The sequence below is a fragment of the Coregonus lavaretus genome (assembly GCF_964263955.1).
Source record: "Coregonus lavaretus genome assembly, chromosome: 2".
NCBI lineage: Eukaryota > Metazoa > Chordata > Actinopteri > Salmoniformes > Salmonidae > Coregonus > Coregonus lavaretus.
The window spans coordinates 66,287,979-66,360,067 of NC_139989.1; positions in this window are offsets into that span (position 1 = coordinate 66,287,979).

Here is a 72,089-nt window from a genome sequence, read left to right on the forward strand (position 1 = left end):
AATGCCCTCCTTGCCTGGTCCGTGAGTTTTGGTGGGCAGCCCTCTCTTGGCAGGTATGTTGTGGTGCCATATTCTTTCAATTTTTTTATAATGGATTTAATGGTGCTCCGTGGGATGTTCATAGTTTAAGGTATTTATTTATAACCCAACCCTGATCTGTACTTCTCCACAACTTTGTCCCTGACCTGTTTGGAGAGCTCCTTGGTCTTCATGGTGCCGCTTGCTTGGTGGTGCCCCTTGCTTAGTGGTGTTGCAGACTATGAGGCCTTTCAAAACAGGTTTATATATATTGATCATGTGACAGATCAAGTCCATCACTTAGATTGCACACAGTTGGACTTTATTTAACTAATTATGTGACTTCTAAAGGTAATTGGTTGCACCAGATCTTATTTAGGGGCTGCATAGCAAAGGGGGTTAATACATATAAACGCACCACTTTTTTATTTATTTTATTTTTAGAACTTTTGTTGACATCACAAATTTCTTGTTAACAAACTATAGTTTTGACAAGTCGGTTAGGACATCTACTTTGTGCATGACACAAGCAAATTTTCCAACAATTGTTTAAAGACAAATTATTTCACTTATAATTCACTGTATCACAATTCTAGTGGTTCAGAAGTTTACATACACTAAGTTGACTGTGCCTTTAAACAGCTTGGAAAATTCCAGAAAATGATGCCATGGCTTTAGAAGCTTCTGATAGGCTAATTGACATCATTTGAATCAATTGGAGGTGTACCTGTTGATGTATTTCAAGGCCTACCTTCAAACTCAGCGCCTCTTTGCTTGACATCATGGGAAAATCAAAATAAATCAGCCAAGACCTCAGAAAAAAAATTGTAGACCTCCACAAGTCTGGTTCATCCTTGGGAGCAATTTCCAAACGCTTGAAAGTACCACGTTCATCTGTACAAACAATAGTACGCAAGTATAAACACCAAGGACCACACAGCCGTCATACCGCTCAGGAAGGAGACGCGTTCTGTCTCCTAGAGATGAACGTACTTTGGTGCGAAAAGTGCAAATCAATCACAGAACAATAGCAAAGGAACTTGTGAAGAGGCTGGAGGAAACAGGTACAAAAGTATCTATATCCACAGTAAAACAAGTCCTATATCGACATAACCTGAAAGGCCGCTCAGCAAGGAAGAAGCCACTGCTCCAAAACCGCCATAAAAAAGCCAGACTATGGTTTGCAACTGCACATGGGGACAAAGATCGTACTTTTTGGAGAAATGTCCTCTGGTCTGATGAAACAAAAATAGAACTGTTAGGCCATAATGACCATCGTTATGTTTGGAGGAAAAAGGGGGTGGGTTGCAAGCCGAAGAACACCATCCCAACGGTGAAGCACGGGGGTGGCAGCATCATGCTGTGGGGGTGCTTTGCTTCAGGAGGGACTGGTGCACTTCACAAAATAGATGGCATCATGAGGAAGGAAAAGTATGTGGATATATTGAAGCGACATCTCAAGACATCAGCCAGGAAGTTAAAGCTTGGTCGCAAATGGGTCTTCCAAATGGACAATGACCCCAAAGTTGTGGCAAAATGGCTTAAGGACAACAAAGTCAAGGTATTGGAGTGGCCATCACAAAGCCCTGACCTCAATACTATAGAATATTTGTGGGCAGAACTTAAAAAGTGTGTGCGAGCAAGGAGGCCTACAAACCTGACTCAGTTACATTAGCTTTGTCAGGAGGAATGGGCCAAAATTCACCCAACTTATTGTGGGAAGCTTGTGGAAGGCTACCCGAAACATTTGACCCAAGTTAAACAATTGAAAGGCAATGCTACCAAATACTAATTGAGTGTATGTAAACGTCTGACCCACTGGGAATGTGATGAAATAAATAAAAGCTTAAATAAATCACTCTTTATTATTATTCTCACATTTCACATTCTTAGAATAAAGTGGTGATCCTAACTGACCTAAAACAGGGAATTTTTACTAGGATTTAATGTCAGGATTTGTGAAAAACTGAGTTTAAATGTATTTTGCTAAAGTGTATTTAAACTTCCGACTTCAACTGTATGTCCAGTACATGAAATCCAAATAAAAATCAATTTAAATTACAGGTTATAATGCAACAAAATAGGAACAAAGCCAAGGGGATGAATACTTTTGCAAGGCACTGTATTTCATCTGTACCCTAATAACCTGCATGGTTTCCAGAGTCGTAGTGGGAGGACCACACACCATGTCCTCGCGTGACTCCAAGTTGACTTCGATATGATGGTTATTAGATTTAGATTTTTCTACATGAAACATTAAGCGAAAAAGACACGCATACGCACACACAGGCTAGCACACACACTCTACACACACACAGACATTGTAATATTGTTGTATGGTGGTATTATACATTTTGTATTGTAGATATGTAGTGGTGTAATAAAGTTATATGATGTACTGTTTTATCTTCTGTTTTATGTGTGATGTAAGTGCCTTAATGTGTTTGGACCCCAGGAAGGATAGCTGCTGCCTTGGCAGCAGCTAATGGGGATCCCTAACAAATACAAACAAAAAATATCAATATCTGCGCATCAAGGCTTTCCACCGCCATTTCGTGGATAATTCATTTTACTGACTCAAAAAGATTCAACCATGTTGAACGAACAAATTGTCTGTCTGCATTTATAAAATTGTACCAAAACGTTCTTCTTCCATCACCGCTGTCGTGATTTGTTTTTATACGGTATGACTTTACTTAAATAAAAACTGTGGATGGAAACGTGGTTAGTATCTCAAAATCAATATCATAAATTAACTAGATTATTCACACCAAAGAAATATATACTATTTTCTCTCTTCCCAGCAGTGCTGTGCTGTGTAATATTGAGCTCTGTCCCCTTTCCTTCCCCCTGGAAGGACATCTAAGTGGTAATCCTGGTCTTCAGACTAGTGATCATCTTATGGCTTCAGTGGGGCTCTGCTCTGTCACCTTCCTTCCCTTAGCCAGGGCTTAAAAAGTGAGCAGGCAGGATTGTTCTAAAGACACACACATGCACACGCACACACATGCACACACACAAAAACACATGTACACACACACACGAATACATAGCTTGCCGTCTCAGCAATCCCCTCCAAGCTCCGCAACCTTTACCTTCAAACCCACTGCAGTAAATAAATACATCAGAAAGCAGCTTGGCGTTTTAGCTCTCTCTCGCCCTTCGGATCACCACGCTACCACATACATGCAAAGATATCTGATAGACGCACAGACAGCAAAACGATAACTCCTGTTTCATAGCATCCAGAGAAGCTGCAGCAGGTATACTGAGCTCTGAGACTGTTGTTGTCCTTGCCACATCTGATGGAAAGTTTTAAGACATTAAGGCTCCTGAGACACACTTAAGGTAAAAACTTATTCAAGGAGTGAAAAGGAGACTGAATATTGAGTGGGATTCATTTGTGATTTACTATTTGGATGGGATTTCTTATAGGCCTACCCCCTGGTTGGCTACCTCAGCAGACAAGGACAGTAGGAGGTGAAAAACAGACAATATTTTCTGCATTTTGTTAGAGACGTAAAAACAAAAACAACCCAGTAAATAACAAATACATAAAACCAAAAGGACATTTTCTTCCATGGTGAGAGCGAGGCTAAATTCACGGAGCTGTTTAGCATTTCAGCTGAACAGGCGCTAGCCACATCAGATAATTTGTTTAATTGGCTGTATAACATGGATATGCTCAATCATCACCACAAACTCATCTCCCTCCTCAATGGGGGTAAATGGCACATTACTAAGTTAGTATTAAATGGTACAAAAGGCCTTTGTCCACCACATGGCGAGCAGACTAAGCAGACTGGGGCTTCATAAATTGTCTGGATGGATGGAGTGGTGGGGAGAGGAACAGAGAATCATTATAGAAGGCGGTGTGGAAGCAAGGTAGAGAGCCAGACTCGATCTCCGGGTGCGTACACCGGCCCCTCACTGCGGTGGAGATCGGCGCTCGTCTTGTGACGACGGATGGCCCGCTGCAGGTGGACGTGTGCAGCGTTCCACGTCTCCTCCAAGCGCCTCATCCAATCATCCACCGCAGGGGCCTCGATCTGGCTCTGCTGCCAAGGTGCCAGAACCGGCTGGTAACCTAACACACATTGGAAGGGGGTTAGGTTGGTAGAGGAGTGGCGGAGAGAGTTCTGGGCCATCTCGGCCCAGGGAATGTACCGAGCCCACTCCTCAGGCCGGTCCTGGCAATACGACCTCAGAAACCTACCCACATCCTGGTTGACTCGTTCTACCTGCCCGTTACTCTCCGGGTGGTACCCTGACGTAAGGCTCACCGAGACCCCCAAACGCTCCATGAACGCTCTCCATACTCGGGAGGTAAACTGGGGGCCTCGATCAGACACTATATCCTCGGGTACCCCGTAATGCCGGAAGACGTGGGTAAATAGTGCCTCTGCGGTTTGTAGGGCAGTAGGAAGACCCGACATAGGGAGAAGACGACAGGCCTTAGAGAACCGGTCCACAACGACCAGGATGGTGGTATTCCCCTGAGAGAGGGGAAGGTCTGTCACAAAATCCACCGAGAGGTGGGACCATGGTCGTTGTGGAACGGGCAGGGGTTGTAACTTACCCCTGGGCAGGTGTCTGGGTGCCTTACACTGGGCGCACACCGAGCAGGAGGAGACATAAACCCTCACATCCCTGGCTAACGTAGGCCACCAGTATTTAGTGCTAAGGCAATGCACTGTCCGGCCAATACCCGGATGTCCAGAGGAGGGTGACGTGTGAGCCCAGTAAATGAGTCGATCCCGAATCTCGAGCGGAACGTACTTCCGACCCTCAGGACACTGTGGAGGGCTGGGGTCGGTACGCAACGCTCGCTCGATTTCAGCATCGACCTCCCACACCACCGGTGCCACAAGACAAGACTCCGGTAGTATGGGAGTAGGCTCAACGGACCTCTCCTCCGTGTCATACCGCCGGGACAGCGCATCTGCCTTACCATTCTGGGACCCAGGGATGTACGTGATTTTAAATACGAACCTGGCGAGAAACATACTCCATCGAGCCTGGCGAGGGTTCAGTCTCCTCGCTGCCCGGATGTACTCCAGGTTCCGATGGTCAGTCAAAATGAGGAAAGGGTGTTGAGCCCCCTCAAGCCAATGCCTCCACACCTTAAGGGCCTGAACTACAGCTAACAGCTCCCTGTCTCCGACGTCATAATTTCGCTCCGCCGGGCTGAGCTTTTTAGAGTAAAAAGCACAGGGGCGGAGTTTAGGTGGCGTGCCGGACCGTTGAGAGAGTACGGCCCCTATACCGGCCTCAGACGCGTCCACCTCGACCTGAAAGGGTAATGCGGGGTCCGGATGCGCCAGTACCGGAGCCTACGTAAACAGGTCCTTCAGTCTCCTAAAGGCCCTGCCCGCATCAGCTGACCACTGCAGGCGCGCAGGACCCCCTTTCAGAAGGGACGTGATGGGAGCTGCCACCTGTCCAAAACCCCGGATAAACCTCCGGTAGTAATTTGCAAAGCCCAAGAACTGCTGCACCTCTTTGACAGTGGTTGGGGTTTGCCAATTACGCACAGCTGACACACGATCCACCTCCATTCTCACCCCTGACGCGGACAACCGATAACCCAAAAAGGAGACCGACTCCTGGAAAAACAGACATTTCTCTGCCTTGACATATAGGTCGTGCTCCAACAGCCTCCTCAATACACGACGTACCAGGGCTATATGGTCGGCTCGGGTAGACGAGTACACTAGAATGTCATCAATGTACACGACCACACTTGCCCCTGCATATCCCGGAAAATCTCATCTACGAAGGATTGGAAGACTGATGGAGCATTCATCAACCCATATGGCATGACGAGATACTCGAAATGACCTGACGTGGTACTAAACGCTGTTTTCCATTCGTCGCCCTCCCTAATGCGCACCAAGTTATACGCGCTCCTGAGATCCAGTTTTGTGAAAAACCGCGCTCCATGCAATGACTCCGTCATGGTCGCAATCAGAGGGAGTGGATAACTGTATTTCACAGTAATCTGATTGAGACCACGGTAATCAATGCACGGGCGCAACCCTCCATCTTTTTTCTTCACAAAAAAGAAGCTTGAGGAGGCGGGAGAAGTGGAGGGCCGTATGTATCCCTGTCTCAAAGATTCGGCGATGTAAGTTTCCATAGCTTTTCTCTCCTCTTGAGACAAAGGATACACGTGGCTCCGTGGGAGCGCTGCTCCTTCCTGGAGATCAATCGCACAATCCCCCTGTCTATGAGGAGGCAACTGCGTCGCCCTAGCTTTACTAAACACGAGAGCTAAATCCCCATATTCAGGCGGAATGTGCAGTGCGGGCACTTGGTTTGGACTTTCCACCGAAGTCGTCCCTACGGAAACACCCAGACATCGCCCCTCACACTGAGCAGACCACCCATTGAGAGCCCTCTGTTGGCACGAAATAGCAGGGTTATGGGTGCTTAACCAGGGAATTCCCAGCACCACCGGATACGCAGGAGCGTCGATCAGATACAACTGTATAGTTTCCTCATGACCCCCCTGCGCACACATCCTAAGTGGCGCTGTGACTTCCCTAATCAACCCCGACCCCAACGGGCGGCTATCTAAAGCATGAACGGGAAAAGGCTTGTCAACAGGCAGGAGAGGGATCCCTAAATCTAAACAAAACTTCCGATCAACAAAATTCCCAGCTGCGCCTGAATCTACTAGCGCCTTATGCTGGGAATGAGGTGCAACCTGTGGAAAACAAACAGGTATACAAAAGTGCGCAACAGAGAGCTCTGGGTAAGTGGGGCGTCTACTCACCTGGGAAGGCTCCCCAGTGCGTGGCCTGTTGTCTCCTCCTGGTCGAAGGTGAAATTGGTGTCCCTGCAGGCCAACTCACGTTGAACGTCCTCCCGTAGGCTACATCGAAAATGGTCGATGAGGGCCCGTTCATTCCACCCTGCGTCTGCCGCTAGAGTCCGGAACTCCAGCGCGAACGCCTGTGCGCTCCTCCTCCCCTGTCTCAGGTGGAATAGACGCTCCCCCGCCGCTTTGCCCTCAGGTGGATGGTCGAACACGGCCTTGAAGCGACGGGAGAACTCGGCGTAGGAGATGGTGGTGGCGTCCATCCTCCTCCACTCGGCGTTGGCCCATTCCAACGCCTTGCCCGTGAGACAGGAGATGAGGGCGGAAACGCTCTCGTGTCCCGAGGGCACCGGGTGTACAGTGGCCAGGTAGAGCTCCACCTGCAGGAGGAACCCCTGACACCCGGCAGCTGTTCCGTCATACGCCCTCGGGAGCGAGAGCCGAATCCCACTGGGTTCCGGACCTGGGACTGGTGGACCGGCCGATGGGGGTGGCAGGGTAGGTGGAGGTGTGGGTACCCCTCTGGACTCCCATCGGTGCAGGGTGTTGATGACGTCCTGTAGAGCGGTCCCCAGTTGTCTGATCTGGTCATCCTGGCCGCGGACATGCTCCTCCAGCGACTCAGGCGTGACTGTTGCTCCTGCTGATTCCATTCTTAAAGGTGTGTGATTCTGTCAGGGGTGCTGAAGGTGGGTGTGGTGCAGGAATCAAGCGCAGGACGCAGAAGCTAAGTCCAAAAGACTTTAGTGAATTATTCACGTAGTACACGAGCACAATAAGCCCGGAGGCGAAATAAAGGCGCACACAGGCGTCAAACAAAAGGCGCACTAACATGTGCGAAAACCTCTCCAAACAACGGAGGGAAGTACGTAGCTCAGAACACCAAACAGAAGAGCAATCACACACAACACCATACACACACAACGAGAACTAAATAGGACACTAATGAGGACTAACTAGACACAGGTGTACAACATCAAGACAAAACCAAACGAACATGAAACATAGATCGGTGGCAGCTAGTACTCCGGGGACGACGACCGCCGAAACCTGCCGGAACAAGGAGGAGGAGCAGCCTCGGCCGAAACCGTGACAATCACATTTACATTTTTAGTCATTTAGCAGTCGCTCTTTTCCAGAGCGACTTACAGTTAGTGAGTGCATACATTTTTCATACTGGCCCCCCGTGGGAAAAGAAACCCACAACCCTAGCATTGCAAACGCCATGCTCTACCAACTGAGCTACACAGGACACAGTAAACGCGCGCCGGGAATTGCACAGAATTTTTACAACGTTCAAGTTTGCGCTCAGCAGACCAGACATTTTTTCAGTGCCGAAAAACATTATAGGGAACATTGAATATGGCTCTGGTCAAAAGAAGTGCACTATATACTGTAGGGAATAGGGTGGCTTTGAGACGCTGCCTACCTAGTATAGCCACTGATCTTAGATCATTTTTGTACTGGTGTTCAAGGGCTTTATATTGAACCCAGATGGAGCTGATACTGATGACCAATCTGTATTCAGCACAGTGTATAATGATCAGGTATAAAATGGGGCATTTTAGTGATTTCTTCACGATTAATAAATATGCCCTAATTCCTAATGATAAATGCATTAGCACTCTTTCACAATATCTGTCTCTCTCTCATATGCTACTGGACATTTGCTAAAATGCTTATTATCACTCACTCCATTCAAACTAGAAGGCATTATTTAAGATGTATCGAGCCTTCTGGGAGTCAGCTGATGCACAGTGATGGACAGTGGATCAGTTGACTAGTCTAACAGTACATTCACTTTTGGTAATTCCCGAAATTCCTGCTTATTCCCTCCAGGAATATTCCAACTTGGATTTCTGTAAAATCTGGGAATTTTCTAAAAGTTACCCGAAGTTTACAACCCTACTTGCCTGTAGGGTTGTAAACTTCTCTGTTGGAGAGACTTGTTGAATACTGAGTCCCTCTATTCATCGGCTCCTATGCAGCGGCTTTGTTTGAGAGACAGTTGAGGAGTTAAGCTGAGGAGATGCTTCACTGAGATACAGAGACCACCTGTTCCCATCCACTGACTTTAATTGAATAATAATGCAATCAGGATCCATTTAGGCAGCGCAATAACGTCTGCGTCTTGTATACAGTTCACAGTGGTCACAGAATGAGAACTCATTATTGAAATGGTGGCGGTGGCGCATCTGCAAGGGAGTGTACGTGTGTGTGTGTGCGTGCGAAGACAGTGGCTGCTGTGCTAGCATTGCCGTGACAGCAGATGCTCCGAGTGTTCCGTCTGGGCCGGACACTGACCCTACCATGCTTGTCTAGACGGTAATGAGACAGCCCTCGGAGACTAATGCCTGATGTCCTGGAGGAAGAGCTGAGAAGGCCATTAAGATAATCTGACTAGCCAGCCTCTCGTTCGGCCGCATTATCTTGTTTGGATGTAATTGAAGGATCTGATAGCCATTAGCAGACATCTGATGAAGGAACAAAAGTACGGACAGAACCAGAGCCATATTCATTTTAAATATATGGCTTGGGTTGGGACCATACAGAATATATTGAAGAGTATGGTGACAATGGCCATCTCTGACAACTAGAATCACTATTCGAGTAAGTGGTCCTGACAAAAATATAACAGGACAAAAGATTGTTTTAAAATGTTTGTCAAGAGGATTTTTCCAATATCAATACCATTGATGTCTATAGTAATTTAATAAAGGCTTTTAATATCAATATGTCCTCTTCATTTTCTAAGCCAAAGCTCACACAGTATACTGTAAGAATCAGACGCTCAATTCTCAAAGGTCAAGCCTATTTATGGTTCAACAACATCCTGCCAGTTTCTCAGCAACAGCAATAGAATCAAAGTCCTGAGTGAGTTATCTTAATGAAATGACGCAACAGCAACCTTCAATGACACGTCCCACGTGATATCCCATTTCATTTCTTTCATCAGTGCTTTCACCTCTTTCCTTGGTGTTCTTTCCACTGTAGGATTGTGTCCCAAATGGCACCCTATTATCTATATAGTGCACTTGTTCTGACCAGAGCCCTAAGGGGCTTGTTCAGAAGTAGTGCACTACATTGGGGATAGGGTACCATTTGGGACACATCCTGTACGTTACCCTGACCTTGGGGGTGTGCGCTGTGCCAATCCATTGGCGTAGGAAGGGACCCATGTTTTAATGAGCTTTTAGTTTGATTGCATTGGCCAGTTCCTGCTTGTTGTGAATAACTATAAACTCTGATGTATTCAGCATCATGCTCTTGTCATCACTATTCTTCCCCGATGAGGAAAAACCACCTAAGGGTAGCTAGGATGATTTCTTTCTCTCCTAATAAGTCACTTTCAAGCCAGAGGACTTCTAAAGTCCACTGTGTTCTGTGGATAGAACTCAGAATATAGAACTCAGTAGAGAACAATGAGACTGTACAGCCTCCAGTCAAGAACAAATCACTTTCATCCTTTCCTTTTCATTGTCTCCTTGGAGCTGTAAAATATCACTTACATTAGTAAGGGACAAGTGTTTCAGAAAATATAAAAGGGAAAAGAGAGATTTAAAAAAGAGGCCAAGAAACGCATCAAAGTCACTCACGATGACAGCCGTGAGCAACAGAGATTGAGAGATAGAGATTGGGTGAAAGAACAAAGAGCAAGAGAGAGAGAGAAAGACAGAGAGAGAGAATGAGAGAGAAAGAGAGAGTGATTTCAGAGAGGCGTCAAACTGAACAAAAGGATGCAGAGGACATATCGGGACACGGGGCTAGCCTAGCAGGAATACTCTAGTCGTTTCATATTTTGACAGGGTAGCTAGGCGCTAATAAGGCTAGCGGTGGCTAACAGAAGTACTGGGTCCATATTCACAAAGTGTCTCAGTAGGAGTGCTGATCTAGGACAAATTTGGCCTTTTAGATCATAATGAACAAGGTTATGTGGACAAGTGGGATCTGATCCTAGATCAGCACTCAGTTTTACCTTCTGTCCGTGGCACTGAAAGGCACAACGTGGATCCCCAGAGGCCCGCCGACATTGGACACCTCTACCGGCTTTAGCATGTCACTGTGGGACAATGATGGATGAGGCAGGGGGTGAGAGGGACGGAGGGAGAGAGGAAAGCATGTGTAAAGTAAAAACAGACCCAGAAAAAAATGACACAAAAAAGAAAACAGAACAGGCAGCAAATACAAAACACAAGACAACAGGATAACATGACAGGTCTGGGAATGCAGCCTCTCTAGCAGCTAGGGACATGTTACTGCAGTCAGTCACTGGTTGCAACCCAAATGGCACCTTATTCCCTTTATAGTGCACTACTTTTGACCAAGGCCCATAGTGCACACAATAGGGAAATAGGGTGCCATTTGGGACACAGTGCCTGTAGAGATGGCTTTGGCTCAGCTTAGCCTCTTCTCTCATGAAGCCATCCATTATACAGTCCGGCTGTGTACCCAGAGGTCGATTAGGGACCCAAATGGAGACTCCAATTAAGTGATTAAGATCAGGTCCTAGTGGGTTCTGCAGTAAACTAGTAAAGTATCCCAGATTAATTGGAAATGTATGGGATGCTTCAGCCCTATGAATAAAGCTGTGAGGGTGTGAAGGAGTCGGATAAATAATAGACAAATAATGAATGGTAAATCATATGTTGATGATGATGATGTCATGAATCCCGCTTCCTGAGTCTGTTTCTGCCTGTGTTGCCTGTTTTCTGTTCTGGAGTCTGTTTCCTGAGGTTCCTGAACGCACCCTGTCTGGTTGCCAGGCGACGAAGCTAGGCGGGAGATCTCTCTATTACCCGCACCTGCATCTCATCAGCTATCTGTACACTTGGTCCAGATCATCACCTCTCCACTTCATAAGCTCTGACCTGACATCCATTCCCTGCCGGATCGTTAGCCATGAACAGTATGTTGTGTCAGCGTATCAGCCTCAAGTTTACTAGAGTTAGTTTTGTTGTTCTGTACTTTTTGCTTGCTGTGTACTCACCTCTGTTTACTCTGTCTACAGTCATTCTCCCGGAACATTCACCCCACCCATGCCTGGTCGTCGGTGGCTTCTGTGACACCATTGGATCTGCCTACTCACTCCCACCAACTCACCTCCGCTGCCCGCTCCGTCTCCTGGATTATTCTGCTCCCACATTTGAGTCTGTAAATAAATACGCACCTTCGTTCTACTCACCTTGTCCTGGTCTGCTTCTGGGTTCTGCTTTAGAGAATCGTGACAGATGATGATGATAACACTGATAGTGAATACATGCACTGAGTATAAGATGGTCTTTAAAAATGTGTCTGTAGTGTACTGTAACTATGTTATAATGGTGTATATTTTGAGTATGGAACATCTGATCCTACAATGTTATTGAGTACTGAGATGAGTACTACACTGAGTGTACAAAACATTAGGAACACCTTCCTAATATTGAGTTGCACCTGTGGCGGTCACGAAATTTCATCAGCCGGTGATTGTCAAGCAAATAACTGTCAGTGTCATGGTAACTGACCGTTAATTAACATACACACATTTAGCATCTCCTGGCTTCCACACAGCCTACAAGCCACTGATGCAGACCTTTGGAACATCTAATTTTAAAAACTCTAATAAATCCATGTAATATAGCCTACACCATCACAATAAATCCATGATTTATTTCAGACAGGTCTAAAGAAACATGATATGAAGAAAATGTAGTCTACTTCAGAAGAACAGAATAGCATACTCTGAGTTGTCCTTATGTTAAGTCCTGATCTGGCTATGCCAAATGGCTGTGGGCTATACTAGTTTATTTAGCATTCAAGATTTGCTTAGAATTCCATGGCATTATTTTATAGTATGAAGAATATAATTGAACATAGCTGAATAAAATAGAAAGGATATTTTCTCCAAACGATGAGGGAGAGTGCACATGCGGCTTTTCTGTGTTGAGCGGTTTACAAAGAAATAGGTACTCCTATATGCTTAATTTAGAGTTATTAATGTAACTTTAGTTGTTCTACAAACGTTGGGCTATATGTTTAGATTTTTTATACACATTGTAAGGCTGCATGATGCGACTCTAATGATGATTTGAAAAAAGTGTCGTGAAAGGCATGAGCTCTGCTTAGTTTTTTTGCGCAGGCTGTACACTCAGTCACTCATTCACAATTTGACACGGCGGCATCCCCTTTGTGTGGCCATAATGCACCCTAAAAAAATCCATGCCTTATGCGACCAGTGGCCATTGTGCCCTTGGCCCGGAGTGCTGCGTTGTGCCCTTCTCCCTGAGTGCTGTGGGCTCCGAAGCACCTCTCACTCACATGGCTCTCCATCATGTGATCGGGTCTTTCTCACAGGCTACACGTGAAGACAGACACATCGGGGACACAACTGCGCGCGTCCTTATCCAATTCCGAGGTGCATATTAAAGATCTTGGAATAACTTTTCGTCAGCCAACAAGATGAGTAAGCCTAACGAACTGTGGCTGACGCAACAGATCAGAACGTTTAGATTAAAATGTTGATAAACTATTTCTCTATTTCTTCACAATATAAGCTCAGCAATGTGTACACGGCAGTGAAAATTATCTTCCCCAAACTTGAAACTCACGTGCTGCTGATGTATGCCAGTTAGGCTCTACACCTCTTGTAAAGTGGATTAATGTGCTTAATTTTAAGAAGTTATTTGGCCACTTTAGTTGTGATACAAACCTTATCAAAACATATACAGTACCAGTCAAAAGTTTGGAAACACCTACTCATTCAAGGGTTGTTCTTTATTTTTGCTATTTTCTACATTGTAGAATAATAATGACATCAAGACTATGAAATAACACATATGGAATCATGTAGTAACCGAAAAAGTGTTAAACAAATCAAAATATATTTTACATTTTAGATTATTCAAAGTAGCCACCCTTTGCCTTGATGACAGCTTTGCACACTCTTGGCATTCTCTCAACCAGCTTCATGAGGAATGCTTTTACAACAGTCTTAAAGGAGTTGCCACATATGCTGAGCACTTCTTGGCTGCTTTTCCTTCACTCTGCGGTCCAACTCATCCCAAACCATCTTAATTGGGTGAGGTTGGGTGATTGTGGAGGCCAGGTCATCTGATGCAACACTCCACCACTCTCCTTCTTGGTCAAATAGCCTTACATAGCCTGGATGTGTGTTTTGGGTCATTGTCCTGTTGAAAAACAAATGATAGTGGGAATAAGCGCAAACCAGATGGGATAGCATATCGCTGCAGAATGCTGTGGTAGCCATGCTGGTTAAGTGTGACTTGAATTCTAAATAAATCACCTACAGCGTCACCAGCAAAGCACCCCCACACCATCACACCTCCTCCACCATGCTTCATGGTGGGAACCACCCATGCGGAGATCATCCGTTCACCTACTCTGCGTCTCACAAAGACATGGCAGTTGGAACCAAAAATCTCAAATTTGGACTCATCAGACCAAAATACATATTTCCACCGGTCTAATGTCCATTCCTCGTGTTTCTTGGCCCAAGCAAGTCCCTTCTTGTTATTGGTGTCCTTTAGTAGATGGTTTCTTTTCAGCAATTCGACCATGAAGGCCTGATTCACGCAGTCTCATCTGAACAGTTGATGTTGAGATGTGTCTGTTACTTGAACTCTGTGAAGCATTTATTTGGGCTGCAAACTGAGGTGCAATTAACTCTGCAGCAGTCTATGAGAACCAGTTTAAAAGTTCTTCAAATGTTACAGATTGACTGACCTTCATGTCTTAAAGTAATGATGGACTGTCGTTTCTCTTTGCTTATTTGAACTGTTTTTGCCATAATATGGACTTGGTCTTTTACCAAATGGGGCTATCTTCTGTATACCACCCCTACCTTGTCACAACACAACTGATTGGCTCAAACGCATTAAGAAGGAAAGAAATTCCACAAATTAACTTTTAACAAGGCACACCTGTTAATTGAAATGCATTCCAGGTGACTACCTCATGAAGCTGGTTGAGAGAATGCCAAGAGTGTGCAAAGCTGTCATCTAGGCAAAGGGTGGCTATTTGAAGAATCTCAAATATAAAATATATTTGTTTAACACTTTTTAGGTTAATAAATAATTCCATATGTGTTATTTCATAGTTTTGATGTCTTCACTATTATTCTACAATGTAGAAAATAGTACAAATAAAGAAAAACCCTTAATGAGTAGGTGTGTCCAAACTTTTGACTGGTACTGTAGGCCTATGGGCTAGACTACATGATGTGCGCGACTAGGATTCGAAAAAGTAGCACAAAAAAAAATGCTTTGTTTCTTGCCTTAAGCTGGGCATTATTCACAAGTGATAATATATAACTCACAAGTGATAGGCTAATATTGTCACCCACCAGACTATTCTTGATTTAATCTTGTCTTTACATATACTAAATAATATATGTGTGAAATGTGTTTTGATTTAGAATGGACCATTATCATGCACCTGTCTCAAAACAGGGGCAGGGGGAAAAATACATGTCATCTATGCATTTAAAAAGCAAATGAACAATGCTTTTCCGTGGTTCATTTTCATGCCAGCCAGGTAGGCTGTACTCCTAAGCAATGTGCTTAATATTAGGAAAGTTTAGAAATAAATATAGTAGGCCTAGCCTATAGAAAGCTGATGAGATCCTCCTCTTTTTAATAGAAGCCATCACTCTGTTTTCTCACGCAATTGCATAGCCTATAGAAATGTTGTGCAACATGAGCTCATGGGCTCTCAAAAAGTGTTTGATTAGATTTTCAATCACATTTGCATTGATAGAAGAGTGATTAGAGGGACAATAGAGTGCTGATTACCAGGCAGTTAGCAAGTTTGGTAGGCTACTAATGACCATCAGCAGCATCAGAGCTTGGAGAAGCCTAATTACCGTGACTAAACGGTCACGTGGAATTTGACTGCCTTCATGACTCGTGACCGCCGGTTTGGGGGTAATACAGTCACCGCAACAACCCTAGTTGCACCCTTTTGCCCTCAGAACAGCCTCAATTTGTCCTGGCATGGACTACAAGGTGTTGAAAGCGTTCCACAGGGATGCTGGCACATGTTGACTCAAATGCTTCCCACAGTTGTCAAGTTGGCTGGATATGCTTTGGGTGGTGGACCATTCTTGCTACACACGGGAAACTGTTGAGTGTGAAAAACCCAGCAGCGTTGAAGTTCTTGACACAAACCGGTGCGCTTGGCACCTAATACCATAACCCGCTCAAAGGCACTTAAATATATTGTCTTGCCCATTCACCCTCTGAATGGCAGACATACACAATCCATGTCCCAATTGTCTCAACGCTTAAAAATCCTTCTTTAACCTGTGTCCTCCCTTTCATCTCCACTGATTGAAGTGGATTTAAAAGGTGACATCAATAAGGGATCACAGCTTTAACCTGGATTCGCCTGGTCAATCTATGGCATGGAAAGAGTGTATACAAAAGGAAAACCAGCCACGTCGCCGACACCGATGTCTTGCTTCCGGAAAAGCTAAACACCTTCATCGCCCGCTTTGAGGATAACACACTGCCACCGACGCGGCCCACTACCAAGGACTGTGGGCTCTCCTTCTCCGTGGCCGACGTGAGTAAGACATTTAAGCGTGTTAACCTTTGCAAGGCTGCCGGCACAGACGGCATCCTTAGCCGCGGCATCAGAGCATGCGCAGACCAGCTGGCTGGTGTGTTTACAGACATATTCAATCTCTCCCTATCCCAGTCTGCTGAACTACATTACTATCACCCCGTCACACTCACCTCTGTCATCATGAAGTGCTTTCAGAGACTAGTCAAGGATCATGTCACCTCTACCTTACCTGTCACCCTAGTCCCACTTCAATTTGCTTACCGCCCCAGTAGATCCACAGACGATGCAATCGCCATCACACCGCACACTGCCCTTTCCCATCTGGACAAGAGGAATACCTATGTAAGAAAGCTGTTCATTGACTATAACTCAGCCTTCAACATCATAGTACCCTCCAAGCTCATCATTAAGCTCGAGGCCCTGGGTCTGAACCCCGCCCTGTGCAACTGGGTCCTGGAGTTCCTGATGGGCCGCCCCCAGGTGGTGAAGGTAGGAAACAACACCTCCACTTCGCTGATCCTCAACACTGGGGCCCCACAAGTGTGCGTGCTCAGCCCACTCCTGTACTCCAACTCAATCATCAAGTTTGCAGACGACACAATAGTAGTAGGCTTGATTACCAACAATGACGAGACAGCCTACAGGGAGGAGGTGAGGGCTCTGGGAGTGTGGTGCCAGGAAAATAACCTCTCACTCAACGTCAACAAAATAAAGGAGATGATCGTGGACTTCAAGAAACAGCAGAGGGTGCACCTCACTATCCACATCAATGGGACCGCAGTGGAGAAGGTGTTAAGCTTCAAGTTCCTTCCCGTACACATCACTGACAAACTGAAATAGTCCACCCACACAGACAGTGTGCTGAAGAAGGCGCAACAGATCCTCTTCAACCTCAGGAGGCTGAAAAATGTGGCTTGGCACCTAAAACGCTCACAAACTTTTACAGATGCACAATTGAGAGCATCCTGTCGGGCTGTATCACCTCCTGGTACAGCAACTGCACCGCCCGCAATCGCAGGGCTCTCCAGAGGGTGGTGTGGTCTGCCCAATGCATCACCGGGGGCAAAGTACCAGCGCTCCAGGACACCTACAGCACCTGATGTCACAGGAAGGCCAAAAAGATCATCAAGGACAACAACCACCGGAGCCACTGCCTGTTCACCCTGCTATCATCCAGAAGACGAGGTCAGTACAGGTGCATCAAAGCTGGGACCGAGAGACTGAAAAACAGCTTCTATCTCAAGGCCATCAGACTATTAAATAGCCATCACTAGCACATTAGAGGCTGCTGCCTATAGACATAGACTAGAAATCACTGGCCACTTTAAGAAATGGAACACTAGTCACTTTAATAATGTTTACATATCTTGCATTACTCATCTCATATGTATATACTGTATTCTATACTATTCTACTGTATTCTATACTATTCTACTGTATCTTAGTCCATGCAGTTCTGTCATTGCTCGTCCATATATGTATATATTCTTAATTCCATTCCTTACTTAGATTTGTGTGTATTCGGTATATCTTGTGAAATTGCTAGATATTACTTGTTAGATATTACTGCACTGTCGGAGCTAGAAGCAGAAGCATTTAGCTACACCCACAATAACATCTGCTAAACACTTGTATGTGACAAATTAAGTTTGATTTGATTTGATAGTACTGTTTTGTACACTCAGTGTATAGTACATGGTATGACTCATAAAAGATGGTCCTTGGATGAGTCCATTCTCCCAGTACAGAGGTGTGGGTGGTTGTAATACATGAAGACAGTTTGGTGAGTCCATTCTTCCCTGGAGGATGGGGATGTTCAGTGCACTTACTCCAGAGAAACCGTAGGGGAGTGTTCTACGCATAAGTATGCTCTCCCCACCGGCTCTATCCTCCCGTTCCTCTCTTCCTCCTTCACTCGCTTATCCTCCTCCTCCTCCTCCTCCTAAAGACACAGAAAGAGAAAGAGAGTGAGAGAGAGAGAGAGAGAGAGAGAGAGAAATGTGACACAGGGAACATATGTCCTGCTATCTGCGTCTCTGCATCTCATCTCTTCTTTCCTCCCTTCTTTTTAATCCAATTTCCTGAGAAGATACAGTGCTCTGCCTATAATAAAATTAACAGACATTTACCCCTATTCCTCAGCCCACTTACCCACACACCAATTACCCACACTTCCCAGCCCTGTTACCCCCCCTAACCCTAACACACACATGCCAATACCCTAATATTGATACAATAATGTACCGATACACCCATATCCTACAGAAACTGATGACATTTCTTAACTCAAAACACAATGGTGAGCGCTTCGCGCTCTATCTGTGCATAATTGTTTTCGGCTTTACTTAAGGTCTGTGATGCGAAAGCAATTGGCTGTTCTTCACCTGATGGCATGATGTGTGTTTTTGTTCAAAAGTTAATGCACTGGCTAGGTTCGGCACAAACTTTGCGTAGTACGTCAGTAGTCCTAAGAATGATCTCAGCTGACTCACGTTCTGTGGGGATGGAGCTTCGGCGACAGCCTTCACCTTTGATGGCACCTTGTGGAGCCCCGAACTGTCGATGACGTGGCCAGGTACTCAACCCTCAGACCGTACTCCTCCAGTCTCTGTAGTGTAGCGTTCTGGTTTCTCAGGTGCTCCTGCTCATCTTTGCCGGTGATGAGTAGATCGTCGAGGTAACATTGGACCCCGGTGAGCCCGCTCAATGTATCTGGTCTATAGCTCTCTGAAACAAGGCTGGAGCTGAGGTGATTCCAAAAGGAAGCCTCCGAGTGATCCATCTTTTTATGACTGAAATGACGAGTGTAGCCCATTCACTAACATTCACTGGATCCAATACTCCACTTTCGACTAGTCTGTTTAGCTCAGTTTCACATTTTGGTTTTATGGCATATGGGACAGGTCTAGCTTTGAAGCATTTTGGCTTGTTGTCTGGTTTCACGGTCAGTTTAGCTGTTGAAGGAGGCCAGCCTGAGCTTGCGAGGAGTCTTATTCTGAGCAAAGACAGTGCAGGCGGCGACAAACGTGGAGACTTCAGGGACCATGGTGGGCCACCAAAAGCGTTGTCGCAAAAAAGGCCAGTGTCCGAAGGGAGCCAGGGTGGCAGGCAAGCCTGGAGGAATGAGCCCATTCCAGGACCAGGGAGCGGGCAGCGTCTGGGCCGCCAGACACGAGGTAGAAAGGATGGTCTCGGGGTCCGAGGGTGTAGCAGCGTGTCTATAGAGGCGTGAAAGCGCATCCGGCTTAACATTCTTGGACCCCGGGCGGTAGGAGATGGTAAAGTTGAACCGGGTGAACAGCAGGGCCCATTGAGCTTGCCTGTAGTTGAGACACTTGGCAGTGCAGAGATAATTACAGGTTCTTGAGATCCGTCCACACAATGAATGGATGTTCTGCCCCCTCTAACCGGTGCCTTCACTCCTCCAATGCCATCTTTACCGAGAGTAGCTCTCGATTCTCCACATCATAATTCCTCTCCGTGGCGTTAAGACGATGAAAGAAGAAAGCGCAGGGATGCAGCTTAAGGTCCAGGGCAGAACGCTGGGACAGGACGGCCCCCACTCCGACATCTGAAGCGTCTACCTCCACCACAAACTGACGGGATGGGTCCGGATGGATTAATATGGGAGCTGTGGTTAAGTGGTGCTTAACGTCCAGGAACGCCTGGTCAGCAGCTGAGGACCACGTGAACGGGACCTTGGGAGAGGTGAGTGCTGAAATGGGAGAAGCCAGGGTGCTGTAACCTTGGATAAAACAGCGATAGAAATGGGCAAATCCTAAGAAGCGTTGCAGCTGCACTCTGGACGTGGGTTGGGGCCAATCCACCACCGCGTTCACCTTTCCAGGATCCATCTGCACATTACCAGCAGCGATGATGTATCCAAGGAAGGACATGGTGGAGCAATGGAATCCGCATTTTTCAGTTTTGACAAAAAGCTGGTTCTCCAAGAGATGCTGGAGGACCTGTTGGACGTGGAGAACGTGTTCTTGAGCTGAGCGGGGAATGAACATGAACTGGTTCAACATGTCGTGGAGAACATCATTAACCAGTGCCTGGAACACAGCAGGAGCGTTGGTCAGACTTAATGGCATCACCAGGTATTCGTAGTGTCCGCTAGCAGTGTTGAAGGCTGTCTACCACTCATCCCCTTCCAGTATCCGCACCAGATGGTAGGCGTTCTGCAGGTCCAACTTAGAGAAAAGAGTGGCCCCCTGGAGCGGCTCGAAAGCTGAGGTGATGAATGGTAGCGGGTAGTGGTTCTTAACCGTGATGTCATTGAGGCCCCGGTAGTCGATGCACGGGCAAGGGTTTTGTCCCTCTTCTCCACAAAGAAGAACCCTGTGCCGGCGGGGGAGGCAGAAGTACAGATACACCCTGCAGCCAGGGAGTCCTCGATGCACATCTCCATAGCCTTGGTCTCCTGACCTGACAGTGAATACAGCCATCCCTGGGGTGGTGTATTGCCCGGGAGAAGGTTGATCCCGCAGTCATAGGATCGATGCGGAGGAAGCGAAGTGGCCCGGCCCTTGCTGAAAACCTCCTGGAGGTCCTACTACTCCGCGGGAACGGCGGAGAGGTCTGAGGCTTCTTCCGAGCCCACAGGAAGACTTCCTGGGGCAGGCTGCGCCAACGTCAGGCAATGGGAATGGAGAGGGGCTGAGTGGGGATGCCCAGCTCTTACACCAGGGTAGCGTCCATGAAATTCTCGTCGGCCCCACAGTCAATGAGAACCTGGAGAGATTTCGACTGGTCCTCCCACAGCACGATGGCATAAAGAGGGGTGCGAGTAAGGGGAGAAGGAAAATTATCCGTATGGCCCACCAGAGTACTCGTACCTACTGATGAGCCTGGTCTTTTAATGGATAGGTAGACACGTAATGACCGGTAGTCCTGCAACACAGACAACTCTTGGGGTTAAGTCTGTGTAAACATTCGGCTGGAGACAGCATAGCTCTGCCGAGTTGCATCGGCTCTGGAAGAGGTGAGTCGGTAGACCTCGGAGACTCTATGCTACGTAGAAGCCGGGGACTTCCAGGATTCCTCGGAGGCAAGGTGGGATCCTTGGGCGAGCGAGTGGGACCAGAATCAGACCTCCTCTCCCTCCTACGCTCCCGTAGCCGCCCATCTATCTGGATGGTCAAGGCAATGAGCGACTCGAGATCCATAGGCAGCTACCGGGCTGCGAACTGGTCTTTAACCTCCTCCAATAATCCATGAAGGAACGTGTCAAACAGGCATTCTGTGTTCCAGGCACTCTCGGCAGCCAACGTGCAGAAATCCTCGTGCATAGTCCGCCACACTGCGGGATTCTTGACGAAGCTGGAGTAACTTCCGGGCAGCCTCTCTCCCGGACAATGGAGAATCTAAAACCTTTTTCACCTCAGCCATGAACTCCTCCAGACTGACGCACACGGCAGATTGTTGTTCCCACACCGCCGTAGCTCAGGCAGGAGCCCTCCCGGACATCAGCGTTATGAGGTACGCTATCTTTGAGCAGTCCTAGAGGAAGGACGAGTGCTGCAGCTCGAAGATGAGGGAACACTGAGAGAGAAATACCTGACAAGTTCTTGACTCTCCAGCAAAGCGTTCTGAAGGATGTAAACAGGGTTCTCGGGAAGCTGGGGTGGCCTGGAGAGATGCGCTGCTGACAGCGGGGTTACTGAGGGGCTGGGAGGTTACTGTCATGGCTGGCTGCCTAACAGATAATCCATGGAATTGCTCCAGCAATGTTTTCAAGGCCCGGTCATGGCGTTCTGCCAAGGTCTGGAATCCTTCCATAAGACCTCGAAGTAACTCCTCGTGCCTCCCAATGGTGGCTCCTTGGGAGGAGATGGCGTTGCGGAGCTGGTCCGAGTCTGCTAGTTGAGTCATGGTCAGTTCGTACTATCAGAACTCAGGATAAGACCCAGATGCAGACAGTTCGAATCACAGATGTTTATTAACAAAACAGGGGGCAGGCAGACGACAGGCCAAGGGCAGGCAGAGGTCGGTAATCCAGGGCAGAGTCAGTAAGGTACCAAACGGCAGGCAGGCGCAGGGTCAGGGCAGGCAGAGGTCAGTAATCCAGGGCAGTGTCAGACAGGTACAGAACTGCAGGCAGGCTCAGGGTCAGGGCAGGCAGAGTGGTCAAAACCGGAAAAACTAGAACAACAAGGGCTAAGGAGAAACAGGAGTACACTGGTAGGCTTGACGAGACAAGACGAACTGGCAACAGACAAACATAAAACACAGGTATAAATGCACAGGGGATAATGGGGGGAAATGGGTGACAACTGGAGGGGGGTGGAGACAAGCACAAGACAGGTGAAGCAGATCAGGGTGACACTTTCTACCGAATGTAATGAACACAAATGTGAGAACGTTTCTTCCTCATCGCCAGTTTTGTTGTATAGCACACTGTATTACGTATACAACTAATATAAGGACAGGACATGAGACGGGAGTAGAAACTAACGTGGGCATTGTTTAATGCGTTTCACAGGACAAAACATTCCAAGCATTCCAATGTACGTAAGCAGGGGGGCGTTACAGGTGTCCTAAAGGGACAAACTAGAATATCAATACACAACAGAGAGGGAGAGAGGGAGACAGAGAGAGAAAGAAAGAAAGAAAAGAGAGAGAGAGAGCGAGCGAGCGTCAGTAAGGTAGAGATAGTAGTAGTCCATTGAGGGATAACTGGTGACTCTTTCACGTCGCTGATGGACAGATTGATTGACTGAGTGACTCAGAAGCAGTGTCACTCTCCTCTTGTCACCAAGGGCTGAAAGATGTAGCTCAGTTGGTAGAGCATGGCGTTTGCAACGCCAGGGTTGTGGGTTCGATTCCCACAGGGGGCCAGTATGAAAAATAAAAAATAATGTATGCACTCACTAACTGTAAGTCGCTCTGGATAAGAGCGTCTGCTAAATGACTAAAATGTAAAAATGTAAAGAGAGCCTCACGCTGGCTGCCAGCCCTACTCTATTGTCCATCTCTGTCTCTTTCGCTGTCTCGTTGCCAGTGCTGTGCTAAGCACCTATTATCAGGAGAGGTGAGCCACTAGCTCCCCCTCTCTCGCTAGCCCTCCGCCCCGCCCCTCCCCTTCTCTCTCTCTCTCTCCATCTCATTCCCTTGAGCGCTGTTGGCCAGATGATCCTTTCCTTCCTGGCCAGAGGGGAAGTGACCTCGTAGCATTACCTGCCTGGCCGAGTCGAGAAGGGGTTTCATTTCACCTCTCACTGCCCCTCACTTTTAGCCCGGTCTCTGTACTGAGTGCAGAGTCAGAAATGGCGGAGTGGAGGGGCCTGACAGCCTGAGAGCACATCTCTCAACATATGGGGCTGGGATGGATGTGCTGTGTGCCGGGTGAGGGCATGGGGCTAGGTATAGGGCTGGGCCAGGGCCAACTGCCTCTCCAACAATGATAGGAAGCACAAGGTTAGGAGCCTGCCGATTAGACAGCCAGTGCATGAGATTATTGAAGCAGATATGAAAGCTTGGCTTGCAGACAGATGTATTGGGAGGGACTGTAAAGTGCAGAGCGCTGTTTCCTTTCACAGATTGAGTGGAGAGAGAGTGGACGGGGGTAATGGGGAGGACAAGGGGAGGAGCTGCGTGTGTATGCGTGCATGCACCAGCTTAATGTGTGCAACACACCATAATCTCTGACAATGTCAGACACTTCATCACAATGGCTGCCAGTGAAGGAGTAGCTACAGTACAATGGAGGCCAAAGACCATGCTATATAAATACAATATAATGAGCCAGTGGCAAATGTGCCATAGAAAATATAGGGAAACAAGCAATTTAACACGGCCATTAGGCACAATGACCGTTGAAACATTTACACAAGACTTCCCTCACAGGCCCGATCTAAAAATAGTTTGCAGTAATTATACTAGGTGAAATAAAAAGTAACGCCCATAAAAAGAAACACTGGAATTGCCAAATGTAACAAATGCTTCGACATGAGAAAATACATCCATATTATGATGGTGAAATCCAGACTTTAGAGGAAGGGGGAGAGGTTGGAGGAAGAGGGAGGGAGGCTTTCCTCTCATTCACATAGGTCAAGGTCAATAAGTGCATCCTCATTACATGATTGAGATAATGTGTTTACAGTCCAGACCTAGAGACAGAGACACATGAGACCATACAAGACACTGGCACCATGGATGGAGTCATTATAACATGCAAGGACCTTCTGTATAGAGTGGAAATTGCTTCTCCAGTCACCATAGCATGCAAGGACAGAGATAGAGTACAGAGAGAACCAGCTACTAAAGACTTCATTAAGCATTTCAATCAGGATTGGGGTCAATTCGAATTGAAGTGAGTCAAATTCCAATTCAATAACTGAAAAGGAAAAGCTATTTATAAAAAATAAATAAATGCATTTTTACTTCTCTTCCTGAATTGTGACTTCAATTTGAATTGACCCTAACCCTACATTAAATACTTGACAACACTGCTGAGTCGTGACTCAAACAGCTGGGATCCACTCTCAAACAGATCCTGTCCGAAATCCTTTTCTCAACTGTCAGTTAAGTGAAACACAAACGGCTCATTGTAACTGTGTGTGTTTAGTTATTTTCAACCAGAGTGACCTAGATCACGAAAGAGTGCCCTGGACAAAAAATATCACTTAAAGTTCAATAATTCATATACCTTTTTAAACCTCTGGGTCTGACAAGAGAGCATTCCTTCCTAACCTGACTGTATTTGATGAGGGCGGGCTCTGACACTTGCGTCTACGTCCACTTTAGGTTTTGTTATTGACTCAGTGATTGATTTAAGCCCTCATAGTTAGCTTGGCCTAATTGAATTAAAGTGCAATTTAACAATATAGCAGCCCAGGCATAGGGAGGCTATGTCATTGATAGATCTGCCTGGACTCATGAAATCCTGGCTGGCAGATGATGTATTATAACACAGATGCAATCAATTGACTGAGAGGAGAAGGGGAAGAAGGAAGAAACTAACTAGCCACACTGGTCCAGTTCTCCGAATGCCAATCTTGTCTACAACACATAACAGACCCTTCCTAATCTGACAAATACGACCCAGGTCTGCTTACATCTCTGATTTAATTTGCTTAATAGCCTGAAGAACCTGTTTGGGGTTTAATTTGCTTAAAGTAAATCCACGTCATATGCTAACCAAACTTTTATAAGCCATTAGCTCTGTGTCTTAAAAACAAAGAGAGAAGGGAGATGTAAAGGTTGGATGTCTTTGTTGATTAAAAGGGGAGACAGCTATATCAACTTGACTCAGAGCCCTATACTACGTATGTGGTTTGGGGACTTAGCGAGGTAACTTTGGTCAACTCTGAGTTCAACTCGGGATAACCGGTACAACAAAAGTAGTTCACCTTTTAACCAGGTACATTTCTATGGCAACGAATCCTTCAGAAATAGCCCGCCCTTGAGCAGGTTAACTCAGGGTTAATTCCATTTATCCTGAATGAAGTGTCTGAGCCGCGAGTTGAGGACTAATGTAATCAGAAGATTCCCTCCCTCTCGCAAAGATTGTGTCATCATCCCGTTCATTTGAGGAAGATGACTGATTAAATATTTTTGTGTGTTAAAAAAATAGTAATTTTAAAATACCTATCACATTACACATTTAGTAATGACAGAATGCATTTGAAACTTCACCCACAGTAAAACTTGTTTATGACTTAATACAATTATTTTATCGATAGGAGTGGGAAAAAAGGCGCTTGTGCATTGATAACCACACCAAAGCACACCAAAGACGCCATTAATGATAAGTAATACAATAAAGATGGCACTCCAACAAGCCTATTTCACACCATAGCCTGCTGAATTTGCAAAATAACTTTTTTTGCCATTTGGTACAAACTAAAATGTGGCACTGACTCGCCCATGGATTGATGTTTCAGCATTGTCTCAATGAACAGTTCGGTGTTGGACTAGCCACGTGCGACATGCACATGCAGTTACAAGCCTGCTAGAGTTAGCGGCAGGCGGATGAGCGATATCCACCGTCGTAGTACAGATGGAGCCTGAGCAGGAATGTGAAGCTAACTGAGTAGATCTAGCTTCAATCGTAGTATACCCCTCCGGGGCGAATGTGAAGTTTACGACATACGAGATTCAGTGCCAGGAAAATAGATTTCATTAGCCAGTAATGGAACTTGTTGTGTTTGGAACATTTCCTAACTGTTTTATGGGTAGCTGATTCATGCATCCCTGTTGGCATGGGTTTCAGTAGAATAATATGAGAGTAAAACATGTCCTCATCAGAGAGTCAGTCCGTGTGCTTCTCCCCCTCAGCACAGACACGGACAGCAAGCCGACACAGGGTCACTCCACTTTCATTTCTTGCCAGTGTGTATATGAAGCTTTCTCTCCAGAACTGGAATCTAATACTTGCCTCACTAGATGCTGTGCTAGACAGGATAACGCTGTACATTAGAGTTGTATTGGAGGCCTACTACTGTAGCCATACAAGCGTTCTGCTTGCGCCCTGGGCCCTCTCCTTTTCTGTTTTGACCTCAGCTCCCTGCAAATTAATGAAAAGGGGAAATCCTATTTTATCATTAAGGATGTATACATTGCAGTTTGTTCTCTGAAGCGTTATCAATGTAGTGGCTCCATTGAGAGGCCTTAGTATTTGTAAAGGCTGCATTTCCTTTCCCTTGCATGACAAACCACTTGACATGAATGGAAATTGCTTGTGGTTTTTCTCTTAAAATCCCTCCTTAGTTGTTCATCAACACTATGAATCACCAGAGGTCTGAAACGGACATGTATTATTATTACATATGGAATTGATCATATTACATTGATGATAACTGTATGGAATGCCCATAGACAGTATGGTATATGTCCTCATACTCACCCACCATTACCACCACAGATAAAAAGGAGTAGCAATGTGAATTACATTATCAGGACCGTCTCAGTGTCCACATAATTACATTATCTCGTTTCTCCCCTTTTAACATTATTTTAACCCAACATAAATGTAAATAACTGTCTATAACTGTCTGATAACCCAGGCCAGGTTGATGCATAGGCTGTGTTAATAGGGTGGTTAAATGGCCGATTCAAATGACCTGATGACTCAGAGAGAGGAGGGGTTAAGGACAGGGAGGCAACAGTCATATCCAATCTAAATCACTGAGATGTTTCGGGGATCTAATTTTGGATAATGGCAGTTAGCTCTGAGGGATGGGTAACAGGGGAAGGAGAATGGGCTTTTGTACAGTCTCATAATCCATAAAGGCTGAATTTGACTGGGTTATGAGCAGGTCAACTTGTTTTTTAAATCAACAGATTGCTGGAATATCCTCTTGAAGCTTGGCCTTATTGTCAAGGAACAACTACTTTTAGAAGGATATTATCCTTTTCGATAGCATCTGACGCTGTGTCCCAAATGGCACCCTATTACCTATGGGCCCTGGTCAAAAGTAGAGTACTACATAGGGAATAGGGTGCCATTTGAGATGTAATCTGTCCCTGACTTTATTATTTTAATAAGGTGAGGTGTGTCTGGGTCTCCACTCATATGTATGAACTTATTGAGTATGTATGAACTGTGAAGCAGAAAGGATGAGTGTGAAGATTGGTCTCGAACTGAGCATTAACTGGAGTATGTGGTACTTTGAGCATTAAACTCAGCTCTATGGTACTTTTCACATTAACTTAGCTCTATGGTTTCAACTGAGCTCTACATTAACTGAACAATGTGATACTTTTAACAATTAACTCAGCTCAGTGGTACTTTTAGCAGATTAATCATCATTTTAAGCTGATTAGGAGGGAGGACAGTCTTGTCGTCTCTGCTCAGGACATCTAATCCATCTCTCAGAGTGTCTGAAGGTCAGTAAGCGTGTCTCCCGTTAGATACCATCAGACAGACACAGAGATACAAATGTACACTGAGTGTACAAAACATTTTTTTACATGACGTAAACAAAACAACAAGGTGAAGAAAAACAATCAGTTCAGTTCGTTCTGCATCGCTGGTCATCAGGTCCCCCGCCTGTCACTAGGCAACGGTCGCTAGGCTGACACTACAGCCCAGGTGAATACAGGTGAAAGCTATGATCCCTTATTGATGTCACCTATTAAATCCAATTCAATCAGTGTAGATGAAGGGGAGGAGACAGGTTAAAGAAGGATGTTTAAGCCGTGAGACAATTGAGACATGGATTGTGTGTGTGTGCCATTCAGAGGGTGAATGGGCAAGACAAAATATTTAAGTGCCTTTGAATGGGATATGGCAGTAGGTGCCAGGCACACCGGTTTGAGTGTGTCAAGAACTGCAACGCTGCTGGGTTTGTCACGCTCAACAGTTTCCTGTGTGTATAAAGAATGGTCCACCACCCAAAGGACATCCAACCAATGGCAGGCCAGTGGTCATAAACGTGTAATTGATGAAAGAGGACAAAGGAAGCTGACACGAATTGTGCAGAGCAACAGACGGGCTACAGTTAGTCAACTGACTGTCCAGTACAACATTGGTGTCCAAAGACCCATCAAATAATGCACAACTCATCGTTCCTTGACACAAATGAGGTATGGCAACCAACAACCTTACAGAGTTCCACTTTTTTCAGCAAAAAAACAAAAAACTGTGGTTGCAGTGGGCTAAGGAACAAAAGCACTGGACACTGGAGAATTGAAAAAACATTGCCTGGTCTGATGAATCCCGATTCCTTCTGTTTTACGCTGATGGGAGGACTAGGGTATGGAGAAAACCACGAGTACATGTACCCATCATGCCACGTGTCAACATTGCAGGCTGGTGGGGTGTGATGGTGTGGGGTGTGTTTTCACACACATTGGGCTCTTTGATAAAAGTGGAGCAATGTATGAATACCACAGGATATCTGTGCATTATTGCCAATCAGGTGCATCCCTTCATGGAAGCAGTGCATCCATCTGCTAATTAATTTTTTCAGCAGGATAATGACCCATGCCACAAGGCTAGGATTGTCCAGGAATGGTTCCACGAATATGAGAGTGAATTCAGCTTACTGCAGTGGCCTGCCCAGTCACCAGATCTCAATCTGTGGGATTAGATGGAATGAGCTATTTGGAGTAGAGATCCAGCCAACTTGACACAACAGTGGGAAGCATTGACGTCAACATGGGCCAGTATCCCTATGGAATGCTTTTGACACCTTGTCCATGCCCCGGACTCAATATTAGGAAGGTGTTCCTAATGTTTTGTACAGTCACTGTATCTCTGAATTTCAATGAAGTGGGGTAAAAAAAGAGATACAGGACACTTAAGTTTCAAACAGGTGAACTGTAAATAAATGTACCCATTATAAGGTATCTCTAGAGAGTATAATGTACGATTATCATACTGTATGAATTATCATTCTAAAAACAGCTCCATATGTATAGGACAGGATGGAAGGTCTACTCCCTGACCTAGTTCGAGATGCCAGATCTTCACCTGAATTCACCTTGTAACCTGATATTTCAACTCCACATTTAATCATTGTAATTACACACATCTAGGATGAACAGATTCTCTCAAAGATTTTTGTTCTAAAGACTTCAAAGAGCCAGACTGAGGAGGGGAGGAAAAGTGTTAGTAAAAGAGCTATAGTTAAGGCAAGGATGCAGGGTGGTAAGTAAAGTCAACTCTAATTCCAATTCCAATTGACCCCAATCTTGCATGAATGTAACCAGGATCTAAAGTAAAGACACGCCATTTCTCCCTAGTAGCATGCTATAGGTTGTTTCCCATGCAGAGCTCATCATAGATACCTCAATGAGGTGATACTGAAGGAGGATGATTGATGTGGTCGTATGAATTATTGAGCAGGAGCAGAGTCTACGGTACACACTAGAGCTACTGAGCAGCCAGTCTATTCCTCAAATTAACTATTGTTTGCTGTCTTGTCCGAGAGCTTCATTTTAAAGACGGAGGTTGGAAGTGCTCGGCGGCAGTAGCGGGAGGAACGGGGAACGGCGTTTCGTTCATTTAATTTTTATGAGATTCTGGGGGTAGGAATTAATTTGGCCTCATCCGCTGTTTCTCTATTGGTGGGGATATTAAGTGGACCGATGAGGACGGGGGCCTTAGATAGGGCCAGTAATTAAATGTGGTCCCAGTGGACCCACTATTTGACTACTCTGTTACCATGACAAAGAGTACTGGGGGAGTGTATGGGGTGAGGAGGAGGAGTGGATTTTAGCAAAAACATAAGAAACTGATATGCTGGTCTGCTAACAAATGTTCTCGAGAGGGAATATGCTTTTTAAAACAGCCCAGTGCAGTCAAACACGTGATTATCCTGTGTTTTATATATATTTCCACACTATGATTTTGGAATAATACTTTGAAATTGTGAACATGATGATAATGCCCTTTTAGCTGTTTGAAAAGACCGCCTGAAATGTTTACCTGTTTTGGTGGGATTAAGTTTTGGCCTGCCTGGTGACATCACATTTTACATTTAGCAGACGCTCTTACAGGAGCAATTAGGATTAAGTGCCTTGCTCAAGGGCACAGACAGATCTTTCACTTAGTCGGCTCGGGATTCGAACCATCAACCTTTCGGCTACTGGAACCAACGCTCCTAACGACTAGGCTACCTGCCACAAGGCGATTAAATTAGTTAATGGACCAATAAGAAAGAGAGTTCTAAACCTCTCTGCCAATAACAGCTAGTTTTCCGTTTTTCCCTCCCCACTCAGACCGCTCCCAAAATTATTGCTTAAGAAACTGCTCTTTGCTAAGAAGCTATTTGTTTCTTTTAGACCATTTTAATTTAAAACAATCACAGTAAGGTACTTAATTGTTACCCTGAAATTATTTGACTTTTTTTTTTTCCACAAAAAAGGTTGACAATATACACTACATGACCAAAAGTATGTGGACCCCTGCTCGTCGAACATCTCATTCCAAAACAATGGCCATTAACATGGAGTTGGTCCCTCCTTTGCTGCTATAAAAGCCTCCACTCTTCTGGGAAGGCTTTCCACTAGATGTTGGAACACTGCTGCGGGGACTTGCTTCCATTCAGCCACAAGAGCATTAGTGAGGTCGAGCACTGATGTTGGGCGATTAGGCCTGGCTTGCAGTCGGCGTTCCAATTAATCCCAAAGCTGTTTGATGGGGTTGAGGTCAGGGCTTTGTACAGGCCAGTCAAGGTCTTCCACACCGATCTCGACAAACCATTTCTGTATGGACCTCGCTTTGTGCACAGAGGCATTGTCATGCTGAAACAGGAAAGGGCCTTCCCCAAGCTGTTGCCACAAAGTTGGAAGCACAGAATCGTCTAGAATGTCATTGTATGCATTAGCGTTAAGACTTATCTTCACTGGAACTAAGGGGCCTAGCCCGAAGCATAAAAAACTGCCCCAGACAATAATTCCCCCACCACCAAACTTTACAGTTGGCACTATGCACTCGGGCAGGCAGTGTTCTCCTGGCATCCGCCAAATCCAGATTCATCCGTCAGATTGCCAGATGGTGAAGCGTGATTCATCACTCCAGAGAACACGTTTCCACTGCTCCAGAGTCCAATGGCGGTGAGCTTTACACCACTCCAGCCAACGCTTGGCATTCCGCATGGTGATCTTAGGCTTGTGTGCGGCTGCTCAGCCACGGAAACCCATTTCATGAAGCTCCCGACGAACAGTTATTGTGCTGACCTTGCTTCCAGAGGAAGTTTGGAACTTGGCAGTGAGTGTTTTTTGTTGTTGTATTTACTAGGGATACCCATTAGCTCTTCCTAGGGTCCAAACACATTAAGGCACTTACATCACACATAACAAAATATAAAACACTACATCATATAACATTATTACACCACTACATATCTACAATACAAAATGTATAATACCACAATACTACAATGTACGTGTGTGTAGAGTACATGTGATAGCGTGTGTGTGCATGTGTCTGTACCTGTGTGTGTGTCTCTTCACAGTCTCCACTGTTCCATAAGGTGTATTTTATCTGTTTTTTTTAATCAGATTCTACTGCTTGCATGAGTTACCTGACGTGGAGTAAGAGTTCCATGTACTCATGGCTCTATGTAGTACTTTGCGCCTCCCATAGTCTGTTCTGGACTTGGGGATTGTGAAGAGACCTCTGGTGGCATGTCTTTTGAGGTATGCATGGGTGTCCGAGCTGTGTGCTAGTAGTTTAAACAGACAGCTCGGTGCATTCCGATTGCCAACACTTCTTACAAAAACAAGTAGTGATGAAGTCAATCTCTCCTCCACTTTGAGCCATGACAGATTGACACGCATATTAATAATGTTAGCTCTCGGTGTACATTTGAGGGCCAGCCGTGCTGCTCTGTTCTGAGCCAATTGTCATTTTCCTAAGTCCCTCATTGTGGCACCTGACCACACAGTAGTCCAGGACAGTTGATACAACAGTAGTCCAGGTGCGACAAAACTAGGGCCTGTAGGACCTGCCTTGTTGATAGTGTTGTTAAGAAGACAGAGCAGTGCTTTATTATGGACAGACTTCTCACCATCTTAGCTCTGTTGTATCAACATGTTTTGACCATGACAGTTTACAATCCAGGGTTACTTCAAGCAGTTTAGTCACCTCAAAATGCTCAATTTCCACATTATTCATTACAAGATTAGTTGAGGTTCAGGGTTTAGTGAATGATTTGTTCCAAATACAATGCTTTACGTTTTAGAAATATTTAGGACTACCTTATTCCTTGCCACCATTCTGAAACTAACTGCAGCTCTTTGTTAAGTGTTTCAGTCATTTCAGTCGCTGTAGTAGCTGACATGTATAGTGTTGAGTCATCCGCATACATAGACACATAGGCTTTACTCAGAGCCAATGGCATGTCTTTAGTAAAGATGGGAAAATGTAAGGGGCCTAGATAGCTGCCCTGGGGAATTCCTGATTCTACCTGGATTATGTTGGAGAGGCTTCCATTAAAGAACACCCTCTGTGTTCTGTTAGAAAATTAACTCTTTATCTACAATTTAGCAGGGGGTGTAAAGCCATAACACATACGTTTTTCCAGCAGCAGACTATGATCCATAATGTCAAAAGCCGCACTGAAGTCTGAAGACCGCTCCCACAATATTTTTATCATCAATTTCTCTCAGCCAATCATCAGTCATTTATGTAAGTACTTGTAGAATGTCCTTCCCTATAAGCAAACAATGTGTAGAGCACGGCGCTTGTAACGCAAAGGTAGTGGGTTCGATCCCCGGGACCACCCATACACAAAAAATGTATGCACGCACGACTGTAAGTCGCTTTGGATAAAAGCGTCTGCTAAATGGCATATTATTATTATTATTATAAGCATGCTGAAAGTCTGTTGTCAATGTGTTTACTGTAAAATAGCATTGTGGTTGGTCAAACACCCTTTTTTCCAAAAGTTTACTTCCACTAGCCGAATCCACTAATTTGAAGGGGTGTCCACATACACTATACAGTTTCTCACAAAAGTGAGTACAACCCCTCACATTTTTGTAAATATTTGAGTATATCTTTTCATGTGACAACACTGAAGAAATGACACTTTGCTACAATGTAAAGTGGTGAGTGTACAGCTTGTATAACAGTGTACATTTGCTGTCCCCTCAAAATAACTCAACACACAGCCATTCATGTCTAAACCGCTGGCAACAAAAGTGAGTACACCCCTAAATGAAAATGTCCAAATTGGGCCCAATTAGCCATTTTCCCTCCCCGGTGTCATGTGACTCGTTAGTGTTACAAGGTCTCAGGTGTGAATGGGGAGCAGGTATGTTAAATTTGGTGTCGTCGCTCTCACACTCCCTCATACTGGTCACTGGAAGGTCAACATGGCACCTCATGGCAAAGAACTCTGAGGATCTGAAAAAAATAATTGTTGCTCTACATAAAGATGGCCTGGGCTATAAGAAGATTGCCAAGACCCTGAAACTGAGCTGCAGCACGGTGGCCAAGACCATACAGCAGTTTAACAGGACAGGTTCCACTCAGAACAGGCCTCGCCATGGTTGACCAAAGAAGTTGAGTGCACGTGCTCAGTGTTATATCCAGATGTTGTCTTTGGGAAATAGACGTATGAGTGCTGCCAGCATTGCTGCAGAGGTTGAAGGGGTGGGGGTCAGCCTGTCAGTGCTCAGACCATATGCCGCACACTGCATCAAATTGGTCTGCATGGCTGTCGTCCCAGAAGGAAGCCTCTTCTAAAGATGATGCACAAGAAAGCCCGCAAACAGTTTGCTGAAGACAAGCAGACTAAGGACATGGATTACTGGAACCATGTCCTGTGGTCTGATAAGACCAAGATAAACTTATTTGGTTCAGATGGTGTCAAGCGTGTGTGGCGGCAACCAGGTAAGGAGTACAAAGACAAGTGTGTCTTGCCTACAGTCAAGCATGGTGGTGGGAGTGTCATGGTCTGGGGCTGCATGAGTGCTGCCGGCACTGGGGAGCTACAGTTCATTGAGGGAACCATGAATGCCAACATGTACTGTGACATACTGAAGCAGAGCATGATCCCCTCCCGTCGGAGACTGGGCCGCAGGGCAGTATTCCAACATGATAACGACCCCAAACACACCTCCAAGACGACCACTGCCTTGCTAAAGAAGCTGAGGGTAAAGGTGATGGACTGGCCAAGCATGTCTCCAGACCTAAACCCTATTGAGCATCTGTGGGGCATCCTCAAACCGAAGGTGGAGGAGTGCAAGGTCTCTAACATCCACCAGCTTCGTGACGTCGTCATGGAGGAGTGGAAGAGGACTCTAGTGGCAACCGTTGAAGCTCTGGTGAACTCCATGCCCAAGAGGGTTAAGGCAGTGCTGGAAAATTATGGTGGCCACACAAAATATTGACACTTTGGGCCCAATTTGGACATTTTCACTTAGGTTTGTACTCACTTTGTTGCCAGCGGTTTAGATATTAATGGCTGTGTGTTGTGTTATTTTGAGGGGACATCAAATTTACACTGTTATACAAGCTGTACACTCACTACTTTACATTGTAGCAAAGTGTCATTTCTTCAGTGTTGTCACATGAAAAGATATACTCAAATATTTACAAAAATGTGAGGGGTGTACTCACTTTTGTGAGATACTGTATATACAAAATTATTTTTTCTTAAGTTTTTACAACATCAAGGCAATAAAAAAACGATGTTGCCGTTACAAAGCACCCCTACACAATAAAAATAAAAACAATAACCATTTTGTCTATTGAGGTAAAAAATTGTTTAGCATCCCCTTCTTCCAACCTGTGGTAGTTAACTATATACTAGTATGCTGAGCTAACAATTCAAGACAGCATCGACCACCTCTCAGGCCTGTTCCACAGCTAGCCTAATGGAAGGAGAAAGCAGCGTGATTCCACTGGAAATCCTGAACGTATTTAGAGAATAACAGAGCATATTTTCATGCATAACAACAAGGTATACACACATACACACACACACACACACAGACACACAGACAGACAGACAGACAGACAGACACACTAGGCCAAATGTATGTAAGGAAGATAAATGTCAGAGCGGGAAAAGCACCGTGGGGGGACATATAATCTGAATGCTGTTTTGTCAATGAACCAATTGTATCCAAGGTATTTAAACTCAATGTGACCAACAAATCTAAAACAGATATGGAATCGTATTGAGTTAATGCATTTCTCTGTCTAAAAATGTCACCTGTGAATGATGGTTACCCTGGTTGATGATACTATAGATCTTTATGAAAATAGTATCCAGTATCCACAGACACTGTCAGAGGCCCGTATGAGCTAGCTCAGTGGGCTCACCTGCATACTATAGGACAGTGGAGACCAGGCCCAGCCAGCTATAGCTAACCACAAAACAAGAGAACACAGTTAGCTTCACACAAAGGACGAGTTTCATTCCTCTCTCCTTCTTTCTCTGTTCCTCTCCTTTCTCAGTGTCACATAAAAAACATTTTCACATTCAACCGCCAACCGCTTTTGTTTCCTGTTAATGCAAATGAAATGTGGCGCTCTGGTTTAAATGGAGAGTGGACCTTCATGGCTAGCCCTTCCTCACACATGTACGCACACAAACCTCCCTGGGCCTGAGATGTTTACTACAGCAACTTAAAAGCATTGGCACTCTAATGAGAACCAATAAAATAGTGAGAAAAACTCATTGTGACAATGGACCTCATTGTGCCAGAATGGACTCATCGGAGCTCAGGGAGTGGAAACTCATGCAATTTAAAAGAGAGAAGAGAGAGAGGTCAGAGAAGGAGAGAGAGAGAGAGGATAGGTAGAGAGCAAGCGAGAGAGAGAGAGAGAAAAGGGAAATCGGATCCTGTCAATCACCTTAAGTCCATCTTCCGCTTCATTGCAGACCCTGGCAGGGAATAAATGGTGCTTAAGAGATTAGGCTAATTAGGGTTGGTTTTTGCTCTGACATGCACTGTCAACTCTGGGACCTTATATAGACAGGTGTGTGCCTTTCCAAATCATGTCCAATCAATTGAAGTTACCACAGGTGGACTCCAATCAAGTTGTAGAAACATCTAATAGGTGTGGCAGAATATGGCTCTTATTAGCTCTTACCATAGACTTAGATAGACCTCACATCATTGTATCTGTCCCATTATGGCATCTGTGAGAGCATGGGCAGACATTTTGAAGAAGTCAATTTTCTTCATCTACTACTTCTATGAGTTGGCAAACAAACTGAAAGGGTGCATACTGCCACCTGTTGTTTGAACAGGTATAAATGTACTGCCACCTGCAGTTATGGAATGTTTGCTCACAAGTATAATTCATTGGCTGATCCCTCCTGATGACCCAGATGGAATCTTGTAATCCTTCCTTAACCCATAAGAAGTCCCACCCAGTTGACTACTTAAAAATTGTGAAAGTCCTCAATGGAGCTGCCCATGCTAAAATGCGCTTTTGGGCACTAGAGTCCTCCATCTACTGTATCTCTACGGCTCTCAAATACTGTATTTGGAAATTGGACTCCATGTCTGTGTCACAAATGGCACCCTATTACCTTTATAGTGAACCACTTTTGACCTGTGCCCATAGGACTCTGGTCAAAAGTAGTGCACTATAAAGATAATAGAGTTCCAATTGAGATGCACACCATTTGCGACCCCATCGCTTCATGTCCTTTTTCTCTCCCCTGGTTTAACTGCTTAATTGTCTCCAGGTGTTGATAATTCAACTTGGAAAGACAGAAAGACTGTACTTAATGCCAAAGTGGCTTTCTAAAGTAACTTTTCTGCCCCAAAATGTGAAATATTTTATGAATTGCAAAGTCTTTTGGAGGCTGTCAATGACAAAGTCAGCTCCATCTGTAAACGTCCTTCATCTTGGGAGCAGACCAGACATGCTCACCTTGAATATCTTTCACTCTCTCTCACATTATGACAAGCAAAATAATCTGCAGCATTTTCAGCAGTAGGCCTTCAGTGTGCAATATAACTACAATGTGTATATAATATTCACTACAATGTGTATTGAGTCGTTCCACAAATACAGTACATTTTGGGTAGTGTAACTTGGTCCAAATAATTATACATTTCACCTAATTTTAACATTCTGTGATAAAGACCACATATTCATCTTCATAAAAAACATGTTTTTCCATCTCAAATTGTAAAAATACTATAGACAGTGCCATTAAAGTAACATATTTGACCGTAACAGGGTTGTTTTCATCTTAAAGCATATTTGACCGTGACAGGGGGAATGGAAGCTTGTTGTGAGCAAACAGGGAGGGTAAGCTTCACAATTATTTTATATTTTAAAAAATTCTAGTACATTCGGAAATGATTCAGACCCCTTGACTTTTTCCACATTTTGTTAAGTTACAGCCTTATTCTAAAATTGATCAAATAATTTTTTTCCCTCATCAATCTCCACACAATACCCCATAATGACAAAGCAAAAACAGTTTTTTAGAAAACAATTCTAATGTATATAAAATGCACTCCCTAATTCTAATCAGCAATTGATTCGTTCATAATCAGCCATGTGGAAAGTAATGTCCCATGTTCAAGAATGGCCTTTTCCCTACATTCAGATTACAACCTCTCACTTTTGGTTATTTGAAAATGAAATAATCTCCAAAATATCATTATTTTTAAAACAAGCAACAGAAAGCTGGTTGCAATTTCAGTTTAATCCACCAGAAAAGACAGAACAAATATTATAACAAATATTATGGTTAAATTCAAATATATAATTTTTGGAAAAAGAAAAAAATTACGATATAATCTTTGTAAATTATATCATAAATAGGACTGGTGGTGTTATGTCACACATGCAGTTACCAAAAATATATGGAAATGTCTGCTCTATCCAAAATTACAACCAACTAACTGATTGCAGCATTACCGCAAAAATGGAGGAAGCAAGTGGAAAGGGGAGAAGGTAAGGAACATGTTTGTCGGCCCTGCATTAAAGACTAAAACTGGCTAAAGAAAATTGTGATCAATAAAAAACTATACCAGTTTCATTTAAGGACCAACCAATTGACAGCTGCGCCACACAGGTTGCAAAATAGTTGGGAGGAGATTTTCGATGTATCGATCGCACGGCACATGGTTTATGAACTGATATACAAAATGACGCCCATTTAAATTAAAATTATTATGCAACCAATATAATGTTATATGCAGTATATGGAGGATACAACCATCCCAGCTCTGCAGATTTTGCTGTGAAGAGACAAAATCATCAGATCACTTGTTTTGGGACAGCCAATATATAGCTTGTTTTTGGTAGCAGGTTCAGGAATGGCTGAAAAATTGCAACATTTACTTGGAGCTATCTCTGCAAATAGCACTGCTGGGTAATTTGAAAAGTCATAGTCAATCGAGCAATAATACACTATATATACAAGAGTATGTGGACACCCATTCAAATTAGTGGATTCGGCTATTTCAGCCACACCTGTTGCTGACAAGTGTATAAAATCACAGAAAAGGACCGCCGGGTGCTGAAGCGCGTAAAAATCGTCTGTCCTCGGTTGCAACACTCACTACCGAGTTCAAACTGCCTCTGGAAGCAATGTCAGCACAGTAATTGTTCGTCAGGAGCTTAATGAAATGGGTTTCCATGACCGAGCAGCTGCACACAAGCATAAGATGTGCAATGTCAAGCGTTGGCTGGAGTGGTGTAAAGCTCGCCGCCATTCGACTCTGGAGAAGTGGAAACGTGTTCTCTGGAGTGATGAATCACGCTTCACCATCTGTCAGTCTGACGGACAAATCTGACCTGCCCTAATGTATAGTGCCAACTGTAAAGTTTGGTGGAGGAGGAATAATGGTCTGGGGCTGTTTTTCATGGTTCGGACTTGACTGGCCTGCACAGAGCCCTGACCTCAACCCCATCGAACAGCTTTGGGATTAATTGGAATGCCGACTGCGACCCAGGCCTAATCACCCAACATCAGTGCCCGACCTCACCAATACTCTTGTGGCTGAATGGAAGCAAGTCCCCGCAGCAATGTTCCAACATCTAGTGGAAAGTCTTCCCAGAAGAGTGGAGGCTGTTATAGTAGCAAAGGGGGGACCAACTCCATATTAATGCCCATGATTTTGGAATGAGATGTTCGACGAGCAGGTGTCCACATACTTTTGGTCATGTAGTGTATAATTAAGCAATAACGCCCGAGGGGGTGTGGTATATGGCCAATATACCACGGCTAAGGGCTGTTCTTACGCACGACGCAACACGGAGTGCCTGGATACAGCCCTTAGCCGTGGTATATTGGCCATATAACACAAACTCCCGAGGTGCCTTGTTGCTATTATAAACTGGTTCCAAATGTAATTAGAACAGTAAAAATAAATGTTTTGTCATACCCGTGGTATACGGTCTCATATACCACGGCTTTCAGCCAATCAGCGTTCAGGTCTCGAACCACCCAGTTTATAATAATACTCTTAGCAAAGGTGTTTATATTTAATTTACAATCTGTAGAAACTATGAGAACAGAAAGGTTCAGAACTTTTGTGAAACATCACAGCAGTAGAAAAATATATGGCAGCTAGAAATCAAAACTGGATGGTCTTCAGAGATAGATGGGAGGGGTTGAGGGTAGCTGAAGGCTGAGACTAAAAACAAACAAAGATAACTAATGTAAAATACTGTATACTGTCTGTGAAATATATGAAGTATGTATAAGCTGGAAGTGGAAGCGGAAGTCCATTAGTTTACTCCTATTAGGGGAGGGGTGGTAGGGATACGGGAAATGAATCAAGAAGAAAAATATATTTAATTAGTTTACTCCAATTAGGGGAGGGGTGGCAGGGTTAGGGGAAAATAATAAAGAAGGAAAATATATTTAAAAATATATATATTTAAAATAATATACTGTATATATATTTACAAAAAAATATATATGGGGGATTGGAAATGATGCAAACAATTACACTGATATAAATCAAATCAAATCAAATCAAATCAAATGTTATTGGTCACATGCGCCGAATACAACAGGTGCAGACATTACAGTGAAATGCTTACTTACAGCCCTTAACCAACAGTGCATTTATTTTAAACAAAAAAAGTAAGAATAAAACAACAACAAAAAAAAAGTGTTGAGGAAAAAAAAGAGCAGAAGTAAAATAAAGTGACAGTAGGGAGGCTATATATACAGGGGGGTACCGATGCAGAGTCAATGTGCGGGGCCACCGGCTAGTTGAGGTAGTTGAGGTAATATGTACATGTGGGTAGAGTTAAAGTGACTATGCATAAATACTTAACAGAGTAGCAGCAGCGTAAAAAGGATGGGGTGGGGGGGCAGTGCAAATAGTCCGGGTAGCCATGATTAGCTGTTCAGGAGTCTTATGGCTTGGGGGTAGAAGCTGTTGAGAAGTCTTTTGGACCTAGACTTGGCACTCCGGTACCGCTTGCCGTGCGGCAGCAGAGAGAACAGTCTATGACTAGGGTGGCTGGAGTCTTTGACAATTTTGAGGGCCTTCCTCTGACACCGCCTGGTATAGAGGTCCTGGATGGCAGGAAGCTTTGCCCCAGTGATGTACTGGGCCGTACGCACTACCCTCTGTAGTGCCTTGCGGTCGGAGGCCAAGCAGTTGCCATACCAGGCGGTGATGCAACCAGTCAGGATGCTCTCGATGGTGCAGCTGTAGAATTTTTTGAGGATCTGAGGACCCATGCCAAATCTTTTTAGTCTCCTGAGGGGGAATAGGCTTTGTCGTGCCCTCTTCACGACTGTCTTGGTGTGTTTGGACCATGATAGTTCGTTGGTGATGTGGACACCAAGGAACTTGAAGCTCTCAACCTGTTCCACTACAGCCCCGTCGATGAGAATGGGGGCGTGCTCAGTCCTATTTTTTTTCCTGTAGTCCACAATCATCTCCTTTGTCTTGGTCACGTTGAGGGAGAGGTTGTTGTCCTGGCACCACACGGCCAGATCTCTGACCTCCTCCCTATAGGCCGTCTCATCGTTGTCGGTGATCAGGCCTACCACTGTTGTGTCGTCGGCAAACTTAATGATGGTGTTGGAGTCGTGCCTGGCCATGCAGTCATGGGTGAACAGAGAGTACAGGAGGGGACTGAGCACGCACCCCTGAGGGGCCCCCGTGTTGAGGATCAGTGTGGCAGATGTGTTGTTACCTACCCTTACCACCTGGGGGCGGCCCGTCAGGAAGTCCAGGATCCAGTTGCAGAGGGAGGTGTTTAGTCCCAGGATCCTTAGCTTAGTGATGAGCTTAGAGGGCACTATGGTGTTGAATGCTGAGCTGTAGTCAATGAATAGCATTCTCACGTAGGTGTTCCTCTTGTCCAGGTGGGAAAAGGGCAGTGTGGAGTGCGATAGAGATTGCATCATCTGTGGATCTGTTGGGGCGGTATGCAAATTGGAGTGGGTCTAGGGTTTCTGGGATAATGCTGTTGATGTGAGCCATGACCAGCCTTTCAAAGCACTTCATGGCTACAGATGTCAGTGCTACGGGTCGGTAGTCATTTAGGCAGGTTATCTTAGAGTCCTTGGGCACGGGGACTATGGTGGTCTGCTTGAAACATGTTGGTATTACAGACTCAGTCAGGGACATGTTGAAAATGTCAGTGAAGACACTTGCCAGTTGGTCAGCACATGCTCGGAGTACACGTCCTGGTAATCCGTCTGGCCCTGCGGCCTTGTGAATGTTGACCTGCTTAAAAGTCTTACTCACATCGGCTACGGAGAGCGTGATCACATAGTCATCCGGAACAGCTGGTGCTCTCATGCATGCTTCAGTGTTGCTTGCCTCGAAGCGAGCATAGAAGTGGTTTAGCTCGTCTGGTAGGCTTGTGTCACTGGGCAGCTCGCGGCTGTGCTTCCCTTTGTAGTCTGTAATAGTTTTCAAGCCCTGCCACATCCGACGAGCGTCAGAGCCAGTGTAGTATGATTCAATCTTAGACCTGTATTGACTCTTTGCCTGTTTGATGGTTCGTCGGAGGTCATAGCGGAATTTCTTATAAGCGTCCGGGTTAGAGTCCCGTTCCTTGAAAGCGGCAGCTCTACCCTTTAGCTCAGTGCGGATGTTTCCTGTAATCCATGGCTTCTGGTTGGGGTATGTACGTACGGTCACTGTGGGGACGACATCATCGATGCACTTATTGATGAAGCCAGTGACTGATGTGGTGTACTCCACAATTTATCTGCAATATTTAAGCTGATCTAGAGAAATATAAATAAGTTGATGATGAGAGAGAGAGAGAGAGAGAGAGAGAGAGAGAGAGAGAGAGAGAGAGAGAGAGAGAGAGAGAGAGAGAGAGAAAGAGAGAGAGACTTTCACCTGTCTACATAACCTCTGCATAGTTTCACTTGATGTCATCAGCTTAGATGAGCAACGCAAAAATGTCTCCCCTCTAAACTCTCCAGATCTGCGGTTGGAAAACGGGCCCCAGACAGCTGTTGTGTTGTTATCATTCAGAAAGGCCAAGTTAAGGAGGGATGAAAAGCTGCCTAAGTAGTAATCAGGCATGGAGAGAGGGAAGTGAGGATGAACGAGAAAAGAACAACCAACAATATGGGTGCTGGACAGGTGTGTCTGTGTGTGTCTCTGTATGTCTGTATGTGTGTGTGTGTGTGTGTGTGAGTGCCTGTGTGTGTGCACTTGCATGTGTGAAGGAGACACAGAAAGAGAAAGGCAGTGAATCTGTGAGCAGCACAGCCCAATGATTGCTAATGAGTCAGTAGCAGAGAATTTTGGGACATTGACAGGCAGGGCTGCTATCTGAACCACCAGTCAGTCGCACTCCCTCTCTCTCTTCCTCTCTTTCTTTCTCCCTCTCTCTCTTTCTCTCTCCCTCTCTTCCTCCCGCTTTCTCTCTCTCTCTCTCTCTCTCTCTCTCTCTCTCTCTCTCTCTCTCTCTCTCTCTCTCTCTCTCTCTCTCTCTCTCCCTCCCTCTCTCGCTCTTTCCTCCCTCTCTCCCTCCCTCCCTCCTTCTCTCTCTCTCCCGCTCTTCCTCCCTCCTCCCTCTCTCCCTTCCTCCCTCCATCGATCCCTAGATCCCTCTCTCCTTCCCTCACTCAGACAGAGCAGAGCAGGCTAGCTGGAGTAAATTAGTCCATGTTAATACTGAGAAATGACCATCAGCAAGGCAGCAGGAACAGGAAAAATAAATGAGTAACTTTTTCTCCTGTACAAATTAGATAAGAAAAAGAGCAGTGGCTACAAAACATTCAGAAGGGTTGTTATGAGTTAGGCAGGGGGAGAGCGAAATGGGAAGAGAGCAAGAGTGAGAGAGAGAGAGAGAGAGAGAGAGAGAGCGAGAGCGAGAGCAAGAGAAAGAGAGAGAGAGAGAGAGAGAGAGAGAGAGAGAGAGAGAGAGAGAGAGAATGCCTTTCACCTGTCTACATAACCTCTGCATAGTTTCACTTGATGTCATCAGCTTAGATGAGCAACGCAAAAATGTCTCCCCTCTAAACTCTCCAGATCTGCGGCAGGAAAACTGGCCCCAGACAGCTGTTGTGTTGTTATCATTCTGAAAGGCCAAGTTAAGGAGGGATGAAAAGCTGCCTAAGTAGTAATCAGGCATGGAGAAAGGGAAGTGAGGATGAACGAGAAGAGAACAACCAACGACATGCGTGCTGGACAGGTGTGTCTGTGTGTGTCTCTGTATGTCTGTATGTGTGTGTGTGTGTCTGTGAGTGCCTATGTGTGTGCACTTGCATGCGTGAAGGAGACACAGAAAGAGAAAGGCAGTAAATCTGTGAGCAGCACAGCCCAATGATTACTAATGAGTGAGTAGCAGAGAATTTTGGGACATTGACAGGCAGGGCTGCTATCTGAACCACCAGTCAGTCGCACTCCATCTCTCTCTTCCTCTCTTTCTTTCTCCCTCTCTCTCTTTCTCTCTCCCTCTCTTCCTCCCGCTTTTCCTCTCTCTCTTTCTCTCGCTCTCTCTCTCCCCCTCCCTCCCTCCCTCTCTCGCTCTTTCCTCCCTCTCTCCCTCCATCCCTCCATCGATCCCTCGATCCCTCTCTCCTTGCCTCCCTCAGACAGATCAGAGCAGGCTAGCTGGAGTAAATGAGTCAATGTTAATACTGAGAAATGACCATCAGCAAGGCAGCAGGATTAGGAAAAATAAATGAGTAACTTTTTCTCCTGTGCAAATGAGATAAGAAAAAGAGCAGTGGCTACAAAACATTCAGAAGGGTTGTTATGAGTTAGGAAGGGGGAGAGCGAAATGGGAAGAGAGCAAGAGCGAGAGAGCGAGAGCGAGAGAGCGAGAGCGAGAGAGAGAGAGAGAGAGAGAGAGAGAGAGAGAGAGAGAGAGAGAGAGAGAGAGAGAGAGAGAGAGAGAGAGAGAGAGAGAGAGAGAGAGAGAGAGAGAGAGAGAGAGAGAGAGAGAGAGAGAGAGAGAGAGAGAGACAAGCAGGAGAGAAGCGCTTTCAAGGACACAGGTAAAGGCCAAAGAGGCTAAATGTGTGGGGAGAGATCTGAGTGCAGGGGACTTCAATTGTGCTGCTTCCAATGCTGTTCACATTCACAGCCTGACATTTGTTATGCCTTTATAACACAGTAGCAGCCAAAAGCCCTTTCAGACACATATTCTACAGTCCCAGGGAGCAACGATTGTCTGGACGTTATATCTCAGATTAATTTGTCAAATTCAGGCAGAACTTTCCTCAGTAAATCTGGTGTGAAAGGAGAGAGAAAGAGGTGGAAAGAGACCATTCTGAATCCTAATAGGGTATAAACATACTATTGTTAGAGGAGAGGAGAGCAGTCCCTGGGTAAAAGTTGTTTAACTGTTATCTATAATGACCAGTAGAATTACAATGTCTGGAAAATATCCTCATAATCGTTGTCTATTTGATTAGACAATAAATAGTTGTGAAATGATAATGGATTATTTACTTAATCAACAACTATTATATTTATCATATTGTTTCAGCCCATAGGGCTCTGGTCAGACGTAGTGCACTATATAGGGAATAGGGTGCAATTTGGGACACAGACAAGGTGTCAGTATCATCTGTCTCATGTCACATTTGACCTGTGAGTCACTACCTAACAATGACCCTACCATGACTCTAGAAGTGACCAGTGTGAAAGGGTGAAGACAGAGGGGTGGGGACGTATCTGTCATCTCAGGAGGAAGACGTCAACAAGACCCTGTCCCAAGCACCTGTTTGACCCTGTCCTGGATGTCCCCAAGCACCGGTCTGACCCCAGGTGACTGGAACCCAACACTTTACCCTCTCTATGACCACTGACTAGCCATGGGACTACTGTCGCTTATGCTGATGGGTAGTGGGTGCAGTTTCAGGTTTTTTTCCTGGCCTAGTGACAACTCTGGTCTCAAGTTAAACCCTATTATAAACTGTGTGGTTCAAGCACTGAATGCTGATTGGCTGACAGCCGTGATATATCAGACCGTATATACCACGGCTAAGGACTGTGTCCAGGCACTCCGTGATGCGTCGTGGCTAAGAACAGCCCCTTAGCCGTGGTATATTGGCCATATACCACACCCCCTTGTGCCTTATTGCTTAATTATACTAGAGAGGCTCAAAGCTTCTCATGTCAGGAAAAAACTGTCTGCATTTTTACAACATATACTGTCCAGCAGCAGTCTGGCTGGTTCTGTCTGACAAATACCTGCTGCTCTCTCTTCCTCTCTTCCCCCTCCCTCTCTCCCTCCCCGTCTATCCCTCTCACAGGAGTGAGTTAATGTGAGACCCAGGCAGGCAGAGCCAGGCAGTCAGGGGGTGGCAGGGGTTTGTGGCGTGGCTTTGGGGTAGGTTAATGGACTAGAACAGTTCCAGCTCATTGCCGAGGTCTTCACAGGAGATGAGGGGAGCGAAGGGGAGAGGAGGGGAGGCAGTCACTCCTTCCTCTAACAGGTGCTGGGGTGGAGGGTGGAGGATGGGAGACAAAAGGGAAGGAGTGGGAGGGGACAGTGGTCTGGGGGAAGGAAAAAGGAGGGAGGGAGCTTGAGTGTGTTGAGGAGGGAAAATAGGGAGGGAAGGAGAGATAAAGGAATGGAGGGAGCAGTAGCCTGGGGGAAAGAAGGAAGGATGAAGGGAGGGATGGATGGATGGAGCCTGGAGGGTGTGGTAAAATAGGTAAAATAGAGGGAGGCTCACTCAGTTCTGCATAAACAATGACAAGTTACCCAGACACATTCCCTTCCCCTTGAGAAGCTCTGAATGAATGTACCTCCTGAATGCTAAACTAGCTACCTGGTCTGTAACACATATGCACCTGTACATGGAGAGAGAAAGAGAAAAGCCTGGTTCTGAGCAGCTCAGTGCTGGGTAGTTAATTAATGCGAGGAAAGCTCATTTGCGGCATAGGCTGTATTGTATGGTGCTGTATGTGGCTCTCTCTCAGCAGGACTGTCTCTAATACACTGCATGTTTAGACTGGACCCAAATCTGAACACACAGCAGCACCTACTGGCCAGGTCCAAAGGTTAAGTTAAAAACTGACCAATTGAGGGAAGGAGGGGAAGGAGGAGGGGAGGGAGGAGGAAGAGAGAGAGAGAGAGAGAGAGAGAGAGAGAGAGAGAGAGAGAGAGAGAGAGAGAGAGAGAGAGAGAGAGAGAGAGAGAGAGAGGGTTTGGGGGGGGGGGGGAGCATAGAGAGAGTACAGAGAAATCACATACCTCTAACTTTACCAGAAAGTCTACACCAACTGAAAACGGAATTATCTTTGTCTGCGTCACAGTAAATTAAGAGAGGACTGTCAGACACATGCATGCCCTGCTTTGTAGACACTAGATACCAACCAATGATTGATTTCAGTGTTTTGGAATGTGGAAACATCCTCCCTCTTCACTCCAAATATCCCTGCAGTATACCACCCAATGACCTGCTGTACGTCACATTCCCATCCTGACCTTGTGTCACACACACAGAAATTGCGCTGCCAAAGATTCCCAGACCGAACACACACCACCTGTAATTACTATTCTCTATGCAACACCTACATCTGCAGGGCCATGGAAAGGTTACACTACTCTAAATAGAGAAACAGACAAGCATATTGAGACAAAAAAGAGAGATGGAAAGAGAGGGGGGAAGGGTGGATATAGACAAAGAAAGGGAAAGAGGAGGAGGAGGAGGAGGAGGAGGAGGAGGAGGAGGAGGAGGAGGAGGAGGGAGGAGGAAAAGAAGGAAAAGGAGGAAAAGGAGGTGGAAATGGAGGAAAAGGAGGAGGAGTATGAGACTGTTATTCATCTGTTTCGATAGCAGTAAAATGGTCCATTCAGTAAATACTGCCTGTTATGTGTGAAGTATTTTATCTGCTCTGGTTGTTGACACCTGGCTGAGCTAACAGCTTTAAAGAGGCCAGACAGGCAAGTCTTGTTAACCTCTTAAGGATCAGACCCTTCTTTTCAATTTCCGCCTAAAATGACATACCCAAATCTAACCGCCTGTAGCTCAGGACCAGAAGCAAGGATATGCATCTTCTTTATATTATTTAAAAGGAAACTCTTTGAAGTTTGTGGAGATGTGAAATTAATGTAGGAGAACTGACATGATGTGTTTTACACAGGATTTGTTAATGTGTTCAAGCCATTTATTTATGTCACTGGTGGGTGCCAGAAAGTCTGCGTGCCAGGAGGCCTTGGGGGCCTACTGGTGTTAATCTTAGAATGAGTATGTGATGGAATGTCCTGACTGGGGTGTAAGCTGAAACCATCGGGGTTGGAAGTGACACCCAATAATGGTTGGCAACTGTTGGCTAGAATTCGTTTACAATGTAGTATATAAACTGAGAGATCTCTGTGTCTGCCATTCAAATAGCACGAGTCAATTCTATTGTTGAATCCGGTACCGTATTATTAAATACATTGTATCAACTCTCCATCTAAGTGTTCTAGTATATTCTTGCATCCTGAATTACTTGATACCAGAGAAACTCATCATAACAATTGGCGTCTAACGAACAGGATACAGTTGACAGCCAAACCAACAGGTAAGCAGACTTTCATTTTTTTCGGATTGTGTTAAAATCTGCTTTTCTGTGGTAAAGCTGAACTGAAAAGAACGTTAAAATGCAATATCTTTTTGAGGGGAAGGATGAGTGTTATTGAGTTATGTCGTGGGATGTAAGCAGAAATATCATATTAGACAATGACATGGTGATATGATTCAAAATAGGGTGCGTTCAAATTAATAAGTAAAAACAACAGAGGATAAACGAGTGGGCGCAAGAATCTCTTAATGTGTAATGCATTATGAAGAGAGTGGGCGCAGGAGTCCTTTAATGTTTAAAGGCATTTAAAATAATAGGTTTGAGTCCTTTGGTGTGTTGAATCATCATAAAGAATAGGTTTGAGTCCTTTGGTGTGTTGAATCATCGTAAAGAATAGGTTTGAGTCCTTTGCTGTGATGAATCATCATAAAGAATAGGTTTGAGTCCTTTGGTGTGTTGAATCATCATAAAGAATAGGTTTGAGGCCTTTGGTGTGTTAAATCATCATAAAGAATAGGTTTGAGGCCTTTGGTGTGTTAAATCATCATAAAAAGAAGCACGGAATTAGTCCTTTGTGAATTACTCAAAACGGTCAGAAGAGAGAGAAAACAATAACTCATACGACATAAAGACTCGGGTCAGCTACAATAAAACAAATGGAATTATGGCACCAATGACTAAATACAAACAACATTTTAATAGATATCAAGTTGGGGATTTGATTCAAATATTGAATTACTAACATTGCATGAACTAACAATACAGAACATGGGGAGCCAACTCAGCAGACCTGAATCTGGCAAGACAATCACAATTAAGAATGAATCAGAGCTTGATTTGCCTCGATGAGAAAGAAAGGAAATAACAAAATTATTACAAACAAATTCGCATTTAAAACATGTCTGTACTAAAACTATCGAAAATCAGACACTGTGCGAATGGATGTTGAGTAAATTAGGATTTTTCTCTGTGGAACCATATCTCAGTGATTTATCAGCATGGACAGATAATGAGTATCCTCAAGAAGGTAGTTTTAAGAAGGATAAGTTACAGATAGCGCGAAAATATATAATTAACAATACCGCAGTAAGCAACCCGAAATGGGATTGAGATGATATGAAAGAGGCGTACAAAGCATGGGATTTAATGAGCGCACAATGGCCTGGAACTATAAATAGTAAGGAGAAAAAGTCAGCTAAGAAATTAAGTAATTGGGCAATGGAACAATATAGGCTACCTTATGAACAGAGAGCAGAAATTAATTTTAATCTGAAGTGTGCATAATAAATTATAGAAATGTGTATGATAATTTCATATAAATTTGGATAATACATTTCAATATATAACAGAATTAGGTCATAGAATAACAAGGAGTGGTATTGAGAGCGGGATGTTATTTTAGAATGTAGCGGAAACTATGTATTTTCTGGGAGGATCCCATGACTGACCGGGCAGTGTCCGCAAAACTAAAGTATGTTTTTTGGTTCCGCTGGGAGTATGTTTGAAGAAGCTGATTTGTGTCGATTGAGAATCGTAAAAAAAAACACGAATGGATTGGTTGATGTGATTACCTAAGAATTTCTAACGTTCTATATGGATTATGTGAATATATGAAAATATGATGAATTTTATGTGTGTGTAATTGATTACTAGAGATTTTATAAAGTAATAATTGGAATAATATTCATATACTAACCTCCACACCCAAATGTAGACGTACGTGAGGGGTGGAAAACAATAAATAGACAATTTGATATAGATAAGGTTAAGCATTATATGACTGTCTATCATTGCGGAGCTAAGGTGATGTAGTAAAGGAATTTCATTATGTCGCAATGGAAAACATAATCCATTTGATTAAACTCATCAGATCTATTTCCAAATCAATAAATGTGGATTTGACTCGTTCACTGCCTTTGTGAGAATCAGGAGAAGAGGGCATAGACCGGGAGAAAAGATAACTTTCAAAACACAGTTATTTAAACAGTGGTGGATAAGGGAAATAGTAATAACAGAAATATGGCTAGAAGAATTTGAGATATGGACTAGCCGTCCAGGTATAAACATATACAGTTGAAGTCGGAAGTTTACATTCACCTTAGCCAAAAAACATTTAAACTGCTGGTGTAACTGAGTCAGGTTTGTAGGCCTCCTTGCTCGCACACGCTTTTTCAGTTCTGTCCACACATTTTCTATAGGATTGAGGTCAGGGCTTTGTGATGGCCACTCCAATACCTTGACTTTGTTGTCCGTAAGCCATTTTGCCACAACTTTGGAAGTATGCTTGGGGTCATTGTCCATTTGGAAGACCCATTTGCGTATTCTTCGGCTTGCAAACCTACCCCTTTTTACTCCAAACATAACGATGGTCATTAGGGCCAAACAGTTCTATTTTTGTTTCATCAGACCAGAGGACATTTCTCCAAAAAGTACGATCTTTGTCCCCATGTGCAGTTGCAAACCGTAGTCTGGCTTTTTTATGGCGGTTTTGGAGCAGTGGCTTCTTCCTTGCTGAGCGGCCTTTCAGGTTATGTAGATATTGGACTCATTTTACTGTGGATATAGATACTTTTGTACCAGTTTCCACCAGCATCTTCACAATGTCCTTTGCTGTTGTTCTAGGCTTGATTTGCACTTTTCGCACCAAAGTACGTTCATCTCTAGGAGACAGAACGCATCTCCTTCCTGAGCGGTATGACGGCTGCGTGGTCCCATGGTGTTTATACTTGCATACTATTGTTTGTACAGATGAACATGGTACCTTCAGGCATTTAGAAATTGCTCCCAAGGATGAACCAGACTTGTGGAGGTGTAAAACATTTTTTATGAGGTCTTGGCTGATTTATTTTGATTTTTCCATGATGTCAAGCAAAGAGGTGCTGAGTTTGAAGGTAGGCCTTGAAATACATCCACAGGTACACCTCCAATTGACTCAAATGATGTCAATTAGCCTTTCAGAAGCTTCTAAAGCCATGACATCATTTTCTGGAATTTTCCTAGCTGTTTAAAGGCACAGTCAACTTAGTGTATGTAAACGTCTGACCCACTGGAATTGTGATATAGAATTATAAGTGAAATAATATGTCTGTAAACAATTGTTGGAAAAATGACTTGTGTCATGCACAAAGTAGCTGTACAAACCGACTTGCCAAAACTATAGTTTGTTAACAAGACATTTGTGGAGTGGTTGAAAAACGAGTTTTAATGACTCCAACCTAAGTGTATGTAAACTTCCGACTTCAACTGTATGTATATTGGCAGGTAAACACCACTGGTGGCAGGAGTAGAGGGGTGAAGATGAAAGGGGATGTACTTCCCAGTCATCTCCAGCTGAGGTCCTGGCTACCTTTTTGGTCGAAATGTTGGTGGAAGTGGCTCCACATCATATTGAAGCACAGTGTGCCGCTTCTGGGCTGGCATCTTCACACCTCTAGATGGCCGGGCGGGGTTAGGTGTGGAGCCAGACACAGCTGCAGGAGGCGGACTGAATAAATAAATAAATTAAGTAAGAATACTTTTATGGATGAGCCCTGCATCAATACATCAGACAAACAACACATATCTATAAACATATTATATATTATATAGAGTAGGAGGAACACAATCACTGTGGTGAAGAGTGTGTACCAATGGTAAATGAGGCTGGTGAGGGGAGGACGGCTCGTAGTGGTGGCCGGGGTGGGTGAGTGGAATGGTATCAAGCACATGGTTTTCGTCTGTTTGGTGCTGTTCCATTCACTCCATTCCGGCCATTCCACTCCATCCAGGCCATTGTTGTGGGCCGTCCTCCTGTCACCAGCCCCCACTGGCTTTCCTATATATATATATATATATATATATATATATATATATATATATATATATGTACATAGACCCACAATGTATAGCTAATGTCTACTTTATGTTGACGATGACATGCTGTGGTTGTGGTTTTTGAATGCCTTATTTGCTATTCATTCACATATTTCATTAGTGATTATATATATACAGTTCAAGTCAAAAGTTTGGACACACCTACTAATTCAAGGGTTTTCCTTTTTTTAAACTATTTTCTACATTGTAGAATAATAGTGAAGACATCAAAACTATTAAATAACACATGGAATCATGTAGTAAGCAAAAAAGTGTTAAACAAATCAAAATATATTTTATATTTGAGATTCTTCAAATAGCCACCCTTTGCCTTGATGACAGCTTTGCACACTCTTGGCATTCTCTCAACCAGCTTCATGAGATAGTCACCTGGAATGCATTTCAATTAACAGGTGTGCCATCTTAAAAGTTAATTTGTGGAATTTCTTTCCTTCTTAATGCGTTTGAGCCAATCAGTTGTGTTGTGACAAGGTAGGGGGGATATACAGAAGATAGCCCTATTTGGTAAAAGACCAAGTCCATATTATGGCAAGCACACCTCAATTAAGCAAAGAGAAACAACAGTCCATCATTACTTTATGACAATATTGTGATGAGTGATTTAGAAGGAGTCAGGCGCAGGAGGGTAAATCACAGAATAACAGGATTTATTCCGCAAACACAAAGTTACGCAGTAAAGCGTCAAAACACTCCAGTGCGCAAAACAGGCGCACTGGAAACTACAAGGCACACAGCGAATTATCCCGGCGATACAAAATACTAGGAGCTCCACCGAGCTTTACTAACCTCATAATAAACAATCACACACAAAGACAAGGGGGCAGAGGGAACACTTATACAGGTACTGATGAGGGGATATGAACCAGGTGTGTGTAATAAACAAGACAAAACAAATGGAATGATGAGATGAGGAGCGGCAGTGGCTAGAAAGCCGGTGATGATGAACGCTGAAGCCTGCCCGAACAATGAGAGGTGGCAGCTTAGGAGGAAGTTGTGACAGTACCCCCCCCCTTGACGCGCAGCACCAGCAGCGCGTCGACACCGGCCTCGGGGACGGCCAAGAGGACGCGGAGCAGGGCGAGCCGGATGGCGACGGTGGAAATCTCGCAATAGGGAGGGATCGAGGATATCCCTCACCGGAACCCAGCACCACTCCTCCGGACCGTACCCCTCCAACTCCACGAGGAACAGAAGGCCCCCAAACTGACGCCTCAAATCCAGGATGGAACTGACGGTGTCCAGAGGGGGCGGACGAACCTCCCGCACCTCAGACTTGTGGAAAGAACAAGCCACCACCGGCCTGAGGAGAGACACATGGAACGAGGGGTGAATACGGTAATCTGGAGGGAGTAATAACCTATATGTAACCTGGTTTATCCTCCTCAGGACTTTGAGCGGCCCCACAAACCAGGGGCTCAGCTTCCGGCAGGGCAGGCGGAGGGGCAGATTCCGGGTCGAGAGCCAGACCCGATCACCAGGCACAGCGCGCTGGAGGTGGACGTGAGCAGCTTTCCACGTCTCCTCCGCGCGCTGAAACCAGTCATCCACCGCAGGAGCTTCGGTCTGGCTCTGATGCCACGGTTTCAGAACTGGCTGATAACCTAAAACACATTGAAAGGGCGATAGGTTAGTGGAGGAGTGGCGGAGAGAGTTCTGGGCATATTCTGCCCATGGCAAGAACACCGACCACTCCCCTGGCCGGTCCTTGCAGTAGGTCCGCAGGAACCTACCCACATCCTGATTCACCCGTTCCACCTGCCCATTACTCTCGGGGTGAAACCCAGAGGTCAGGCTGACCGAGACCCCCAGACGTTCCATGAACGCCTTCCAGACCCTGGATGTAAACTGGGGACCTCAGTCAGACACTATGTCCTCCGGCACCCCGTACTGCCGGAAGACATGAGTAAACAGGGCTTCCGCAGTTTGCAGGGCCGTTGGGAGACCGGGCAGAGGAAGGAGGCTGCAGGCTTTAGAAAAGCGGTCCACAACGACCAGGATGGTGGTGTTACCCTGAGAGAGGGGAAGATCAGTGAGAAAGTCAATACACAGGTGGGACCATGGCTGTTGTGGAACTGGAAAGGGCTGTAACTTACCCGCTGGGAGGTGCCTAAATGCCTTTTGGCGCACACCGAGCAGGAGGAGACACACACCCTCACGTCCTTAGCCAAGGTAGGCCACCAGTACTTTCCGGTCAGGCAGCGCACTGTATGACCGATACCTGGGTGACCAGAGGAGAGGGATGTGTGTGCCCAATAGATCAGATGGTCACGGACAAGAGACGGCATGTACCGCAGCCCAGCTGGACACTGAGGTGGAGATGGCTCTGTGCGTAGCGCCCACTCTATGTCTGCGTCCATCGCCCACACTAACGACACCACAATGCAGGAGGCCGGAGTATGGGTGTGTTGTCTATGGGCTTCTCCTCTGTGTCGTACAGCCGTGACAGTGCGTCTGCCATCATGTTCTTCAAACCCGGGATGTAAGATAGTGTAAAATCAAACCGGGTGAAGAATAGGGCCCACCTGGCCTGGCGAGGATTCAGCCTCTTCGCTGCCTGGATGTACTCCAGGTTACGGTGGTCCGTCCAGACGAGAAAGGGTGTTTCGCCCCCTCGAGCCAGTTCCTCCACAAGATCAGGGCTCGGACAACAGACAACAGCTCCCGATCACCAACGTCGTAGTTCTGCTCCGCCGGGCTAACCTTCTTGGAGAAGAAGGTACAGGGGCAGAGCTTGGGTGGCGTGCCCGAGCGTTGAGACAGGACAGTGCCTATCCCTACCTCGGACGCATCCACCTCCACTATGAACGGTAGTGATGGATAGGGATGGGCCAGTACCGGGGCTGAGGTGAACAGAACCCTCCGGTTACTGAAGGCCCTCTCAGCCTCAGCAGACTAGCGAAGCCGGGACGGCCCACCCTTCAACAGAGATTCTATGGGAGCTGCGACCTTGGCCAATCCCCGGATAAACCTCTGATAGTAGTTGGCAAAGCCAATAAAGCGCTGCACCTCCTTTACCATGGTTGGAGTCGGCCAATTATGCACGGCTGAAATGCGATCTCCCTCCATCTCCACACCTGAGGTGGTAATGTGATATCCGAGGAAGGAGACGGACTGTTGGAAAAACAGACACTTTTCTTCCTTGGCATAAAGGTAATGTTCCAACAGTCGGGCTAGCACTTTGCGAACCAGGACACATGCTCGGCGTGGGTAGCGGAACACACCAGATTGTCATTGATGTAGACCACCACACCACGACCAAGCATGTCCCAGGAACACCTCGTTCACAAAGGACTGGAAGACGGATGGAGCATTCATCAAACTGTATGGAATCACGAGGTATTCGTTATGCCCCATGGTTGTGCTGAATGCTGTCTTCCACTTGTCCCCTTCTCGGACACGCACCAAGTTGTACGCACTCCGGACATCTAATTTTGTGAAGAAGCGCACCCCATGCATTGACTCGATCACAGATGGAATGAGGGGTAGAGGATAACTATAACATATTGTCCCCTTGTTCAGTGCTCGGTAATCAATGCAAGGGCACAGACCTCCGTCTTTCTTCTTCACAAAAAAGAAACTCGAGGAGGCGGGCGAAGTGGAGGGATGTATGAACCCCTGGAACAGGGACTCTGAGATGTATGTCTCCATCGCCTCCGTTTCAGCCTGCGACAGGGGATACACATGACTCCTGGGAAGCACAGCGTCTACCTGGAGGTTTATCGCACAATCACCCACCCGATGAGGTCGTAATTTTTGGTCGCCTGCGTTTTAGAGAACACGTTCGTCAAATCGAGGTATTCGGGGGGAATGCTTACGGTGAAGGTAGTGTCTGGACTTTCCACCGTGGTTGCACCAACGGAAACAGCTAGACACCTACCCTGACACTCTCGTGACCACCCCGTGAGAACCCTCTGTAGCCATGAAAAGGTGGGGTTGTGTAGTGCTAACCAGGGAAGACCTTACACAACAGGAAAATATAGAGACTTAATAATAAAAAAGGTGACTTGCTCTCTATGGGTCTCGTGCGTAACCATAGTGACTGGTGCTGTAACTTCCCTAACGAACCCGGACCCTAATGGTTGACTGTCAAGTGCTCTGATGGGGAGTGGAATGGATAGGGGAACAAATGTAATGCCTAAACTATGTGCAAATGACTTGTCCATAAATGTCCCATTTGCGCCTGAATCGACACTGTGGAACTACCGTGTAATCAGGATATGTAAGGTACAGTGCGCAGCAGAGGGCTCTGAACGAGTGTGGGCGTGCGATACCAGGGGTGATGCAAGAGAGTGCCCTGCTTACCGCCTCCAGACCCAAAAGAACGCAGACGACCAGGTGCAGCAGAATGTCCTCTCGTGCCATAAGAGTGACGCTGGCACTGTCGTCCTCAGCTCTTCCAGATCTCCGCTCCACCCAGCTTCATCATCTCTTGTTCCGGGTTGGTGGGGGGTGGAACAGGCAAGGCCCTTCCAGGACGTCCTCTAGAAGCCAGCTGGTTGTTCAACCGGATGGCCATGTCCACCAGTTGCTCGAAGGACAACCTGGTGTCCCGGCAGGCTAGCTCCCTTTGAACGTCCTCCCATAGATGGCACCGGAAGTGGTCCATGAGGGCCCGCTCGTTCTACCCGGATCCAGCCGCCAGAGTACGAAACTCCAGGGCGAAGTCTTGCGTGGTCCTCATCCCCTGCCTCAGGTGGCCAGCCGCTGGTCCGCCTCTCTACCCTCGGGCAGTTGATCGAAGACAGCGCGAAAGAGGCTAGCGAACTCCCCGTAGTTGTCCAACCAATTCCTCCTTCACTCCAGACCGTGTTGGCCCACTCCAGGGCTTTCCCCGTGAGGCAGGAGACGAAGGCGGATACCTTCTCCCGCTCTGATGGAGCCGAGCTGATGTTCGAGAAGTATAACTCCAGTTGTAGTAGGAATCCCTGGCAGAGGGCAGCTGTCCTGTCAAAATCCTGTGGTCGGGATATATGAATCCCTCTGGGTGCTGGGTTGTGGGTGGCTGGATTCGGTTGCTCAGCTGGTCCCGAAAGATCGGGTCCTCTCCTCTCCAGGCGTTGGATGACCATCACTTCTCCCAAGCTGGATTGCATCGTCGAATGCTCCCGGACCCACGCCATGATTCCAGTCATGTGCTCCTCTCCTGCTGACTCCATGTCTGGGTGTGTGATTCTGTAATGAGTGATTTAGATGTAGTCAGGCATAGCAGGGTAAATCACAGAATAACAGGAATTATTCTGCAAACACAAAGTTACGCAGTAAAGCATCAACACACTCCAGTGCGCAAAACAGGCGCACTGGAAACTACAAGGCACACGGGGAATTATCCCGGCGATACAAAATACTAGGAGTTCCACTGAGCTTCACTAACCTCACAATATACAATCACACACAAAGACAAGGGGGCAGAGGGAACACTTACACAGGTATTGATGAGGGGCTATGAAGCAGGTGTGTGTAATAAACAAAACAAAACAAATGGAATGATGAGATGGGGAGCGGCAGTGGCTAGAAGGCCGGTGATGACGAACGCCGAAGCCTACCCGAAAAAGGAGAGGTGGCAGCTTCGGATGAGGACGTGACAATGATGGTCAATCAATACGGAACATTTCAAGAGTTTCTTGAAGTGCAGTCACAAAAACCATCAACCGCTTAGATGAAACTGGCTCCCATGAGGACCGCCACAGGAATGGAAGACCCAGAGTTACCTCTGCTGCTGCTGCAAGTAACAGACTCATCTCAACATCAACTGTTCAGAGGAGAACGCGTGAATCAGGCCTTCATGGTCGAATTGATGCAAAGAAACCACTACTAAAGGACACCAATAAGAAGAGGAGACTTGCTTGGGCCAAGATACACAAGCAATGGACATTAGACCGGTGGAAATTTGTCCTTTGGTCTGGATTAGAAATTAGAGATTTTTGGTTCCAACCACTGTGTCTTTGTGAGACGCGGTGTGGGTGAACGGATGATCTCCGCGTGTGTATTTCCCACCGTAAAGCATGGAGCAGGAGGTGTTATGGTGTGTGGGTGCTTTGCTGGTGACACTTTCTGTGATTTATTTAGGCACACTTAACCAGCATGGCTACCACAGCATTCTGCAGTGATACGCCATCCCATCTGGTTTGGGCTTAGTGGAACTATCATTTGTTTTTGAACAGGACAATGACCCAACACACCTCCAGGCTGTGTAAGGGCTATTTTACCAAGAAGGAGAGTGATGGAGTGCTGCATCAGATGACCTGGCCTCCACCCAATTGAGATGGTTTGGGATGAGTCGGACCGCAGAGTGAAGGAAAAGCAGCCAACAGGTGCTCAGAATATGTGGGAACTCCTTCAAGACTGTTGGAAAAGCATTCCAGGGAAGCTGGTTGAGAGAATGCCAAGAGTGTGCAAAGCTGTCATCAAGGAAAAAGGTGGCTATTTGAAGAATCTCAAATATAAAATATATTTTGATTTGTTTAAAACTTGTTTCCTTACTACATGATTCCATATGTGTTATTTCATAGTTTTGATGATGTCTTCACTATTATTCTACAATGTAGAAATTAGTAAAAATAAAGAAAAACCATTGAATGAGTAGGTGTGTCCAAACTTTTGACATGGTACTGTATACATAGCAATCAAAGAAAAAATCTCCAAAAAATCTAAAGTGAATAATATGCAACCATTCAAACAATGCATTAGCATGAGTAGAAAAAACGTATTTCACTTACCAGTCTAAAGTGGCATCCTCTCCTTCCAAAAACAAAAGTCCTCATGTATTGGTTCCCGGTCAATTTCTGCTATAATCTCGACTAAATCTGTATACCTGGACTTTGATTTAGCTTTTCCAGTATTAGTAGCCATATTGTACTTTCAAAATTTGCAGAAAACATTTTTTACTAAATTGAGCTCCACTTCCTTGTTTAGATTTCCATTGGACAATAACCGCATTGCGCGCGTGCTGAATACACAGGCTTTTCCTCAGAAAAAGGACCATCTCATACTCCTGTAAGGCCCAGCTCATTGGCTGTTTGGCTAGCTATATTCCAAAACGATAGGTGGTCATTGGACCAAGATACAGTCAATCAAGTGAACACCGCCCGTCTCATCGGCGCGTAATGATGTTGTGTCTTCTTGGCTAAAATTGTTTCTGTATCGGATATACCTAATGTAGAATAATGAAGGAAAGGCTGGTTACCTTCTGGAGTGTCTGAGGAATAAATAGGAACCTAACTTGACTGGCTGAAACAAGGTTTAGCATTCGATAGCATGTTTTTTTTGCTGTAATACTTACTGTAAATTGGACACTGCAGTTAGATAAAACAATTATTTAAGAAATCTGCCCATATAAGACATGTATACAGTGGGGAAAAAAAGTATTTAGTCAGCCACCAATTGTGCAAGTTCTCCAACTTAAAAGGATGAGAGAGGCCTGTAATTTTCATCATAGGTACACGTCAACTATGACAGATAAATTGAGGGAAAAAAATCCAGAAAATCACATTGTAGGATTTTTAATGAATTTATTTGCAAATTATGGTGGAAACTAAGTATTTGGTCACCTACAAACAAGCAAGATTTCTGGCTCTCACAGACCTGTAACTTCTTCTTTAAGAGGCTCCTCTGTCCTCCACTCGTTACCTGTATTAATGGCACCTGTTTGAACTTGTTATCAGTATAAAAGACACCTGTCCACAACCTCAAACAGTCACACTCCAAACTCCACTATGGCCAAGACCAAAGAGCTGTCAAAGGACACCAGAAACAAAATTGTAGACCTGCACCAGGCTGGGAAGACTGAATCTGCAATAGGTAAGCAGCTTGGTTTGAAGAAATCAACTATGGGAGCAATTATTAGGAAATGGAAGACATACAAGACCACTGATAATCTCCCTCAATCTGGGGCTCCACGCAAGATCTCACACCGTGGGGTCACAATGATCACAAGAACGGTGAGCAAAAATCCCAGAACCACACCGGGGGACCTAGTGAATCACCTGCAGAGAGCTGGGACCAAAGTAACAAAGCCTACCATCAGTAACACACTACGCCGCCAGGGACTCAAATCCTGCAGTGCCAGACGTATCCCCCTGCTTAAGCCAGTACATGTCCAGGCCCATCTGAAGTTTGCTAGAGTGCAATTAGATGATCCAGAAGAGGATTGGGAGAATGTCATATGGTCAGATGAAACCAAAATATAACTTTTTGGTAAAAACTCAACTCGTCGTGTTTGGAGGACAAAGAATGCTGAGTTGCATCCAAAGAACACCATACCTACTGTGAAGCATGGGGGTGGAAACATCATGCTTTGGGGCTGTTTTTCTTCAAAGGGACCAGGACGACTGATCCGTGTAAAGGAAAGAATGAATGGGGCCATGTAACGTGAGATTTTGAGTGAAAACCTCCTTCCATCAGCAAGGGCATTGAAGATGAAACGTGGCTGGGTCTTTCAGCATGACAATGATCCCAAACACACCGCCCGGGCAACGAAGGAGTGGCTTCGTAAGAAGCATTTCAAGGTCCTGGAGTGGCCTAGCCAGTCTCCAGATCTCAACCCCATAGAAAATCTTTTGAGGGAGATGAAAGTCTGTGTTGCCCAGCGACAGCCCCAAAACATCACTGCTCTAGAGGAGATCTGCATGGAGGAATGGGCCAAAATACCAGCGACTGTGTATGAAAACCTTGTGAAGACTTACAGAAAACATTTGACCTGTGTCATTGCCAACAAAGGGTATATAACAAAGTATTGAGAAACTTTTGTTATTGACCAAATACTTATTTTCCACCATAATTTGCAAATAAATTCATTAAAAATCCTACAATGTGATTTTCTGGAATTTTTTTTCTCATTTTGTCTGTCATATTTGACGTGTACCTATGATGAAAATTACAGGCCTCTCTCATCTTTTTAAGTGGGTGAACTTGCACAATTGGTGGCTGACTAAATACTTTTTCTCCCCACTGTATGTCCATAAAAATGTGCTTTTGTTTACAACGTCATTGTAGTCACATTATCCGTATTGAGCAACAACTGTCCCGATTTCGGGACACCCATCCAGTAGAGGTTAACAGCCAGACAAAAGCAGGCAGGCAGCATTTTGTTTTCATTTAGGAAGAATTAAACACCCAGACAAGGTCCCACAGCTCCATTGAAGAACAAACCACAGGAACAATCTCCTGGCTGGTTCTCTGATCAAAACTTCTATCCATCGGCTTCTTTTCCTCCTTTACCTCTTTGTTTTGTCTCTCACACTCTATCTGAACAGAGCTGCTGGGCACAGTAACTGCGTTACATACTTCTTACCATCTAGAGGTAACTAGCTACACTGGAGACAAATCATCTACAAAAATGTTTACGGCCAACTTCTATCATAAGACTAATGCCTGCTCCTCAGTACGGTCTTCCGGTGGGCCAAAAGATCATGTGATTGTGTTAAATCTGTCAATGAGCGATAGTGTGTGTTAATCCCACCATGTATAAAGGCTGTCAGATAATACAGCCCACTGTGAAGAAGTACTTAGCCAGAGTCTCTCTCTCTCTCTCTCTTGCTCTCCCTCCCTCTCTCTCCCTCCCTCCCACTCTCTCTCTCCCCTTAACTCTCTCGCTCCCCCTCACTCTCTCTCTCCCTATTGCTCTCCACACAGCCAGAGCAGTATATCCATTAGCATTCATCAACAGGATAATAGGCCAGCATTAACGACAGCTGTTTATTTAAAAAATAACTCATAAGGCCTTGGCGTTTATGGCTTGATAAAGAGATGCTATTTACAATGAGTTCTACATGATGCTCTGGAAAGTGCTTCCCAGGGGGCTTGGTGGAAGCGTTTGACACTACTGTACTGTATAAGCAGAAACACATGTGCAAATGTTTACAGTTCACAGTTCACAGAGGCATAGACACAGACAAACAAATACACATACACAACAAAAGTGGGCTATAGCTTTATTATGGTATGCAATTTCTAGACATAGGCCTCCTTCTGTTTAAACAGGAATCTATTCCTACCCTTTCTGCAGAAATAGTGTAGGCCATTAAAGGAGTTAGTCTGATGGTGCCCTCTGATGTCATCGGCCTCCCCCCTTGCTTGAGGAACAATAAAGGAGCAATAGAGAACAAAGGAAGAAAGGCCCAACCCCCCACCTGTGCCAAGTCAGAGGACACCTGGACCACCTATTGAGATGTGCTTTTTGTTAAGTAAATCAGCTGATAAATGAGCTGAAAAGGAGACTGGAGTAGGACTAAGATGCAGTAAAAAAAGATAATGCATTAGGCTTGGGCGGTATTGTCACGACTTCCTCCGAAGCTGCCGCCTCTCCTTGTTCGGGCAGGCTTCGGTGTTCGTCGTCACCGACCTTCTAGCAACTGCCGCTCCTCATCTCATCATTCCATTTGTTTTTTCTTGTTTATTACACACACCTGGTTCATATCCCCTCATCAGTAACTGTATAAGTGTTCCCTCTGGAGCTCCAAGTATTTTGTATCGCTGGGATATTTTCCCTGTGTGCCTTGTTGTTTTCAGTGCGCCTGTTTTGCGCACTGGAGTGTTTTGACGCTTTACTGCGTAAACTTGTGTTGCGGAATAAAACCTGTAATTCTGTGATTTACCCTCCTGCGCCTGACTCCTTCTAAATCACCCATCACAGAATCACAAACCAAGATATGGAGTCAGCAGGAGAGGTGCCCCTGCCTGGAGTCATGGCGCGGTTCCGGGAGCATTCGACGATGCTAGCCAGCTTGGGAAAAGCGATGGATCTTTCGGGACCAGCTGAGCGACCAGATCCAGCCACCCACAACCCAGCATCCAGGGGGATTCATATATCCCGACCTAGGGATTTTGACGGGACAGCTGCCCTCTGCCAGGGATTCCTCCTGCAACTGGATTCATACTTCTCGACCATCAGCCCGGTTCCATCAGAGCGGAAGAAGCCTCTCAGGGAAAGCGCTGGAGTGGGCCAACGTGGTCTGGAGTGAAGGAGGAGCCGCGTTGGACAACTACGGGGAGTTCGCTCACCTCTTTCGGGCCGTCTTCGATCACCCGCCCGAAGGTAGAGAGGCGGCGAGCGAATGGCTCACCTGAGGCAGGGGACGAGGACCGGGCAGGACTTTGCCCTGGAGTTTCGAACTCTAGCGGCTGGGTCCTGGTGGAACGAGTGGGTCCTCATCGAGTTAGCCTGCCGGGACACCACGTTGTCCTTCAATCAACTGGTGGACATGGCAATCCGGTTGGACAACCTGACGGCTTCTAGAGGACGTCCCCGTCCCGTCCCCCAACACGGATCATGAGATGATGGAGCTGGGTGGTGCGGCGATCTGGGAGCGTGGAGGATGATAAAGCCAGTATCACTCTTGTGGCATGAGAGGACATTCTACTGTACGCTGTCGTCAGCGTTCTTTTGGGTCTGGAGGGGGAAGGCAGGGCAATCTTGCATCACGCCAGGTATCGAACACCCACACTCGTTCAGCGCCCTCTGCTGTGCACTGTACCCTACACATCCGCTTTCCTGATTAACCGGTTGTTCCCCAGTGTAAGGCGCTGGTCGATTCAGGCGCAGCTTGGAACTTTATTAACAGGTTGTTAGCCCATAGTCTAGGTATTACCTTGGTTCCCCTATCCATTCCACTCCCCATCAGAGCACCTGACAGGCGACCATTAGTGTCCGGGTTCGTTAGGGAAGTTACAGCACCAGTCACTATTGTTACGCACGAGTCCCATAGAGAGCAAGTCACTTTTTTTATTATTGAGTCACCTGATTTCCCTTTTGTGTTAGGTCTTCCCTGATTAGCGCTACACCATCCCACCTTTTCATGGCCGCAGAGGGTTCTTACGGGGTGGTCGCGAGTGTGTCAGGGTAGGTGTCTAGATGTTTCCGTTGGTGCAACCACGGTGGAAAGTCCAGACACTACCTCCACCATGCGCATTCCCCCGAATACCTCGATTTGGCACGCGCGTTTTCCAACACGCAGGCGACTAAATTACCACCTCATTGGGCGGGGGATTGCGTGATAAACCTCCGGGTATACGCTGTGCCTCCCAAAAGTCATCTGTATCCCTTGTCACAGGCTGAAATGGAGGCGATGGAGACATACGTCTCAGAGTCCCTTTGTGTAGGGGATTGTGTAGCGCTAAACAGAGGGATTGTGTAGCGCTAATCAGGGAAGACCTAACACAACAGGGAAATCAGGTGACTCAATAATAAAAAAAGTGACTTGCTCTCTATGGGACCCTCCACTTTGCCCGCCTCCTCGAGTTTCTTTTTTGTGAAGAAGAAAGATGGAGGTCTGCGCCCTCGCATTGATTACCGAGCACTGAACAAGGGGACAATATGTTATAGTTATCCTCTACCCCACATTTCACCTGTGATCGAGTCAATGCATGGGGTGCACTTCTTCACAAAATGAGATCTCTGGAGGACGTACAACCTGGTGCGTGTCCGAGAGGGGAACGGGTGGAAGACAGCATTCAGCACAACCACGGGGCATTACGAACACCTGGTGATGCCGTACGGTTTGATGAATGCTCCATCCGTCTTCCAGTCCTTTGTGAAGTAGGTTTTTCAGGACATGCTTGGTCGCAGTGTACTGGTCTACATCGATGACATTCTGGTGTATTCCGCTAAGCGTGCCGAGCATGTGTCCCTGGTTCGCAAAGTGCTGGCATGACTGTTGGAACATGACCTTTATGCCAAGGCAGAAAACTGTCTGTTTTCCCAGCAGTCCGTCTCCTTCCTCGGATACTACATTACCACCTCAGGTGTGGAGATGGAGTGAGATCACATTCAGCCGTGCGTAATTGGCCGACTCCAACCACGGTTGATATGAGTTTTTTTTATAGTGTTATGATGTCATGTCATAGTATCGTGGGGACCAGGTTAGAGTTACTAGATATTTGGCTTGGTGCCACCGAGTCTACATTATGTTATGTCAAAGGAGATTACTGATGTTTATGATAGCATGATTGATTGACAGGATATACTGACTTGGGGTAAAGAGTAATAACATCAAATAATGGGAGTGCCCATGATGATTACCAGATGTTTGTGGAGAGACTTGTAACAGAGTATATATATAGAGAGAGTGGATCTTTGTTCTGGAGTGAGGGAGATGATAGAGGCAAAGCTCTGTCATTCTGTCATAACTAACCATGTACGTATTAAATACTAATATGAACTCTCCATCAAAAGTTTCTAAGTATATTCTTACATCCTTGATTACTTGATATCCTAGAAACTCATCATAACAGATTGGTGTCTAAACGAATAGGATGCAGTTCACAGCCGAACTAACAGGTAAGCAGACTTTCATTTTTTTGATTATGTCAAATTCTGCTTATCTGTGGTGAAGCTGAGCTGTAACAAACTTTTAAAATGCAATATTTTTAAGGTGGACGATGAGTGGTATTGAGTTATGTTAGGGATGTAAGGAGGAATATCAAATTAGGACTATGACATGGTGTTATGATTCAAAAATTGGGTGTGTTTAAAGTACTGAGTAAAGGCAACAAGTGGACAAACGAGTAGGTGCAGGGCAGTTATGATGTAATAGTCCATAATAAAGAGAGTGGATGATTCCATTAATGTAAAACAGTACATTATAAAATGAATGGACTCAAGTAAACACTTGATGTTAGATACATCATAAAGAGAGTGGGCAAGGTACCCTTGATGTAAGCTAAATGAGTGGGTGCACGGCACCCGTAATGTACAGTACATTATAAAGAGAGTGGGTTTTTTAGTCCCGTAGTGTGTAAGACATTATAAAAGAAATAGGTTACAGACCTTTGACGTAATAAATCGTCATAAACAGAAGAAGAGCCTTGTAATTACTCAACACGGCCAGGAGATGGAGCCAATGCAGCGTAGCATATTGAATCATAGCACCAAAATGACATTTAAAGGCAAACTAAATTTTAATACATATCAGGATGTGGATTTTAATGTAAGTTTTTAATTACTAATAATTGCATGAGCTAATAGTAATAATGAATGGCCAGCTTAGTAGACCGATATCTGGAAAAAACAGTCACCATTTAAAGTAAAGCAGAGTTTCATTTAACTCAAAGGGAGAAACAGGAAATGACGAAATTAGTACAGGCTAATCCGCATTTAGAATAAGTATTTTGTAAAAGTAATGTAAATTAAGTAAATTAGGGTTTTTCAATATAGGACCATATCTTGGTGATTTATCAGCATGGATAGATAATGTGTAAAGTTATTTTTAAAAGGGATAAGTTACAGATAGCAAAAAAATATATAATTTACAATATTGTCTTAAGCAACACGAAATAAAGCATGCGATTTAATGAGCGTACGATGGTAATGAAATTTAAGTAATAAGGAGGAAATGTCAGCTTACGCAGTTAAGTAATTGAATGGGACAACATGGGCTATCTTATGAACAAAGAGCAGAAAGTAATTTGAATCTGAAGGGTGCATAATAAGGTATAGAAATGGATTTGATAATGTGATATAAGTTTGGATAAGAAGTTTCAATATACAGTATAACATAATTAATTCATAGAATATCAAGGAGAGGTATGGAGATTGTGAGGTTATTTTAGAGACTAGTAGAAAGGTCTGTATTTTCTGGACAGGCAGGGCAGTGTCCGGGAAATTACAGTCTATTTTTTTGGTCCGCTGGGAAAATGTTTGAAGAAGTGATTTGTGTCGATTAAGAATGGTTAAAAACACCACGAAGGGATTATTTGATGTGAGTACCTAGACGTTTCTAACATTCTATATGGAGTTGTGACGATGTGGAAATAGTAATGAGGAAATCATAATTAGAGTGCCATGTCTGTATTAAACTTGCTCACCCAAAATGTAGACGTACGTCATGGGTGGGGAAGTAATTAATATGGGTTTTCTAAGTTTGTACCGTTGTTGAATCATGTGATTGAGATAAAGTTTAAGGAATAAACTGATCATAAGTAATGTGGTTATAGACGTAATGTATAATATAGTACAAAGCTAATATAGGGTTTCCATTGAACTAATTATCAGGGTAGAGCTAACGTAGTGAAGTGATGGAACTTCATTTTGTATCAGAGGGTAAGATGACAAACCATTGTAATTGAGCTATTTGTGGAATTTATTGATCATTTCAATGGCATAGAGTAAAATCTGTATTTATGAGTGTAATTCAACTGATGGTATGTGTTTCTTGAAGAGATACTACAAAGTATTTGCTTTGGTGATGTTGAATGGAAGATGTGTAGCGTGTTTTGGTTCAAATAGAAAGACTCTGTCACGTTCGTTCATGGACGGGACGGACCAAGGCGCAGCGTGATATGCATACATGTTTATTTAAACTGAATAAACACTCGACAAAACAAGAAACAAAACGAAACGTGAAGTCCAAGGTAGACACAAACAACATACCTTATACGGAACAAGATCCCACAACCCACTAGTGCCAATAGGCTGCCTAAGTATGGTCCCCAATCAGAGACAACGAGCGACAGCTGCCTCTGATTGGGAACCACACCGGCCAACATAGATCTAGACATACTAGATCCTATAACATAGAACAAACACAACAAGGAATATACACACCCTGACTCAACATATAAGCGTCCCCTGAGTCAGGGCGTGACAGTAACCCCCCCCCAAAGGTGCGGACTCCGACCGCACAACATAAACATAACAGGGTAGGGGCCGGGTGGGCATTCCGCCTCGGAGGCGGATCCGGCTCAGGGCGTGATGACCTCTCACTCTTCGCCTCCCTGTTGCGCCCCTGGTCTGGTCAACCTTGGCGCGTTGCTTCCCCTCTCCTTCCTACCACGATACGCCAGGCCCAGTCTGGACCCTGGTGTGGGACACCCCGAACCTGGAGAGGGGCTGACGTCATGGTCTGGACTGGAGCCGCTGACCGGAGCTGGATCAGGCACCGGCGGAGCGAACTGCTCTGGCTCCGGATTGGAACAGCTGACCGGAACTGGATCAGGCACTGGTGGAGCGGACTGCTCTGGCTCCGGAGTGGAGCAGCTGACCGGTGCCGGACCAGGCACCGGTGGAACTGGCACGGGCCGTGCCGGACTGGACAAACGCACCACTGGTCTGGTGCGAGGAGCAGGCACGGGCCGGACCGGACTGGCGACGCACACCACTGGTTTGGTGCGAGGAGCAGGAACAGGCCGGGCCGGGCTGGCGACTCGCACCACTGCCTTGGTGCGAGGAGCAGGAACAGGCCGGGCCGGGCTGGCGACGCGCACCACTGGCTTGGTGCGAGGAGCAGGAACAGGTTGGGCCGGGCTGGCGACGCACCACTGGTTTGGTGCGAGGAGCAGGAACAGGCCGGGCCGGGCTGGTGACGCGCACCACTGGCTTGGTGTGAGGAGCAGGAACAGGCCGGGCCGGACTGGCGACGTGCTCCACTGGCTTGGTGCGAGGAGCAGGAACGGGTCGGGCCGTACTGGGAACACGCACCACTGGCTTAGTGCGGGGAGCAGGAACGGGCCGGACTGGCGACACGCACCACTTGCTTGGTGCGAGGAGCGGGAACAGGCCGGGCCGGGCTGGGAACACACACCACTGGTTTGGTGCGGGGAGCAGGAACAGGCCGGGCTGGGCTGGGAACACACACCACTGGTTTGGTGCGGGGAGCAGGAACAGGCCGGGCTGGGAACACGCACCACTGGTCTGGTGCGGGGAGCAGGAACAGGCCGGGCCGGGCTGGGAACACGCACCACTGGTTTGGCGCTTTACTGCGTAACCTTGTGTTGCGGAATAAATCCTGTTATTCTGTGATTTACCCTCCTGCGCCTGACTCCTTCTAAATCACCCCATCACAGGTATACTGTATATACCGTATACCGGGGTATTTGGAAATAGCCATGAGATGTGTTTTCAATACCGTCAATAACGTTGAAACTATTTCTTTTAAGTTTTTGAATAGATGTTAATATTTGTAGTTAATTTAAGTAAATACATGCAGTCAACCTGCAGTGCAATAATTTAGGAGATTATGCAAATCACGTTCTTCATTTCACCTGTCAAATTATTGTACATTATGAAGCTTACCATAGTTCCCCAGAACAGTTGAGCCAGTCATGTGTTTGTTTGTAAATAGCACAACGGGAGAAAGCGGGAGCAGGTGAGTCCAGCTGTGTATTGACAGGGGTCGCGTTTTATATTGAAAGTCAAAAGTGTTTTTTGCTTGAATAGAGTGATCAGGGACGTGCAACTATAGTTTATCTTCATAGAAAATACATTAGTGCAACACATTCGGTAAAAAATAGCTTCACTTTCATCAGATGACAACAGAAGTGCAACGCTATTTGGCTGGCAGCCACACAAGTAAATAAGCTTACAATGAAAAAGCAAGGTCTTCTTTCCAGAAATGATGCATGGCCATCATATTTCTAATGTTTATCATAGAAAGAATGTAGCCAGCTACATTTCCTAAAGTGTTGCTTAAAATGTATCTTGCATTTTATCAGAGAAAAGTAGGATGGCTACACCTAGAAAAGTACCGGAGAAAAGTAGCTACACATCAGTCAGAGCTCTGTCTGCTGATAGAATGCCCTTTCGTGAATTTTCATTTGAGTGGAGAAGTGCAACTGAAGTACAAAATTAGTTTGATGCCGAGCAGAATTTACAATAAGAAGCATTTTAGATCTGCGTTTACAAAATGCAGCAAGATATTTCTTATGCAAAGAATAATGCGTTAACGCACCCCTAAATTTAACTTGCTAGTTATATGAGTAAGTAGCTGAATTAATAAGGTGACGGGGCATCATATTGTTTTAGCTTTCTGCCGTGTTTGAGAAGTCAAAGCCCTTTGGATGAGTTATCTGTATAGGTGTCACTGCTATCTGTAAGGGTTGGTGTGAGGTGTGACCCAGGTGCGGTGCAGGATAGACAATAGGCAGTAGGCAGAGATGGTGAAACAAGGATATTTACTGATGGTCCCAAAACCAGGATACAAAATAACAGACTTGTCACGGAAAAATAAAGGAGGAGCAAATTGTTCTCCAAAAACAGGCTGACAGCAAACATACTAAATACTAACTATGGCTGAAAACAACAATGAAGCAGGGAGAACACTTTTTTTTTTTTTTTTTTTTTTTTTGTCATTTAGCAGACACTCTTATCCAGAGCGACTTACATGAGCAATTAGGGTTAAGTGCCTTGCTCAAGGGCACATCAACAGATTTTTCACCTAGTCAGCTTGGGGATTAGAACCAGCAACCTTTCGGTTACTGGCACAACACTCTTAACCACTAAGCTACCTGCCGCACTTCTCAAGTACCTGTACATATGTCTCGTGATCAGACACTGATTAGTACTGTTTGGCAATGAGAACTAACAGAGAAAACAGAGCAAGGGAACACCGGGAAGTGAGGAAATAAAAACACAGGTGAACAGGTAGACACAGGTGACACCAATAAGAAAATGATTAGTCCAGACTGTGAGTGAGGAGCTGCCTAAGGTTGTCGGAGGATGACACCTAGTGGGTCGCTCCGGAACTGCGACCCGATCCTGTAACATCTATCTTTAGATTTTATTGCGTTTCTTCTCCTCTCTGTTCTCAGCTTGTCTGCTCCTCCCCCATCTTCTATGAGCTGAGCAGGCATGCCCGTTGCCCTAGCGACTCCAGACTCCACACAGACACAGCATGTACACATGCTGCTCCAGAGCAGTAATGTTCTTCCTTCAGACAAGCACACATTAAAACTTTGTTCACTTGCACAGTCTCTCGTTCACATTAGCTTGTCATTGTCCAAACTCACAAAAAATGACATTTGGTAGCTCCTACCTATATATATATATAACTTCATGAGCTGGATTGTCTGTCTTTGTAATTTGTTTATTTCGTTTGCACCCGTTAGCATATTTAGCTAGCAGCCTCCATAGAAATGTGCTATTACTTGTGCTAATGTTGTTAGCATTCTGGTAATAGACGCCCAATGGGCGTGGGCCTGACTGCCTGCCTGGCTGGTTGCTGGCTGTGTGGCTCCTTGGCGTAGCTAGTGTGGAGTGTGGAGGGAGGAGGAGTGTGTTAAGACGGTGGTCTAATGCAGGGGTTCCCAAACTTTTTCACTCGGGGCCCCCCTTCCAGCATTAGGGAACAATCCCGCGCAACGTCTATTTCTATGGGCACAAGCACTGTTCATGACACAAACTGTTCACACCCCTCTTGTTGGTGGAGAAAATTTTGCAAGTTTAAAGGTTATTTCCTGCAATTCTACACATTTTGTCATGGGGTGCAGAGAAATGTTGCAGTTTTAAAGCTAACATTTTGCCATGTCTAATGTGTATTCAGGTGATATTTGAGTGACTAAAAAATTACAACAATATCTATGGGCTAAAAAAACCTAAATATAAAAATGTTAGCTGACATGTGTAGTTAATCTGGACATTTCTGACAAGTTATACATAGCTCTCTAAGGTATGCAAAGACTACCATGACAAGAGGAACTGATGATGCAATACTCAATTTTGAAATTGCACCTTGTGCATTCCACTATTAAAACT